The 70844-nt window shown below is 53.1% G+C and overlaps 1 long non-coding RNA gene and 2 pseudogenes across 1 annotated transcript; 2 read left to right on the forward strand and 1 right to left on the reverse strand.

Moving 5' to 3' along the window:
• Window positions 1-18431: 18431 nt before the first annotated feature.
• On the reverse strand, window positions 18432-20850 carry LOC146424137 (serine/threonine-protein kinase pim-1-like; annotated as a pseudogene).
• Window positions 20851-30539: 9689 nt separating this feature from the next.
• Window positions 30540-40476, forward strand: LOC146424138 (serine/threonine-protein kinase pim-1-like; annotated as a pseudogene).
• Window positions 40477-57611: 17135 nt separating this feature from the next.
• LOC146424139 (uncharacterized) lies at window positions 57612-58062 on the forward strand. Its single transcript, XR_014847142.1, has 2 exons — window positions 57612-57690; window positions 57803-58062. It is a non-coding gene; the product is annotated as an uncharacterized LOC146424139 (long non-coding RNA).
• Window positions 58063-70844: the final 12782 nt, after the last annotated feature.

Consider the following 70844-nt stretch of genomic DNA (forward strand, 5'->3'; position numbering starts at 1 on the left):
GGAGCAGAAAATTCAAATGTTAATGCTTGGGTTTGGCGATTGTGTTGTGTTTTGTTTGCAGCTCTTTCCCCCACTGGAAGACTTGTGGCATTTTCCATGTTGCACACCTGGGTTTGAGAAGTCCACTCTTGGTGCTGCCTAGATCAGTGCCAAAAATGTGCCTTTGCCTCTCTCTTTCCTCTGTTATGATGTGTCTTTGGAGGGATTGATGGGAAACACCCTTTCTGTTTTCTCACCTTGTGCTCAGCAGCTGGGAGAACCACAGATTCCTCCTGCCCTGCCCCAGCTTGAACCTGGCAGGGTTCTGCAATAGGGGAACAGGGCATGTTGCTGGTGGCTCAGCTGCCAGCACCAGTGCTAGCCTGTGTGGAAGGCTCATCTGTATGGCTTGAGTCAGCTCCCAGCTGCCAGCATCTGGGCTGTGTCCTGCCCCACATTCATGCTGCCGTCAAGTTGGAGGCCACAAACCTGACACTGACAAGTCCACCTTGCAACCATGTCCTCATGTGCCACATCCACACATTCTTTGAATGCCTCCAAGCATGGCAATTCCACCAAGTCCATGGGCAGCCAGTGCCAGTGCTTGACAACCCTTGCAGTGGAGAATATTTTCCCTAATATCCAGTCGAAACCAGTCCTGGCACAACTTGAGGCCATTTCCTCTTGTCCTGTCCCTTGTTCCCAGAGAGCAGAGCCTGAGCCCCACTTGGCTGCACCCTCCTTTCAGGGAGCTGTGCAGAGCCAGAAGGTCCTGCCTGAGCCTCCTCTTCTCCAGGCTGAGCTCTCCCAGCTCCCTCAGCAGCTCCTGGTGCTCCAGGCCCTTCTCCAGCTCCCTTCCCTTCTCTGCACCTGCTCCAGCCCCTCAGAGTCCTTCTTGTCAGGATGGGCTCAAAACAATCCTGGGTTTGCAGTGCCTTAAAGAGAGGGATAATGGCAGTGCCCAGTACAGAGGGATAATGGTTTCTAACAGCTTCCTCCTGGATGCCTGAGCAGTACTAGCATGGCTGCATGGACACAACTAGCTCTGAAGGCTTTTCTGCCACATGCACTCATGTCCCATTGCTTTGTGATGTGATGCTTTCTCTGATTCTCACACAGCCTGGTCACTCTTTGCAGCAGCATTGTGCCTGATCAGCCTATTCAAGCAGCAAAGAGAAATGGGGGGCCTAGTGCTCCTCCCCTTTTTTAATTGCATCCAGCAAATATTTTGTCAGTTGCCATGTGCTTTTGAATTCAATGAGAATCTGCTCATCACACTGTTTGAAAACACTTATGCATCCCAGCTTGGTACATTCATAGGAAACAATGAAAATGAAAGGTTGGTAAGGATGGTTGATTTGAATCCTTTAAGTGTTGGGCTGAATGTGACAAAAAGGTCATGGAGTCATGGAATGGTTTTTGTTGGAAGGATCCTTGAAGATGATCTAGTTCCAAAGTCCCTGCCATGGGTAGGGACACCTTCCACTAGATCAGGTTGCTTCAAGCCCTGTCCAACCTGGCCAAAAATCTCCACCCACCACCAGTTTTAGTCTCTTACACAGAAACTCTTCCATAAAGGGGTCAAAAGCTGGAGTTTGACATGAGTCCTAGCTGTGGGAAGCCTGGAGGAGAAGGTCAAAGCAAGCAGAGCACACAGTTGGCAAGTCTGGGCCTCACCTGTCCGGGAGGAATGTGACTCTGTAGCCTGGTGGCTCTGACAGCCCCAGGTACAGCCCTGAATGAGGCTGCTGGGAATAGCAAACAGGATGAGGACTGGAGCCTCCCACAGCTGCCAGAGAGGTTTGGATTCCTGTTTTGAGCTTGGCAGTTACAGAATCACAGAATCACGGGGTTGGAAGAGACCTTCAAGATCACCGAGTCCAATCCATGGCCTAACACCACCTCAACTAAACCATGAGTTCTGCCCTCAGGACTCCTGACTCCATTAAGGCCATGTCTGATGGGCTCCTGCTTAACTGAAGGCCACTGAACAAGCAGGGGAAAAGAGAAGTGATGCTCCAGAGGAGGAAGGCAATTTAAAGCTTCCTGTAAACCTCTCTTAAGTAAACAGGGCTTAGAAGAGACTCTGTCGCCTTCTGCAAGGCTGCTCAATTAGTCCTCTGCAAAACCAAGTTTGACATGAAACCAGTAAGATAAAATTTGGAGGGTTATTGAATGTTACGTGTAATAACCTGCCTGTCCCATCTGAGCACCTGGGAGCACAGAGAGGGTTTGAAGTCATGTTAAGCTGGTGCTGTCTGAAGCATTCACAGGAGTGGTGAATCTCCTGCCTGGCTGGCAGTTCAATCTGCTAGTGCAGGCAGAATGAAATTTGGTGGAATCTAATGAACAGATTGTAATGTGGAACTCCTGGAGGTGGGATTCCCCCAGGGAAACAGCACTGCTTGTTCTGTGTTCTCAGTTCCTTCCTGCCACCACAGGGACCTGTCAGACGTGACCATTGCAGCAATAACACTGCTTTTATGTGCTCACAAATTCCATTTCCATCCTTCCCTGACCTCTCAGCTCTCCCTTAACACAGGAGCTTGATCCCTTTCCAAACCTGGCACTCAAAGCACTGTGAGGAGGTGACCCACTCTTCACCTGGACAGCAGGCAGCCAACTTCCACCAACTTACAGGTGTTAGTTCCCCATCATTTAGTCAACACTGACTGTGATCAGCCAGGTTGAGTAAATTGCTTTAGGTTTACACCCTGTGCCATGATGCTGACAGCTACTGAAGGGGAAAAACTTGTGGCTGCCTAGTGTGTGTGGTCCTGACAACAGGAGTGTTTGCAGATCAAAGTGTAGAAAACTAACTTGCTCCTGTGGCTTTCTTGGGGCTAACCTGGAGCTGCACCAAAAGACTCTCCCCGTGGACCTGGGTGAACACATCTGAAGAGCTGAGCAAATTCCACAATCCACTTTTTGAGGACAACAGCTGTGTCTTCTGGCCCTCCATGTCCGAGGGGGAACTACAGGTCTGGGAGGATAAACTGTGTTTGCTTTTCCTGTTGCAGACAATATCTTTGTGACTATTTGTCAGACTTCATTACTGGCCATTCTGGAGAATCCATGTGCAGTGGGTTCCCTACTGCAGAAACTTTCTCCATCCCATGCGTACTGAAGCGTTAGTAACAGTGAAACAAGCAGGTTGTCATGTGTCCCGGGTTAATGATAAAACTCTCTCTCCTCCGAGAGCGAAGGGCCCCGACACCCCCTCCCCCACCCCCAACAGAACCTCTTAGATGGAAGTGAAGAAAAAACTATTTATTTTAACAAAACCACGCAAAGTGCCCTACAAGGCACAGGGGAAGGGGAAAAAACAAGGTGAAAGGCAGTTATTCAACCTGATTAAAAAGTCCTTTTCTCAGACGCAGTCCCTCTCCTCCTCGCCCCCCACCCGGGGCCGGGTGGAGCTCCCTGGAGAGCTCTGCTGTCCTCTGGCCCTCCTGGGTCTCCGGGTGGCAAAGCAGATCGAAGAGAAGGGGTCCAAACGAGGAAAAAGAAGAAGAATGGAAAAAACGGGAACAGAGCTCACTCCGACCCCCGTCCAGCACGCAGTCTCTGCCGGGCGACGAATCCTCCCCCGGAGCGAGGCTTGGAGAAAATGTTTTCAAAACAACCCGCGTTTCTCTCTGCGGCTGGGTGCAGTTAAAGAGACAGGACCACACATTTTTACACATTTTTTTCTTTCTTGGGCATATAAGCCAACGATAGGGGATAAAGGATTATCATATCATCAATCCAAGACATCATGGCAGGGTGGAGACTGAAAATGGGTTGGTCTGATAAGTATATGAGTGAAAAAAGGAATGAAACCCCCTCATTTTCCTTTTATTAACCTTGTTTAATAGAATGGTGAACTTGGAGAGGAGGGTCAGTATTTGCAACTGCTTTTTAGGGGAGAGGGAAAGGGAAGAAAGTGCCAACTGTGTGAACCTTACTTGAGAGCTGATGGAAGATGAATAACCTTCATGAATTCCAACTTGTATCAAGAAACCTTTGTGACTTGTGTCTCTCTGGGCTTCCAGATATCTTGTCACAGTGGAACAGGAACAAGATCCTTGATGAAGCCAAAGAAAGTGAGTTTGACATCCAAATATCACAGAAGGAAATTGAGGAGATCAGTACAAAGGTGGCAGAGATGAAGAAACCATGAGCTGGCAGAGCTTTGCCTCAGGCCTTCCCTTCCCTGACCTTGCCTTCCCTTTATATGATAGAGTAAACATGGGAAAGTGCCTGTGTTGCTGAGCCCTTGGGTACAGCTGACCCTCAGCCCTCCCACTGCTGAAGCCTTCCCTCCATGCACCTCCATGCACCTCCATGCACCTCCATGCACCTCTGTGCTTTTTTGGGAGGGATCTGTGTTTTGTTTACAGAAGATACACACAGTTGGGCACAATGTCCCTTCTTGGCAGCTTTTCTGTCTCAGAATTGTATACAGTGTCAGCAGAAGCTGGAACTCTTCCATCCAACTGTGTGGATGATCAGGATGGGCCAAGAGACAGGAATTCTTCAGCTTTTGTTGGACTTTTTCTGGTTTTGTTGAACTCTCTAAACAGTCACAGGAGTAAAATACAGAGTTCTATAGAGATAGGGAAAGGCGATAGTAGGTAAGGGAGCTTAGTTCTTCAGTCTCCTAGAAAAACTAGAAATGGTTAAAATCCAATTCCAGGTTCTGCCAATCTACACAGTACTCTCAGTAGGCTTCACATCCAACACTTAGGATTTTGTGTTCAGCATTGGCTTGGGAGCAGGAAATTAAATACCAAACCTGAGCAAGACATTTCAGAGCAATACAGAATTGAAGCAGGGATTTTGCTTCTAATGTTTAAGCCTTGACTATACATAAAACACTCTTAAAGGTTATGCAATTTCCTAACACAGTAATTACAGCTTGAGGTAAAGAACAGAGAAGCAGAGAGGGTTTTTTTGATCTTTTGGAATTTGGGAGAATCTGGGGGTTTTAGTGGTATTTGGTGCAGTTTTCTCCATTGCTTTGCACTCCAAAATATAAGAGGGATCGATCTGTCACCTCAAAACCACTCAATGCCCCTGAAAACCACTCCGTGCCAGCCCAAAATTACTGGATTCCTCAGCCCCTCAGGGTGGAATGGGGTTGGAAGGGGATTGGGTGAAGTGGGATGCAAATCAGGAGGGGTGAGTTTGGCATTGGGTGGGGCAGGATGGGTGGGATGGGGATTGGGAGGGGTGGAATAGGAAAAATAGGGCTTGAGAAGAGCGTATTGATTTCCAAGAGGGGTGGGATGTGTTTTTGTGGGGATTGGGAGAGTGGGGCAGGGTCTGGAATGAGACAGCTGAAGGAAGGTTGGGGGTGATGAAGGGAGGGAGAACCAGTTCTTCAGTGGATGTTTGAGTATTCCACCTTCCTGAAGGGCTTTTGGGGTATCCCACATTTTGGAGGTGGTTTTGTACTCCTGAATTCTTGGGGTGTTCCTGTGAGCAGCTCCATGGAGCCCCAGTGCCAGGGGTGCTTGCCATGGGCACGAGCTCAGAGCTGTAGCCAGAGTCCATTGCCTCGGTGCTGGAGAGCAGAGAAATGCTGGATGGCCCCAAACATCTGGAGTGTGTGTTTGGGGTTGCAGGGCAAGTTCTGCATAGGTGGGGCATTTGGTCACTGGCCCAGCCCAGCCACTGCAGCCTCTGGTCCAGCCCCAAAGTGGATGCCAAGCCCCTGGCACCCCAAAACCCCCACCTGTGAGAGGGAGCAGAGCAGGTAAAGGCTGTGACACAGGTGTGACACTGACACGTCCCACGGCCCCGGAGGTCACAGCAGCTGAGATGGAGCTGGATCCAAGGCCCTGACTGTGGATCTCAATCTCTCTCTCTCTCTATTTTCTCCTGACTTCTGCTTCTCAAAATCTGGATAACTTGAAGTTGGATGGGTTAGAGTTTGCAGTGACAGTGCTTTGTGAATTGCATTACTGTAATTCCATCTTAAATGGAAGCTATCAGCTAAGTGAAATACTCTTCCTCTGTTAAATTGTTACATCATTGGTTATAAGTTAGGTTAAATACAGTTAAGAGCTGTTCTTCTAATAAGTTATTCATTTTAAGATATAAGTTTAGTTTACAGTATAAGTGAAGTTCTGTTGAGTTTGAGGGTCTCAAGCTTTTAGGCCATACTTTGCAGCAGTGCAGAACCTGAAAGCAGCTCTCCCCTGCTGCAGGGGGTGGGCTGTCCCAGAACCGGAACACGCAGGATGGTCATTCCATGGCCACGAGCTGTGGGGCTGGTCAGACGCGGTCCTTGTAGAAGCGTCGCAGGTTTAGAAAGGCAGCTGTTTGGTTCCTGGTCTCCATGGTGTTTCTATTGTGGAAAACAGGGGAGGAGTGGGGAGACGGGAGGGGGAAGGGAAAAAAAGGGAGGGTACAGGTTCCATACGAGCCCAGAACCAATGAGGCCCGTTCCGGAGCTGGCTGGGGTTTTTATCTCTAGGGATGGGAGGCGGTCCTGACTCACATCCAGTCAGAAGGTGTCAGGGGGGCGGGGTCAGGGACAGGAAGAACACACGTTACAACAATACTCATCTCTTCCCTCACTGTCTTTTTTCAGAGGCACTCACACACACACACGCAGTGCCGGTTTTCAGCTCCTTTCTGGTTTGATTGCCTGAATTTCCTTGGTTTCATTGTTGCTTTTTTCCCTTGGTGTGCCTGAACTGTCCAGTCAGGAGCAGAGTGACTCTTGCCAAGGAACTTTCTCATGCTGTCACTTATTATTAAACCTGATTTTTACTGATCCCTCGCTGGGGATTTTTTAAGTGCTCTCAAGCCCTCATTCGTAAGAGGGTGAAGGAGCCCTGGGCCAGGCTCTCACCCTGGGGGACACGGGGACACTGCTGGGGGGTCCCTGTCCCCCTCACTCAGCCCCCAGGGCCCTGTCCCCCCTGTCCCTGTGTCAGGCTCTGGGGGTCTATCTCATGGAATGTCCTCTGGGGGAGGCTGTGGCACTGGGGGCAGGGGGGACCTGGGGGGACAGGGGACCCTGCTGTGCACGAGCAGCGTTGGACTTCTCTGGGGGAAACTGTGAGGGGGGGCTGGGGTGGAGTCACCTCCCCAGTGACCTCACACAACTACCCTGTGATGTCACACTGCTACCTGTGATGTCACAGTTCCCAATGTGATGTCAAACAATCTGCCCTCGGGTGTCACACCAGCATTCTGCGACATCACAACCTGCTCTGTGATGTCACAACCCAGCTGGGATGTCACCCAGCAACCCTGTGATGTCACAAGCCACTCTGGGATTTCACAGCCTTCTCTGTGACATCACACAGCCTGCTCCATGATGTTACAAAGCCACACTGGGATGTCACATCCTGCTCTCTGATGTCCAACAGAGCCATCCTCTATGATGGCAGAGTCTGCTCTGCAGCCGCACAGCCCTCTTTGTGATGTCACAACCTACTCTGTGTCACAGCCTGCTTTATGATGTCACATCACCACCATGTGACATTACATCCTGCCCAATGATGTCACACAACCAACCGGTGATTTCACAGCCCAGTCTATGATGTCACAGCCAGCTCTGTGATGTCTCAACCCACTCTGTGATGTCACAGCCCTCTGTCTGGCTTGATCAGAGAAGCTGTGCCTTGATGTCTGAGTGGGGATAACCCTGGTCTTCAAAGCCCAAACCAATCGTGTCTCTCCTCACTCACCTGGGACCTGCTTTGCTTGCACAACTGGCTGCACTCAAGCAAAGAGGGGTTTTTATACTTTATTTTTTGAAGCAATCTCAAACTCCTAAGTTTCCCCACTGAAAACAGACACCCTCCTCAAGTGTGTGCCAAGCCCAAGCTGCCACCAAGGAGGTTCCCCTTCCCCAAGGCAGAACCCTGCAAGGAATGTTTTAGACACACATGAAGTTCTGCAATAAACACAAATCCAGAGTTGGCTGAAGGCACAATTAGAGCGACTGCTAAAGGACAGACAAGCTTTGAACTCCTTGCAGATCAAAGCACCAAGGGGATTGTTGAGAAGTGTGTGAGTGAGCCAAGAGTGAGGGGAAGGGAAATGCAGAGAGCCCTGGAAGTGCTTGTGTGCAGCCAGGCTGCTGGGAAGGGCACTGCAGGCCTGCCCTAGGCCAGCTGTGAGGGTGGATTCTCATGGCAACCTGCACTGGGCCACTGAAAGGGGCTGTTGCCATGGCCACTTCAGTGACCCCACGGCAGCAGCCCATTGCTCAGGGCTGGTGTCATTGCCCAGAGGCACAGGGGATCCATGGCTGGGGTTTGTGCCATGGCCACCTGCCCTGTGCAGCGCTGGCTGGGCAGGCGCCGCGGAACCAGCAGCAAAGCCCAGTGCCAGGGCCAAAGGCCAGGTCAGCCAGACAGAAAGGGTCAGTGCTGGGGACTGTTTCCATGGCAACCACCATAGGGCATCATTGGTACAGAGGTTGCCATGGCAACCAGCACAAAGCCCCCTTCCCACTCTCCAATGCCAAGACAACCTGCAGGAGACACTTTGCTGAGGTTGGGTCCATGGCAAACAACCTTTGCCCTGCTGGGATGGGGATTGTCACGGTCAGAAAGCAGCCTGTGGAGCCGTGGTGATGCTGGATGGCCATGGGGTGCTGCTTTGGGTGGGGCAGAGGGAATTTCCTTCCCAGGGCTTTCCTGGGGCTGTGCTTTGGGGCTGTGCTGAGCACAGGGTTGATCACACACAGATGGTTTTGTTCTCGCTGAGCTTGCACAGAGCCAAGGCCTTTCCTGCCCCTCGTCCAGCCATGCTGGGGAGGGGCTGGGGGTGTGGGGGAGCTTGGGAGGGGACACAGGGGGACAGGTGACCCCAACTGACCCTGGGGATATCCCAGACCACAGGACATCAGGCTCAGTGTAAAATGTGGGGGGAGCAAGGAGGAAGGGGGGACATTTGGAGTGATAGTTCTTGTCTTCCCAGGGAACACTTGGGCAGGAGGGGATCCTGTTTTGCTGGTGGGCAGGGTGAGCACCAAAGACACAGACACCAACTGAAGGAACAGTGTAATTTATGGAATGCAAAAGTGCCAAGAATTACAAAAGGAGAAGCTCAGCAAAGCACATGATCATTAGCAAATTATCACAAATGTAGAAGCTCATCAACAATGCAACCAATCATCACCACAAAAGATTGCCTATAATGATTTAGAAAGATCCATCACCAGTTACCCTCAGACTTTACCATCACCCAGACCCACACATCAGCTGGGGAAGCTGTCACAGCCAAGGGCTGCAGAGCCACTCTGGACACTGGGAATTCCTGCAGGTGTGTCCAGCCACAGGTGAGGCTTCCAACCTCAGCTTGGATAGTGCTGAACAAACAAACTGACAGCACTTCCAGTGCAGGAACATCTGGTTTCATTCTCTCCTCTTGGATTCTCCCAAAGCCTGGCCAGGGCTCAAGGAGGAACCAAGGCAGTTGACTTTGATCCTACACCCCCAAACAAAGCCAGATGTGGCATTGTCTGGTTTCTAAATACAGAAAGGTAAATACAGGTTTCACCAGTGAACAGATACATAGATCATTTTGCTAATAATGCTTTGTTATTGAGCAGATACAAATAACATTTGATTGGAAGATTCATCTAGAGGTCAGCTTTGGCCCAGGGCCTGTTGTTCAGGCCTTGGTAGTTCAACTGGTCCTTTGAGCTACAGACAAACTACAACCTTCATAATAATTCTTTGGATAACAAAGTCTTAGCTTTAGGTATTAGGCGTAAAGGCATTGTCTCTTGTTCTTCAATGAAGTGCTGTTCAAGTTCATTACTCAGAGCTATAATTCACATTCCTTTGATAACTTGCCTAATTGGTTTCTATTCTCTGTTCTTTATCAAACCCTCATTTTTTCTTCAGGCTGTGTGTCGCTGTTGAGCCGCTAGCAGAGAAATAGAAACCCAGGTTCTCAGGCAAGAAAAAAGAGCTTTATTATTTTGATTTCCATATATATAGATTTTTCACAGGTCACCCAGATTGGTCAGTCAAAAACCTTCCCCTAGGCCTAATTGGCCAGGCCTGAACTGCCCAAATCTCAAGACCTTGTTTGCAAAAACATCCAAACTTTATCTTTGTTTATAAAACACAACAAAATGTTCTCACGAGAGAGACCTGTGCTAGCCACAGCTGTGTCTCTTTTCAGCCTAGTCTCAGTGCTCCATTTCTCAGCACAAAGTGTTACAACAACTCTAACATGGAATCATAACACACCAAGTGCACACACTGCAATGATTACAGTGACTGCCACAAATGCATTTCACAGCAGCCTCCAGTTTGGCAGCCATGAAGCCAAGCCCACCAAGAAGAATTTTCTTCTTTCTGCCATTCTTCTACTGCTCTTTCTATTGAGTTCATTCCTGACTGTTGGACTTCAAACCCATCACTGATACAAGTGCAACATTCCTGTCCTAGAATAGCACAGGCTCCTCCCTGGGCAGCAGACAGATAATCCAAGGCCATGTGGCTCTGCAGAGCTCCCATTTGTGTTTGTTGGAGCTCATAGGATGTGCTATTCAATATTTTAGCAGTATCATTTGCTACTTCTAATAATCAATTTAGCTCCTTAACGTAACTCCATAGGACAAGGCAATGCACATGGGGCACAGGGTGAACCAGAATCTTTGGCTTTCTGAAATCAAAGGCACTCTTTGGGTGGAAAATATTTTCATAGCCCCAACTCCTCCCTGTGATTGTTGCCAAAGTACCCAAAAGGGTGGCACTGCAGCTGAGAGTGGTGTAACAGTGACCCTGAGCAGCCCCAGCACCCCAAGCTCTATTGACATTGTGAGAGATGTTCCAGCACAGAAATCCTTTCACATTGTGGCCTCTAGCTATAACAGGGTAGGTTTCTCCTGAAGGCAAATCCTAGTGAATCCTGTAAAATCGATAAATGTATTCCTCTGGTCCACAGCACAGTTAAATTATCCCTTCACTGACTCCACTATGAGTCAGAGCCCATTGAGAGAGTTCTGGTCACCCTGTAGCGTGGACCCTCCAAGGGAATCCTGTTCCTCCCAACATTAATTGAGAACATACCCAGCAATTAGTTACACTGAGTATTTTAGTTACATTAATCTTTATATTTTCCATAAGAATTGTCATGACTAATCCCTTGGTGAAACTCCAGAGGTGTTTCTGGCAAACAAAGATTCTGGTTGACTACCAACATACAACTTACAGACATAAGCAGTACCTTAGTGAGAAGGTTAGTCATTCTTTTTCTTGAATCTCATTTGAGTTAGGAACAATAATTCCATTGTCCATGGAGCTGGCTCCTTTTTAATTCCAGAATAATGCCCCCAAGGTCCTTTGCTGTTCAGCTTCACTGTGGTGTCTGTGGGTAACAAGGCTTGGTGGGTCCTTTCCCCTTCGGCTGGAGAGCTGCCAGCTCCCAGTCCTTGAGGTGCTCCAGGCTCCTGGCTGGAATTCGTGTGGAAGACACTCAGGGTCACATCAGCCTTCACATGGAGCCCTGTGGATCAGAGCATTTTCCAAAGGGAACGTTGGGGCAAACAGGGAGATTTGGTCTGGCAGGATCTGTAAAACAACATCCTATAACATCTACTTGTTCTCCCATACAACACTTGGCTGCAGGGACATATTCCCATTGTTCCTGCCCAGGTTTCAGGATTCAAACAGTGTTTTAGTTTAATGTCTCCAGAGCTGTTACTTCACCTGGCTCAGGAGGGCCATTTGGCCTCTGGACCCACATCTTAGCTCCATTATTAGGACTGCTGGATTCAAACCCTTTATCTCCACAAGCAGTAGAGATTTGCAGTAGATCTCCTTTTTTCATAATTGTTTTTAAAACTACAATATCAATAATGTTCCTACCCTGTCATGGGGTTGAATAATCCAATCTTGTTCACTATTGTTTAACAGAATTACTTGAATTTCTCCTGGATAATCTGCATCAATTCCTCCTCCCATGACATGAACGCCTTTCAAGGCCAAGCTCCAGTGAGCAGTTACCAAACCAAAGTGTCCTGGAGGATCTGAATTCCTGTTTTGGTATCATTAACTGTCATTTGCTTCAGATTTATCCTAATTAATTCCAATGCATAAACATCCAACCCTGCAGCCTGGGGTGGCCCAGTAATTGGCCATCACATCCAGAACAATTTCCCAGGAAGTCCAATTCTCACTGTCCATGGCTGATTTGCAAACTGGGGGCAGCCATGCCCATCAAGGGTTTCCATGTCCCCAGTGGGCTCGTTGTTAAGGATGTGGAGCACATCCATCGGGACACATTCCCATCTCCTCATTTCTTCAACTGCTCTTTGAAAAACCCCTTCATCTGTTCAAACAGCCCTGCAGCTTGTGAACAGTCTGGTATGTGAAAAACTCAGCAGTGTAAATCACTTTCTTTTTCCCAGTAACAGACAAAGCATTCCACATCACAGTATCAGCAAAACCTATAAAAATTGCCAATTTCATCCCTTCCTCCTTTATTCATTATAATCAATTTTGCAGTTTCCCACTGACTTTTGGGTTCTGGTCAATCATATTCTGTAGGATATTTGGTGTGACATCCCTGAGCAGCCAAAGCTAACAAATTAGTACTGTTAGCATTATTTCACATTATTATTTTAAACTATATATAAATATAAATATTATTGTAGTATATATGTATAATTTTATTATTATTGTTGTTGGTTTTATTGGTGTTGCTATTATTATTATTATTATTATTATTTCACTTGAACAAACAAATCTGAGCTCAGGATGAAAACTTTCTTCTGTCACTCCATGTAGGAGCATTCCAACTACAGTTGTTCCTTCTGTTGCTGCTGTTTCCAGTATGCTGCTAACAGAATTCATCCTCATCTTCCGTAGCCCACAAGTTCTTTTCCTTTTTTGAACTGCAATTTTTGGATGCATTTTAATACATCCAGTGGTTCAGCTGCTTTTAACCAACTTCCCCATTGCTCACACAGTGCTCCAACCTCAGCCCACTCCAGAGCCTGCAAACCATAGGGAAGGTCTTCCCATCCAGGAACCTCGCACAGGACTGATTCCTTACATTTACATATAAAAAGTGACATTTGGTGGTGTTCCAGCCACACTAGGCCAATTTTGTTTTACCAGTGGGCAGGGCCAGCACCAAAGACACAGACACCAACTGAAGGAATCAGTGCAATTTCTTGTAGTTCAAAGTGGCAAAGAATCACAATGGGAGAAGCTCAGCAATGCATCCAATCATTCCTAACAAAGATTATGGAAGGGATTTAGAAAGATCCATCACCAGTTAGCCTCAGACTTTACCATCACCCAGACCCACACATCAGCTGGGGAAGCTGTCACAGCCAAGGACTACAGAGCCACTCTGGACACTGGGAATTCCTGCAGGTGTGTCCAGCCACAGGTGAGGCTTCCAACCTCAGCTTGGATAGTGCTGAACAAACAAACTGACAGCACTTCCAGTGCAGGAACATCTGGATTCATTCTCTCCTCTTGGATTCTCCCAAAGCCTGGCCAGGGCTCAAGGAGGAACCAAGGGAGTTGGCTTTGACCATACACCCCCAAACCAGGCCAGATTTCAGATTTTGTGACCTTGTTTAGCTTCTAAACACAGAAAAGTCAATACCTGATCCACTAATGAGTGGATACATCTATCACAGTGCTAATGGCCATGCATATTTTGTTGATGAGTGGATACAAAGATAACCTTTGGGTGGAAGGTTCATGGAGAGGTCACCTTTGGCTCAGGGCCTGTTGTTCAGGCCTCAGTCAGGCCTCTTGTTCAGGCCTTGGCACTTCAGGGATGTGGTTTAGTGCTGGGCTGAGAGTGCTGGGTGAATGGCTGGACTTGATGAGCTCAGAGGTCTTTTCCAACAGAAAGGATTTGATAATTCCAGAATTCTACCTACTGCATTCAGTTTGGTCCATGTTAGCAGCATTAATTTGCTCAGAAAGTTCCCTCTTGGTCAGCTCTTGAGGTCTAAGGCTTCAGGCCCTTTAGCTCCTGGTGTTAAGCTGCTCATGGTGGACGAGACGACTCAGAAAGAAAAACACAGTTCATCCAATTCCTTCTGGGACACTGAGAGGGGAGGGTGTGAAAACAGGAGCATTGCTTGGTGTCAACTCCTCTCTGCCCTTCAGGTCTTTCAGTGCTCCTAAACAGCCAAGAGCTTTCTTCAGGAGTGCAATGAAGCAGCTGTTCCTTCTGCCAGGTCTGGCTCTCTCCAGTCTCTTCACTTGACTGCTTTTGTCCCTCTTGCTGTGCCCTCTGTTCCCCCTCTGCTCGCTGGCTGCTGTCCAGGACTGTGGAACTGGCCCAGATCAAGTGCTCGAGATCCTCATTTCTCCGCCCTTGGAGCTGCCTGGGCACAGCAGCCTTTTCCATCTGCAAGCTCCATGTGGACAGGGAGTCCCCAGCTGCGTTCCTTGCACAACCTGCAGGAGCCCAGGGCCTGCCATCTCAAGTCCCTGCTGGCACTGAGGGCTCCCAGGTGCCTCAGGCTGCTGTGACACCACTGCAAACAGGAGGCAAGAGTGGCAGGGGCTGTGCTCAAAGTCAGCTCCATTTGCTGCTGCTGCTGCTGCTGCTGCTGTGGGGTCATTTGTCCAGCCCTGCCCCAGACTCAGGGATCAGCTCCAGGCACTGCTGCTGCTCCCTCGGGATCAGCCACAATTTGGTTGTTGCTCTCAATGCCAGCAGAAGCAGTGGCTGAAGCAGGAGGTGCTGACAGTGCCCCAAGCCCCGGGGCCAGAGGGAAGGGAGCTGCTTCACCTGAGAACCAGGAGCAAAGGACATTTCTTTCTTAGCACATGTTTTCTGTTTTAGAGAAAAAAAGGAGAAAAGAGAAAAAAACTAGATGAAATGTGAAAGATTAAAACAAACCTCAAGTGTGTAGTGTAAAATCTTCTGTAACTTTGGATTAAGAAGTAACTGATCTTTTGGAAAAGAGAACTCAGTTATTTACTTTGCCAATGTGCTGATAGCATGGATCTATCTTACTAGCTTCAGCAGCCTTTTTTAACAGATTTTGGGGTTTGTTTTCAATATTAAGTTATTTTAAATTCTGGTTGAAGCAATAAGAAATTGCTTTTTTCCCTGCCATTTCCAAGCAGGACTGGGAATCGAAATTCTGCTGATCCCCATCTCATTAAAAAGATGCCCTTCCTTCTCACCCTGTGAATGAGCTGTGCATTCCCTTTGAAATTGTCAGGGGTTTCTTAAAGATGCAAAGTCCCACTTACAGCTTTTTGCTCTGGTTTGGAAGTGGAGAAGGGCAATTCTTCATCCATCAACTCCACTGCACTGTCTTAGGAACAACAGCCCACTCGCCAGGTTTGGCTCACTCGTGGCACTTCTAGAGGAGGAAGAAAGTGCAATTGCACAATTCCAACCCAAAAGGAATGAAAAGTGGCACAGACAAAACATCCTGTGGAGATACAGGCATTCAGCTGGGACTGTGGAGGGTTTGGGTTCTTACCAATTGGATGTGTATCCCTCACTGCAATCTCTGGGCCTGCAGCAGAGTCTCACTCACCTGCACAAGCACAAAGCTCTGTTGGTGTGCTCAGAACAGGCTCGTCTGATGCAAAGCTGTCAGAGCAATGGGAGGGCAGAGCAGGCCCAGCCGTGCCCAGGGCTGAGCCCCAGCAGAGCCCTGGCAGAGCCCAGAGCAGCCTCAGCATCCGCAGAGCCCTGCTGGAAGCAGAGAAACCAGAAACTGCCCATCAGCTGAAGGCTCCTGTCCCCCTTGTCCCAACTGCCTGCAGTGCCCAGGCCATGCTGGCTGAGCTCAGAGCTGTGCCCAAACCTCCCCATCATTGCTGCCTGTGGGAGGAGAGCAGGAGGGCAGGACATGTGCCCAGCCTCCAGCCAGCCATGGCAGATCCACCTCCTCAGCAGCTGCCCAGAGCAGGATGCTCCTGTGCTCGCTGCCATCTCCCCAGAGCCCTCATCCCACCCCTGCCGAGAAGATGGGGATCCACCTTATGGCATCTGCTGCTGGAAGAAAAGCTTCTCCCAAAGGATGTCCTCACCCTTCTCCGAGGGAACATCTGAGCCATTCCACAGCTGGTCCCAGCACTGCCCCATCCAGACCAGACACCAGGGAGAACTCCTCCTTTAAAAACCAAACAGCAAACTAATGAAATTACAAACAAAAAGTGGAAACAAGAAAAAAGTTACATTATCACCATCAGGAGCTCAGGGAAGGACTGACCCCTCCATGCCAGGGAAAAACCCACTCATGGCTGAGGGAAACCAAGGCTTTCTCCCTTCCCCCTTCATTGCTTTCATAAATGTGGTGGTTTTGATTGGTCCAAAACATCAGTGAAGTGTTTTTAACATCTAGGAGAAATTTGGACCCCTCAGAAGCTGTTCTAGTAGGCCTAGGGAGGTGTCTGAGGGGTGGGGCGTGGCACAAAGATGGCTCCTGTGTGTCCTGAGTGCAAGTTCTGGAAGTTTTTACATCAAATCCAGCAGAGCCAATCTCTGATGGCTCTGAAGGTGATGGACATGCTGCTGGCCAAGTTTGGGCCAATTGGAGGTGCTGGTTATGCCTCTGTGAAAACATATTTAAGAAAAAGTCAAAACAAAGCAGGCGCGCACTTCTTTCACTTTGTAGTTGGAGGAGGAGGAGGTGCAGGTGAAAATATGTGAGGGAGAACAGCATGGAGATTGCCAAGGTCAGTGAAGAAGGGGGGAGAAAGAGGTGCTCCAGTGCTTCCAGCACCAGAGCTGAAACTTTCTGCTAGCCGTGGTGGAAGCTATGGGGGAGCCAGAAATTCCTCCTGCAGCCCATGGAGTCCATAAGGATGCAGAAATCCACCCACAGCTCTCTCCAGAGGAGGAGGTGGATGCCTGGAAAAGACTGTGAACCAGTGGGAGTCTCATCTAAGAGTTAAAACTGCAAAAGGCCTTGACTGAGAGAGATAGGCCTTGCTCCTGGCATGGAAGCAGCCAGGCCTCAGCTCGGGAGAGTCTGCACAGCACCTTATGGACAAAAGAACTCATGTTGCAGCAAAAATTCGGGCGGGATGTGTGGCTAGCACAGGTTTTCCCATGAGAAGTTTTCTTGTGTTTTGTAAATAAAGATAAAGTTTGGATGTTTTTGGAACAGTGTCCCAGAACTTGGGCAGTGCAGGCCTGGCCAATCAGGCCTGGGGGAAGGCTTCTGACTGACCAATCTGGGTGACTTTTGAGAACTCTATATATGTGATGAAATCAAAACAATAAAGGTCATTCCTTCTTGCCACTGAGAACCGATGCATTCATTACTCTGCTAGCTGCTCAACAGCGACAGGGATGTTGCTCATGAGATTGGACCCACGCCAAAGAAGTTCCTAGAGGACTGTCTCTCGTGGGAAGGACCCCTGGCTAAATAGAGGACCTCTTTTCCTGATTGGGCTGACCAGAGAACCCCTCAACCTGCCCCTGTCTGTGCTGCTGGTTTGGAGAGAGGGAAGGGAGGGTGAGTGCACAGACTGCTTCTTAAGAGGGTGGGGGTGAGAGCAGAAAACTGTCTGAAGAGAGAGAGAAACAAGTAGAGATAAAGAGTATTTGTAGTAGAAGAATTGTGGTGATGAGTAAATTTGAGAATCTGCTCTGTGGACTGAAAAGAGACCCCACACCCTGCCCCCCCCACCTGGCTTGTGGATTGTAGAGGAGGAAAGGGGGTGAATACTATAGGTTCATAAGAGGGAGGGTGGAGTGAACAAAATAATGTATGAAAAGTATATTTTTGCCTTGCATTTATCCTCCAATTCTGTTAGGTAATTAAACACTTTCTGCAACTTTAAGCTTGAAGCCTGTTTGCCCTTTTTCGTGCGTCCTCCTGGCAAGGTCCTGTCTCAAACCCATGACAATAAAATAATGGTAACCCAGGGCAAATGAGGGCAGTGGAGCAGCCCAGGCCCTTCCTCCCCTGCCAAACAAACCAGCCACTGCACAGCTTCTGCAGTTGAACCTCTGCTCCCACCATGGGGGTTTGTTTTGGTCTGGGTGGCTGCCCCCAGCTCCAGCCCCAGCACAGTGGGTGCTGGGGGCTGTTGGCAGGGCCAGGACCCAACTCCCATTTCATTACCACCCCAGACTATCCCCCAAAGCCCTACCAAAGAGAAGAAGGTGCCAGAATTTAAGTCGATCATCTTCAGCTTGCACATCGCCAGGTCAAGGAAGAGGTTGTCATCCTTGAGGTCCTCCTTGGTGTCTCCAGCAGTAGCTCCACCTGGTACAGCTTCTCCAGGGGCTCGTGCTCCTTCCCTGGGGGCCACACCAGGCTGTCAGTGTTCTGCCCAGGGCCCCAGACAACAATGAACCAGACAAGCGAAACCAGGGTGGATGGTGGCCACCAGTTCTTGCCAGAGCAGATCTCCAGCTCAGCTCCAGCACAAGAGCTGCAAGTTCCCTTCTGATAATCCCTGCTCAGAGCTACAAGCAGGTCAAAAAAAGTCTGGTTTGCTTTGCTTCTTATTGCCAAGAGATGTGTGGAACTCTTACCTGCCAGGCCCCTGGATCAAACCGTGCACGTGGATCTCTTCCTTCTTCTAGGGCACATGAACATCCTGCATCCAGGGATCATCGAAGAGGTCTTCCAGCGATGGCCTGTCCAAGGGTTGCATGGACAGACACCTCTTAATAACATCTTGGCACTCTGTGAAGAGAAACCAGAAAATGCCAGTCCGTTGGAGAAGGGTCCTGTCAGATATGCCCCCTCCCCATTCCCATGCCCAGGCCATGCTGGGTGTGCTCAGAGCTGTGCCTAAACTTCCCCATGGATTCTCTGTTTTGGAGGAGAGCAGGACATGTGCCACCTCCTCAGCAGCTGCCAGAGCGGGATGCTCATGAGCCTGCTGCTCTCTCCCAACACTGGTATTCCCCCTGTGCCACAGAGATGAGGATCCACCTTGAGAAAGCCGTTGTGGGAACAAGATCCGCCCCCAGATGATCTTCCGGCCCCTCCTGAATGGGTGCTTCCCAACGACCAGGTGGTACAGCAGGAGGCCCAGGGACCAGATCGTTGCTGCCTCGCCGTGGTAGCATCTGAGCTGGGTCCATTCTGGTGGGCTGTAGGACAGGGTTCCTGTGGAATACAGATGGAGTTCATCAGGGGATGCTGCTGCTCCCAGAGCCACGCCCCAGCATCCCTGGGCATGTGGGGGCTGCACCAGGGGAACACAGGGTGACCTGCTGCCCTCTCGCCAGAACCTGTTACTCATGGACAAACTTGGGGTTGGAAAAGAAGCCACTGGGGTTGGAATGAGGCAGCAGAAGCCCTGGGGAGGTCCAATCATGACATGCAAAATAAAACCATTTCCAGTGGTGGGATAAACCACTCTCATCCCTCCCTGCATTGCCCCCAAATAACAATTACAAGCCAAGGCAAACAAGGGGACTGGAGCAGTCCAAGTCCTTCCTCACCTGCACACCAAACTGGCTGGGGCATGGGGTCTGACCCCCTCACTGCTGCACTCATTGGGGTTTTTGTTGGACTGGCTGCCCCAGCCCCAGCCCAGGGCACAGTGGGAGTGAAGGTGCTCAACAGGGCTGCAAGCTGCCCCCCTTCTACCCCCACCCAAAAGTAACTTTGCTGAAGAGTTAATCCCATGCCTGGAAGCTAGAGAGGAGGCCCTGGTGCTACACCCAGGCTGGGCCATGAGATGCCCAGGAGCATCCCCTGGGAGGGCTCACCTGCAAATTGGGTGTAGGCTGTGTCTTGGAGGAAGGTGCCACAGCCAAAGTCAATCAACTTGGCCTGTCCGGTGCACAGGTCGATGAGGATGTTCTGTGGTTTAATGTCCCTGTGCAGCACCCCGCAGCTGGTGCAGTGCCGCACGGCCTCCAGCACCTGGCGGAACATCCCCCGTGCCTCCTCCTCCGGCAGGAACCTCCGCTCTGCCAGGAAATCCCAGAGGTCCTGACACCGCTCCGGGCGCTCCAGCACCAACAGGTAGTCGTTGGGGAGCTCAACCCACTCCAGGAGCTGGACGATGCCATGGAACCCAGTGGACACTTTGTCCAGCAGCACGATCTCCAGGGGTGCTCTGGTGCCATCGGGCTGCAGGAGGACCACGATGGCATCAGTGGGGCTGAAGCTGTGTCGGGGCTCTGGAACCCCTCACCCTGCCCGAGATGCTCTGCATCCCGCGCTCACCCCTCGCCTGCTCTCCCTCCAGGACTCCTGGCGGTTTCCACCCTGCCGGGCCCAGGCTTATCCCCACCCGGCACGGCCCGGGTTCTGCCGCTGGCCCCGCGCACTCACCAGCTCGCCCCAATGACGGATGCGGTTCCGTGAGACACTTTTGATGGCCACCTGCAAGCCAAGGGGAGCAGCAGGCTCAGCTCGCTGCCCGCTCTTCTCCTCCTCCTCCGCCCGCCCTGCCGAGCCCCACCCTCCTCCTCCTCCTCCTCCTCCTCCTCCGCTAGCCACTCACCGGGGCTCCGTCCGCTAGCCGCGTCCCCGCGTAGACGCTGCCGAACCCGCCTGTCCCCAGCAGCTCACCCAGCCGGTATCGCTCCTGCAGGGCCTCCTGCGCCTTCCCTGCGGGCGACACGCGGCCGTCAGCGCTCGGCCCGGGGCCACACACGGCCCCCGACTGCCTCTCAGCCGCCCCGGGCCGGGCATCCCCGTCTGAACGGGGCACGGGCGGCTCGGGGCCGGCGGCCGGACTGCCGAGCGGCGGAGCTCGGGCTGGGGAAGGCGCAGCGGAGGCGGCGGGAGCGGCCGAGCCGCGTGTGTCCTCCGCGGGCCCCGGGAGGGGGCGGAGCCGGGATCGGGTTCGGGGCTGGGGCTGGGGCTGGGGTCGGCACCGGACCCTGCGTCGGGACAGCCGGTGCCAGGCTCGGGACAGGCGGAGCCAAAGGGTGACGATGCCGCCCCAGCCCCAGCCACTGATGCCCGCCCAGCAGCGCCATAGCCAGGCTCGCCAGAGCCGGGCGGAGGCGAGAGCGCGGCGGGACGCCCAGGGGCGGGGAGGTGGCAGCCCCGGCCGGGGCTGGGGGCGAGCCTGGGGCATGGCCCGGGCTGGCAGGAGGAGAGGGACACCGGGAAAGGAGGGGACACAGGGAAAGGGACAGCGGGAGAGGAGGCGGGGAGTGGGATAGAGACACCGGGAGAGGCTGCGGGACACTGACGGAGGGTGAGGGACAGCGGGAGAGGGAAAGGAGGAGCGGGAGAAAGGGACGGAGAGGGTCGTAGATTGCTGCTGCTGCTATCGCTGCCGCCGCTGCTTTCGCTGCCGCCGCTGCTGCCACTGCCGTCGCTGCCGCCGTTGCAACTGAAGCTCCGGGGCCGTTAGTCCCAGTGGCCATATGTCCGAGTGGCCGTTTGTCCGTTCCCCGCTCGCCCCCGCGCGCCCCACGGCCGAGCCCCGCGCGCCCCCGGGGGCAGCCCCTGAGTCTGTCCAAACACGGGAACTTTGCCGTGTTCAGCCCAGGTCCGGAGGCTTGACTGCTGCACAGTGGCACAGCAATCCCCTTGGCTGCTCTGTGCATTGTCCCTGCTGAGGGTCAAACACTAGTGGAGCACATTGCCTGACTCTAGAATTCGTGCCTCACCCAAGCACTGCAATTATGTCTCCAGCATTGCTTTCCAAGCAAAACAGGGGAAGACAACATGTGTGTAACTCATGGTTTTTCAGAGAGTCTAAAACTTGCTAAGTCATAGATCTTAGAGGTGAGGTCCATTTGCAATTAATGGCATGGAGAAGTGTTGCAACATGGAAAAGAGAAGCATAAAAGTTTTCAGGAAAGTCAGACGTCTTCCTTGTCCTAGTTTTGTTATGGGCAGCCCTGGCTCCCTCTTTTCTGGGGAAGCTCTTCCAGATCAGCCACTCTAAGGCAGCCCTGGCCAGGGCACAGGGAACCTGGCCCTTGGCTTGCTTTTCTCTTTGCTTTTCTCCCTGGTGGGAGGGGATGGAAAGGGGGCTTAGGCAGGATGCTCCCCCTCACCTGCGCGGTGACAACTCCCCTGGCCCATCCCAAAGTACTGAGGGTTGGCTTGATACTCCTTCCTTGGACTGGAGAAGAAAAAGAGGTTTTGATGTCTAAGAGCAGGTTTTGCAGAATGCCCAATGGCAGCTGGAGGTTGTTCCTCAGCTGGAGAAGCATGTCAGCAGCTGGAGAGCAGCTCCAGATCAGCAAAGGCCAGAGCAGCGAGAGCGGTGTCTGGTGCTGTGAGCATGTGGCAGGGCTGGGCAAGGGCTGTGGGGCCAGGTGTCCTCTCCATGCCCCCCCAGCTGATGGTTGATGCTCCTCTGGCAGGGGAAGGAGTTCTTAGTGCATCAGGGGAGCATGATGTGGCCAAGTGGACTGCAAGATGCCTGTGGTCCTCCCCAGCCTGGAAGCATGTTTCAGGCAGCTCAGGCAGTTTTTGCTGGGGGAGAAAAGGTGGCCAGGTGCATCTCTGCTGGGAGCTGCTGCTGCTGCTTTGTGCTGCTTGTAGCACAGAGCTGCTCCTTTATGTACTTGGGGGTATCAGGGAGGGAAGTGTGGTGCAAAGAGCAGGGACAGCCTGGTGAGGGTGACAGGCACTGTGTGGGAGCCAAAGGCTGGCTGCTGTGGAAGGCTTCATGAGCTACAGTGCTGAGCTGATAGAAAAATATGTTTCTCTGCTGTAAAGTGCCAGAGTTGCTTCCATGGAGGCTCTTTAATTTCCTCCTCACTCATCCTAGTGGTGAAGTCCCCATTGGCTGATCAGTGGAGGGTGCCCATGCTGGGCTCCCAGGGAGAGGCAGATTCTGTGTGCAACAGCTCTGTAGGACAAGGCTGGAGCTGCTCGGCAATGTGGAGAACCTTTTCCAGCCTGCCTGTTCATGGCAAACCAGAGTCCTCTAAAGCCTGGCTCGTTTCTAAAGGTGGTGGTTGTTCACTGTTATATTTATTGATGAGCCTCTAGCATAGCTATTTTTTCCTCTACTATGACCAGTGTTGCAGACAGTCCCGCTAGCTGCACTTTGGTAGCTGAAACTGCCCACCCACTTGTAACCGTCGATGGAAGATGTTGGGGTTTTGAGTGTTCTGGACTAAAAGCAATAATAACTAGTGCCTTAATGCAGGCTGCCTCTCGTCTGCTCTAGCCCTGTGAATAGAAGTGGGAGCCAGGCTTCAAGTCCTTTCCAAATGTGATTGGACTTATTCTGCTGAAGGAACAAAAATCAACTACATCATGTATTGACAAGGTAAATACTGGTTCTTTCTGCTTCTCTCATCGTTTCTAAAGACATTCACACCCTTTTCTGCTCCCAGCCGGGAGACTGAGCAGCTCCTGGGAAGAGCAGGGCACATCAGGCACGGCTCTCCTCCACCACCCTTGCATGGCACTGGCCTTGGCGAATGCCAAAGCCTGGCAGCTCTGCAGTTGCTGGCAGCTGGAGCAGCTCGGCTCCCGGAGCCTCCAGCGCCGGCCGAGCCCCCTTTGCCCCAAGGTGCTGCCGGCCCTGCTGCGGCTGCTGTGGGCAGCGGCTGTCCGGGCAGCTCCGTGCCTGCCCCGGCCGTGCTCGGGGAGCGCCGGGCTTGGAGGGGACGCTGCCCGGGCAGGAGCTGAGCTCGGGCACCTGTTGGCCCTCGGGCTCCTGTGGGAGCGCCAGCCCCGCAGCCCCAGCCCCGCAGCCCCAGCCCCGCAGCCGCTGCCAGCATCGCACCCCGCCGGGACTCTGTGCCAGCAGCCAGCGCCGACCGTACAGCCACCTCCGGGCACCCACGGCCCCTGCCCAGCACGGCCTGCACTGCCCCGTCCAGGGCTCACCCGAGTCGGGCACAGGCTCCAGTGGCTGCTGCCAGCAGCAGGAAATCGGGCAGCGCCACGATCATCTCGCCTGGCTTTCGTCTCTTGAACAATGGCACAGAAATGTAATGCTTGGGAGGAGCAAAGCCCAGAGCCCTTGGAGGCTCCAAGCCTTAACCATCAGCCCCTGCAGCTCCAAAAGCTGCTCCCCGCAGCCTGGCTCCAGCAATTGCCAAGGCTGTCGTGGCCTTCAGAGCATGACAGGGATTTGTCATCCCTGCAGCCTGATGCCAGCTCTCAGCCCAGGATTCCCAAAGGCTCAAGGAGGAAGGCTGGCAGAAGGTTTTTTACCTGTTTGGTGGCATGGCTGCAGAGGCTGCTCCTGTCAGAGTCGCCTCCCTGATGGTGACAGATATGCTCTTGGGGACACTGCTCTGCCTCAGCCCAGGAACACGAGCAGTGCCCAGTGCTGGGAGCAGCGTGAGTGGAACCTCCCCATGCGCAGAGACCCCCAGCCCTGGGGTGGCCGTGCCAGCAACCCCAGAGACCTCCAGCCCCAGGAACATGGAGCAACCCCAAACCACACCCCTGCAAACACTACCTGTGCCCAAAGGAATTGCAAAGAAATCTGAGGTGTTTCCGGAAAACAAATGACAATTTATTTACAGAAGAGCAGCAACAACAACATGCTGCAGAACGTATTTACAATAGAAGAGTCTTTATAACAACAAAAATCTACAGAACGTATTTACAGTGGAACATTCTAAGCAAAAACTAAAATCTAACAAACATATTTACACAAGTGAACAACAAGAATGAACAGAACATATATGCAGGAAGTTGTGTCCATCATCTCCATCAGTCCTGGAAGAAAAGGAAGCAGCAGGGTCACTCCAGCCCGGCCCTGAGGGCTATTCCCTGTGCCCCCAGGCTGGCACACGCTGGCCCAGGGGCACTGTGCTGCCAGCACTGAGCCTGGCTGGGGCTGGGAGCCATGCCTCAGGCACTGGCACGGGGCTGGTGTGGCCCAAAGCAAGCGCAGGGCAGGCCGGGGGTGGCGCTTGTGCCACCGGAATCCGGGGATCCCCCCGGGGCGCTGTGTCCCTGAGCAGGGCCACCCAGCCCAGCCCCAGCCTGGCGGCAGGGGAGCCGCTGTGCCTGTGGGCATGTCATGGGGAGCACCTGCCTGTCCTGCTGCTGGGGCTCCATCCTCATCCCAGGACCATGGGCTCCTCCTCATCCTTCTCATCCACCTCCATTGGTTCTTCTTCATCAGTCACATCCACTTCCATATCCTCTTCTTCCTCCGTGACATCAACGTCCATCTCCTCCACTTCTTCTTTGATGTCCACCTCCATTTCCTCCTCCAAATCATCCACATCAACATCCATCTTCTCCTCCACATCAATCACGCTGTCTACCTCCATGGCCTCCTCAGTGTCTCTGGCAGGCTGCATCAGGTAGCACAAGCTCACGGTGGGGTCCCTGTCCCACTGCATCCCCACAGGGCCCCAGCCTGCCCAGGCAGTTGGGGGTGCCCAGCTCCATGGAATGGCACTGTACCTCCACTGGGACAGGAGAGCACACCTTGCTGGGATCGGTGGTGAGGCTCAGGCAGCAGGACGAGCTCAGGACTGATGGATAAATTGGGAGTAGCGAAATAGTGTGCAGGGCGCACGGCGCAATGTGGTCTCCTGGCTGGCTCCAGGGTCAATGGTTGTGTTGTGCTCAACAGCAGGAGCTGGAGGCTCCACCTGCAACATGGGCTGTGACATCACAATTCTGGGAGCTGGGATGTCACAGGAGCTCCAGGGCCACCCTGCACTGTGGGCTCAGGATCGTAGAATGTTCAAATCCTTAAAAGGTTTGGCTTTGACAGAGCTCTTCACATGATCTCTCTCCAACCTGAGCAACCTCCCACCACACCAGGATGCTCTGGAGCACATCTAAGCTGGCCTTGGATGTTTCCAGGGCTGGGACATCCAAAGCCTCTCTGCACAGCCTGTGCCATTGCCCACTACACTCACAATAAATAATATTTTCGCTACATCCAATCCATTCCTACTCTCAGTTTGAAGCCATGCCCTTGTCGTGTCACTACAGCTCTCAACAAAGAGTTGCTCTCCCACTTCCCTGTAGTCCCTTCACACCCTCCAAAGGTGCTGGGAGGTCTCCACACAACCTTCTCTTGTTCAGGCTCAACAGCTCCAACTTTCTCAGCCTGTCTTCACACGGCAGGTGCTCCAGTGCCCTCAGCAATGTCATGGGCTATTCTGCACTTGCTCCATCAGTTGCCTGTCCTCCTGCTGTTGGGGAGCCCAGAGCTGGAGGCAGCCCTGCAGCTGGGCTGTCCTGAGAGGAGAGGAAAGAGGCAGGATGTCCTCGCCGCCCTGCTGCCCACGCTGTGGGATGACCCTGGCACACAGGGGGTTCTGGGCTGCCACTGCCCAGGGCTGGCTCCTGCAGGGATGCACATGTGAGGCTGGTGTCCAGCTCTTGTTCTCTTGGCTGCACGCAAACATCACAGCCCTGTCTCCTCGCCAGCCATCCGAGGCTTCAAAAGTTCCTAACGCAGGTCACACACCAGCTCCAGCCCCACTGCTTTTGCCGCAGCCTCCCAGTTCAATCTTCAATGTGCTGGGAAACTGCTCAGTGTCATTCTGTTACTCCAATGGATACACAAATGTTTCCTTGCGCTGACTGCAAATCTTTTTTGTAGTTACACTGTTGCATTGGTGGTACTGACACAGAGTTCTTTCGATTCCTTCCACTTGTTGAGAGGGCAGAGTGAGCTAGGACTTGCTTTGTATGCAGAAACAAAAAAGTAGCAATGATCTGGTGAGGTATGGATTTACTTCCATCCAAATTTGCCTCTTCCTAACACAGAAATCAGCCTCTCAATTACCCACACTGCCATTTCAAGTCCTTTTGCTGGGAAAAGTACTGCCTGCAAATACACGGAAGTGTTCTGAAATCTATTCCCCGGGTGTCCCCAGGTGAGGAGGCCCAGCAGAGCCACAGCCTTGGCTCTATGTGACACGAGGGCAGAGGGCAGCCGTGTCCCCTGATCAACCGCGGCAGGGGGAGCGCAAATGCACGGCGACAGGCAGAGGAAAAATATGTGTTAGCACTGTAGCCCAGAGCAGCCCAGACCCTGCTGAGCACCTAGGAGCATCTCCCTGCCCTGGCACTGACCAGCGACCTCCCCTGGGGACACCCGTGTGTGGAAAATCACACTGCCAAAGGCAAGTGTCCACAAGAGAGCCAAAAAAGTCCCGCAAAAATCCCCTTGATTAGAATAAAGGGAAAGAGTTCGCTCAGCCATTCCCCTGCGATATCTCTCTCAAGTGTCTGGAGGGTGCAGCCTCTTTTTAATCTGAAAGTGCTGATCAGATATTGCCCTCTGCCTTTCCCCATTGGCTGAGGTACTAGGAAGGGACAGGCTTCCCAAACCACCTACTACATATTCCCCCTTTGATGTGTGTCCCCCACCCCGCATCATGCGCTGTCTGATCACTGAAATTAGCTCTGAGCCCACCCTGGGCCCAGAAATTAATCCCCATCAATCTCTCAAGCCTGCACCTTTTTCCCTAGAGTTCACAAGTGCAGGCCGAGCTTGGTTCGGTAACAAACCTGCACGGTTTGTGTTCCTACAGACCCCTCTCGTTTCTCTCCAGAACCTGACTGCTTCTTTGCGCTTTTCTCATCCTTTCTAAAGACATTCACACCCTTTTCTCCTCCCAGCCGGGAGACTCAGCAGCTCCTGGGAAGAGCAGGGCACATCAGGCATGGCTCTGCTCCACCAGCCAGGCAAGGCACTGGCCTTGGGGATTGCCAAATCCTGGCAGCTCTGCAGTTGCTGGCAGCTGGAGCAGCTCGGCTCCCGGAGCCTCCAGCGCCGGCCGAGCCCCCTTTGCCCCAAGGTGCTGCCGGCCCTGCTGCGGCTGCCGTGGGCAGCGGGTGTCCGGGCAGCTCCTTGCCTGCCCCGGCCGTGCTCGGGGAGCGCCGGGCTTGGAGGGGACGCTGCCCGGGCAGGGACTGAGCTCAGGCACCTGTTGGCCCTCGGGCTCCTGCCGGAGCCCCAGCCCCGCAGCCCCAGCCCCGCAGCCCCAGCCCCGCAGCCCTGCCGCTGCCAGCATCGCACCCCGCCGGGACTCTGTGCCAGCAGCCAGCGCCGACCGTACAGCCACCTCCGGGCACCCACGGCCCCTGCCCAGCACGGCCTGCACTGCCCCATCCAGGGCTCACCCGAGTCGGGCACAGGCTCCAGTGGCTGCTGCCAGCAGCAGGAAATCGGGCAGCGCCACGATCATCTCGCCTGGCTTTCGTCTCTTGAACAATGGCACAGAAATGTAATGCATGGGAGGAGCAAAGCCCAGAGCCCTTGGAGGCTCCAAGCCTTAACCATCAGGCCCTGCAGCTCCAAAAGCTGCTCCCCGCAGCCTGGCTCCAGCAATTCCCAAGGCTGTCGTGGCCTTCAGAGCATGACAGGGATTTTGCATCCCTGCAGCCTGATGCCAGCTCTCAGCCCAGGACTCCCAAAGGCTCAAGGAGGAAGGCTGGCAGAAGGTTTTTTACCTGTTTGGTGGCATTGCTGCAGAGGCTGCTCCTGCCAGAGCCCAATCTCTGCTGGTGACAGCTTTGTTCTTGGGGAAACTGCTCTGCACCAGCCCAGGAACACGAGCAGTGCCCAGTGCCAGCAGTGGCATCAGTGGAAGCTCCCCATGCACAGAGAGCCCCAGCCCTGGGGTGGCCGTGCCAGCAACCCCAGAGACCTCCAGCCCCAGGAACCTGGAGCAACCCCAAATCACAATTCTGTATATGTGGCTTGTGCCCAGAGGAATTGTAAAGAACGTTGTGGAGTGGAAAACAAATGACAATTTATTTACAGAAGAGCAGCAACAACAGCAAGCTGCCAAAGGTATTTACAACAGAAGAATCTTTATAAAAACAACGATCTACAGAACGTATTTACAGTGGAAGGTTCTATCTAAAAACTAAAATTTAAAAAACATATTTACAAAAGGCCATAACAGCAACTAATAGAACATATATATAGGATGTCCATCATCTCCATCAGTCCTGGAAGAAAAGCAAGCAGCAGGGTCACAAGAGGATCCACACTGGGGAGAGGCCCTAGAAGTGTTCCGAGTGTGGGAAGAGGTTTCACACCAGCTCCAACCTCCTCAAGCACCAGGTGATTCACACAGAGGAGAGACCCTTCCGCTGCCCTGACTGCAGGATGGGCTTCAAGCTCAACTCCCACCTTGTCAGCCACCAGCACATCCACACTGGGGAGAGACCCTCTGAGTGTGGGGAATGTGGAAAGAGCTTCAGCAAGAGCTACAGCCTGATTCGCCACCATAGGATCCACACTGGAGAGAGGCCTTTTGAGTGTGGGCAATGTAGGAAGAGCTTCGGCAGGAGGTCTGAGCTGATCGTCCATGAGAGAATCCACACTGGGGAACGGCCTTATGAGTGTGGGGAATGTGGGAAGAGCTTCAACTGGAGCACTCACATGATCAAGCACCAGATGGTCCACAGTGGGGAGAGACCCTAGGAGTGTTCCAAATGTGGGAAGAGGTTTCTGGCCAGCTCCAACCTCCTTCTGCACCGGCAGATCCACACAGGGGAGAGACCCTTCCACTGCCCTGAGTGCAGGAAGGGCTTCAAGAACAACTCCACCCTCATCACCCACTGGTGCATCCACACTGGGGAGAGACCCTATAAGTGTGGAGAATGTGGGAAGAGCTTCTCCAGCAGTTCTCACTTGACCAAACACCAACGGAGCCACCAGTAAGGGAAGTCCTGCAAGTGCCCTGACTGCAGGAAGAGCTTCATGTGCTGCTCCAACTTCATCCCCCATTGGAGCACCTACGTTGGGAAGAGCCCTGGTGACCCACACTCGCAGGGACCCACACTGGGAAGACAGCTGGCTGGTGGCTTCCACATCCTCCTGATTCCCTGTAGCCACCTGGACAAACGCAGGGGCAGGAACATCCATCGGGACTCACACTGATATCGGAAATTCTTTGGGAAGGGCTGATTTATTAACTTTATATCCCCTAAAAAATGTCACCTGCTGTGTCCAGTTGTTTCTTCTGGTGGCATCAAGCAACACTGGATGATCTTAGAGATCTTTTCCAACCTGAATAATTTCCTTCTTCATCCTGTAAAACAGCCAAAATTGGGGTAAAATTAAATAAATGAAACAAAGTGATCTAAAGCTGCACCATTTTACTGGGATTTGTGGGTGACTTTGAGATTCAGGGGAAAATTAATGAGGATTTGGGTGTTCTGGGGCTGCCCAGGCTGGGGTACAGGGCCACGATCTCATAGCTGTGCCAGCAAAACATGTCCACCTGAGCCCATCTGTTCTTCATTAATTCTGGTTTTTTGTCCCAATGCCTGGCCTGGGTCTCCCCATTTGGGCTGTGCCCCCCCAAGGTGCTCAAATTGCTGCTGAAGTGGCCAAGCTGCTCCCAGCTGTGGATGTTCCTGTCCACCAACCTCTTGTGGTCAGTGTGATGGGGGCTGGGAGGGGGTTTAGGGGCTCCTGAGGGGATTGGGAGGGGCTTTTGTGGCTCTTGGGGGCATTTGTGGTGCTTGGAAGGGTCTTGGTGGGGTCTGTGAGGGAGTTTTGGGGTCCTGGCCTGGCTCTGTGTCTTGGAGAGAATTTGGGTGGGTCTTGGGGAAGATAGGAATGGGGTTATGGTGTCTCTTGGGAGCATTTATATTGCAGGGAGTGGTTTGGGAGGATCCTAGAAGGAGCTGTGGGGTGGTTTAAGAGGCCTGTGAGTGACTATGGAGCTGGGAGTGGCTTTGAGGCAATTGTGATCCCCCAGACCCCCAAAGCAGCCCCCAGACGCTGCCCCCCAAGATGCTGCCAGGGTTCAGGGGCTCCATGCTGGGGTTCATCCTCCTGGTGCTGTGGGAGAAGGTGAGGGGTGTCCCCAGGGATCATGTGTGTCCCCCAGAGCGTGGGTGACCCCTCCCCATCCCAGTGTCACCCCCTTTTCCCTCCCCACAGGGCTCCTGACCCAGCTCCTGCTCCCCCAGGAGGGAATTTGGGGAGGGGGCAGAGGGGGTGCACAGCCCCTGCTGGGGGATGACCCTGAGCCAGTGCCCTTTGTTTAGCACCAACCTGGGCTTGGGGCTGCAGGAGAAAGAGGCTGATGGGAAGCAGATCCTGCAGGTGGGACAGTGCTTGGGGTCAGATGAGCAGTGTTGGACTTCTCTGGGGGAACTGTGAAGGTGGGTGGGGCGGAGTGACCTCACAGTGACCTCACCCAGCCCTCTGTGACATCACACAGCCACCCTGTGATGTCACAGACAACTCTATGATGTCATACCTCCCTGTAATTTCATACACCTGCGCTGTGATGTCACAGCTCACTCTGTGATGTCACTGCCTCCTCTATGATGTCACACAGTAAGTCTGTGATTTAACAGCTGCCCTGTGATGTCACACAGTCCCCCCTTTGATGTCACAACCCACTCTGCATGTCACTACCCATTCTGTGATGTCCCACAGCCATTCTGTGATGTCACAGAACTGCCCTGCGATGTCACAGCCCTATCTGCGATGTCACAACCCTGCTCTGTGATGTCACACCACCACCCCGTAGTGTCACAGCCCACTCTGTGGTGTCCCACAGGCAGCTCTGTGATATCACAGCCCACTCTACCATGTCCCATCACCATCCTGTGATGTCACAGCCCTCTCTGTGATGTCACACAGCCTCCTCTGTGTCACAGCCTGCTCTGTGATGTCACTCATTCCCTCTATGATGTCGTAGCTGCTTGATGACCTCACACAACCCGTTCTGTGATGTCACACAGCTCCTTTCTGACATCACAGCTGCTCTGTGGTTCTATGACAGCCACAGAGGTGTTCCCAAAAATTCAGTAAAATAAAAACCTTCTTAACACCAGTGCAGCATTAAGCAGCAGCATTCTTTATTTGGCCAGATGCACAGGGAAGAGCTCCTCCCAAAGCTGTGCATGCTGAGCACAGGAAAGTTCCTGTTTCTATCCTGTGTTTTACAGACCTATTCAGTGATTGTCCCAGAATAAACTTACATATGATCATCTTTTCCCAAAATCATTACCATATTTCCCCCCACCCTTTGCACATCTGTTCTTCTCTCCTGGGGCTCTCTTTGGTGGTCCCTGGTGGTTGGTGACCCCAAAGTCCTACCTGACTGCCTGGTGAGCTGGTAGAAGTTGGCACACCTGGGCTGATTGCTTCCTACAGAATAAGCATTGTGTGGTTCCAGGGGCCGTGGGGTTTTGGAGAATAAGCATTGTATGAACCCACCACGTGCAAATGATCCTTCATCTGGCAACATTCCCCTCCTTTGAGGCTTGGGAAGCTTCTCTTCCCTTCAAGCCTTCATAAGCCTCACTCTACTCTTTTACTCACATCCCACGAGTTCCTCACCTGCATTCCCAACCATGTTCTTCACACAGCTTAAAGCAAGTATCATAATCACAATTATTACTGTGATCCCAATTATACTTTACAAAAGTAAGGCCGACCAATCAGTCAGAGAAAATCCAAGTCCTTTAAATATTTTATTTAACCAGTTACTTTCTAATCCTCCCCTTAATTCCCTGCTGAATGCAGCAAAAAAATTAGCCTCTCTGCCTGATCATCCAATTCAGCATCACATTTGGAATGTGCACACAACAAGTGTTGTTGTTTCAATTCAAGGATCCACATACTCCAGTTAACAGCAAAAGATCTAATGCCAGTTTGTTCTGTAAAGTCATTTTAGTTGTGGCTTGCAATTGTTCATTTATTTCAGTAAACCATTTATTTCAGTAAACCCCAACTGAGTTGCATTTACTAAAGTTCCCATTTGCAGTCCAATGGTGTGTGTTTGGTCTGTTCCTAAAGGCAGATCTTTGAGATCTTTGAGGAGTAAAGATGGATTCTAAAATCCATCCCACTGCAGTTCCCATGCTGGGATGTTTCCAAGGTTCATCCCCTTTAACCTTTGCCCACAGTTGGGTTCCCAGGGGTGACTCCTTCCACAAGGGATGTAACCTTAATACCCCGAGTGTCCATTGTGCTCTTGATTCCCCCAAGGGCAAATGTGTGCTCCAAATTCCATCACTTCCCACCCATCCTGTGGGAACTAATGATTTTACCATGTCCTGCTGACAGTCTGTGTCTCTCCAAGCTGAGCTGTTTGTTAGGTGAGACCTAACAAGTGTCATTAAGAAAGGCAGAATAATTTCTACAAACACATCTCAGCCTTAGAGCCTGGGCCACAGCCATGAGCCACTGTACCTCAGGATTCCAAACAGTTCAAGTGTCTATCCAAATGCAATTCCACTTTTCCTTTGTCCTGGGATCCTTTGGCCTTGATCTTATTAAATCAGGATATTTTATACCCACCTGGAAGGGGTCCTCTGGGAGGCCTGGGCTCCCTTCCCAGTCCAGACACCACTGAACTGGCTGGATATATTCCCATTGTCCTGTCTGAGGGCTGTTCCATACTTCTGGGATTTGACATCCCCAAGGGGTATCAGTGCAATCTGTCAGCCAATAGCTATTACCTGAGGTGATTTCCAGATCCAGTTTTGAGATATTCCAATTCTCAACAATATTGTTCTGATGTCTAAGAATTCCTTTGGAAGGAATATCCTCCTTCCATCCCTTTCCATTTGCCCTGGGTGCTACTTCCTTCCCACATGTGTTCCCAGATTTTTGTCAAAGTGCTGACTAAAGCTCCCCATGGAATTGGATTTTCTGCAGAGAATATGTGTTGGCAAACAAGCTGTCATAGGGGTTACATTCTGTAATCTGCCAAAATCTTGCACTAACTTTAACACCACATTCCCCTCCCCAGAGGTTAATAATATGGTTTCTATACCTGTTTCTAAAACAGTAAGATATATATATATGTATTTTATATATATGTATACAAACCCCCCAGGGTCCAGGGTATCAGTCAGTTTTCTCTCTGCTGTATTTAATGTGTGGTTGCTGGTTTTACCTGCGTGTGATGAACCCAGGGTTTGACTCCTTCCACCCTGAGGGCAGTGTAGGTTACCAGGAGGACTTGGAAAGCTCCTTTGCACTTTTCCTTTAAGGGTTCAGAGCTCCAACTCTTTACATACACAAAATCCCCAGGCTGGAATGGATCAACAGGGGCATCCACAGCAACTGGTCCCAGCAGGGTTATAAACTCCTTTCCTAAAGAAATCAGGTATAGATTTACATCTGTTTCTCCCTTTGAATGGATTTCTCCAGGAACTGATGGTCTTTGGTACAGCCAACCCTACAGCAATTCACTGTTTGTGTCCCTGGCTGAATTCTGACTCACAGAAGAGCCAGAGGAAGGGTCTGGGGCCATTTTAAAGAGGTTTCTTGGCACATTTTACTAATTTGTTGTTTCAAATTCTGATTCATCCTTTCCACTTTCCCACTCACCTGTGGTCACCAAGGGCTGTGTCAGTCCCTTTTGATACCCAGGCTTTTGCTCAGCTGTTGCACCACATCTGCTATAAAATGGAAACTTCTCTCTGAAGACAACCCAAGTGGCCCTCAAATCTTGGCATGATTGATTAAGCTCAATTTTTACCACTTCCCTGGATTTATTGGTGCAACAGGGAAAGATCTCTGGCCATTCGGAAAATTTGTCCATCATTACCAAAACATACTGATTCCAAATTTGTCTGGGTAATTCAGAGAAATCCATTTCCAATAACTTCTAGATTAATTTTCCTGTTTAACTGTTCCAGGAAGTGGCCTTTTCCTATTTCTGGGATTGTTTTTAAATAAATTCAACAATTCACTGTTATCGATTTTGCAATTTCACTCTATCCCACAGCAAGCTCAGAATTTCAGAGATTAGATATCATGGACTCAGTTCCCCAGTGGGTTTTGTTGTGGGCTTTTTCCTTTATTTCCCTCATTACAAAAGGTAAACCCCTCCATCCCTCTTCATTCTAAGTGCCTTTTAACATATTTGCTAAACATTGATTTGTACAGGGTTCCACTCCCCTCCCACTCGGTTTGGGGGGTCTCATCCCATCTTTTAGCCCCCCTTCTCCCCTTTCCCATCTACCAGCCCCCGCCCCCCTTCTCACCGCGACCCCGCTCACCCCGCGGCCGGGGGGACTCCCAGCGCCACCAGTGCCACCAGTAGGGCCCCAGCTGTCCCCACACGCTTTTCCCGTGCCCAGCGTCGGTTTTGCAGGTGCCCAGAGCCCCAAAGCAGCCCAAAGCGCTCTGCCCTGGGGGGTCCCCAAAGCGGCCCCGCCCCGCGCGGCACTGGCAGCACCAGTCCGGAGCAGTGCGCAGCGCGGGCGGGCGGCATCAGCCGTGCCGGGCAGGGCCGGGCAATGCCCGCGGGGCTCCCCCCGCACTCGGCCCCCGCTTGCCGGGACAGCAAGGGGGGCCCGGCGTGGGCGCCTCCCACCTCCCCTCTCCCCAAATTCCGCTCCCGGGGGCGCTGGGGGCGAGGGGGGCGCAGGTGGGGTCCAGAGGTGCTGGAGCCACGTGTCCCCCCGCTGCCAGCGCCACCCCCGAAGGATCAGGGGTACCCCAAAACTCCCTCAAAGCTGCCGGATGTCCTGCAAGCCCCTAAGGAGTGGGGTCCCCCGGCTTTATCACCCCCAACCTTTGGCTGCCTCATCCCGACCCCATCCCATCCCATCCCCCTCCCCCAGACTTCATCCCTCACCCCAATCCACATCCCATCTCATCCCATCCCATCCCATCCCATCCCATCCCATCCCATCCCATCCCATCCCATCTCTCCCTGCAGCCACCACCAGGACCCCCGAAAAACTCACGTCTGTGTTACTCCCCAATATCTTCCCAAGGAGCATTTGCGACTCACATTTGGAGTCCTGCGAGATCCAAACATCCCCCCCCTCCTCCCGCCCCCCACAAAGTACACAAAAAAAACCAACCCTCCCAGGATCAACCAAAGTTATTTGGGTCTCGGATCTGGTGTCCTACAAGGTCCAAAATCCCCCTCTCCCAAAAAGAACCCCAGGCACCGCCCAAGATATTTGGGCCGAGCTCCCCCTGCCCGCTCACCTGCGGGATGCCCCGAGAAGGGCGATGCTCTCGGGCCGAGGGTTGCGGACAGAAAGAGCGATGGACACACGTGGTGATTGCTTCTTCTGCTTCTCTTTCTGCTCCTCTGTCCCTCCTCTTCCTCCCGCTCCCCCTCCTCCATCCCTCCTCCCCACCTGCTCTTCCTCCTCCTCTGTCTCTCCTCCTCCTCTCCTGCCTGCTCGTCCTCTTCTTTTTATTTCTGACTCCCATCCCGGCTTTGTCTCACATCACCCTTGGTCCATCCCGTGCTCAGCAGAGCATCCTGTGCTCTGTCAGCACTCTCTGCTCCTTCGGGAAGGATTTGGGATTTATGCCAGGCACAGACACTGAACCTCACCCCAAACTGCCCTGGTGCCATTGCTGTCCCCTCGGCGCTGGGCAGCTGCTGTCCCAGGGCAAGCAGGGACACAAACGAAGCCAAGTGCAGCCCAGCTGCCCCCGCTGATCCAGACGAGCCCCAGGGACAAGGTCCTGCAGAGCCACACGGAGCCCTCGGCTCCTGGCTGGCAACGGCTTGTGTTGTGGCTGCCCCAGCGGCCAGAGCGAGTCCTGGAGCTACCCCAGCTCCTGCAGCAGGACCCAGGTTCCACCTGCTCTGCCAGGCCCTGGCCACTGGCTCCATGCAAAGGGGGAAGACAAGAAGGATGCATTGGATGCAGCCCCCAAGGACCTCGAGCAAATTGTTCAGGAACATCCAGACCTTGAGCTGATGTTTGCAAAGCTGCAGCTGGCAGAGTTCTGTGATGCAGGAGACCCAGCACAGGCAGAGGAGACCTACAAGGAGCTGCAGGAGAAACACCCTGAGCCTCAAATGCTGCTGAGCTCTAAATTTCTGCTGGAGAAAATTCTTCCTCTCCAGGAAGAGATCCTGGGATGAGGCAAAACCAAAGTTTGTGGCTGGTGACATATTTCCCATGCAGAGAGAGCAGAGGAGCTGCAGGTGGAGGCTGGGAGCCTGGGAGGAGGGAGGGGTGAGCAAGGTGGTTTTTTAGGGTTTGTTTTAGTTCTCCTTCTCATACTGTGATTTGCTTGGAATTCAATTCCCTTAATTTCCCTCACTTGTGTCTGTTGTGCCTGTGACAGTGACCAGTGAGTGACTTCTCCCTGCCCTTATCCCAGCCCACGAGCCTTTCCTCCTGAGTTCTGTGTCCTGCTCCTGTGAGGACAGTGACAGTGCAGCTTTGGTGGCACCTGGCACCCGGCCAGGGCCAGCGCTGCCCAATAATCCCTGCAATTCCTTCCCTCCAGGAAAGGTTCGTGAAAAGAGCAAACAGGACTGTGGAGAAGATTCCTGGAAAACTGAAACAGCTTTCAAGAAGTGAAATGAAAATGTAAGGATACAATCCACAGTGTTTTCCTCTATTTATTTCTATACTCCCCTTTTCCATGTTGCACTACTTCTCCATGCCATTAATTGCAATCAGATCTCACCTCTAAGATCTATGGCTTAGCAAGTTTTAAACTCCCTGAAATACCATGAGTTACACACAGTTTGTCTTCCCCCGTTCTGTTTGGAAAGCAATGCAGGAGACATAAGTGCAGTGCTTGTGTTGGGAATGAATTCTAGAGTCAGGGAATGTGCTCCACTAGTGTTTGACCCTCAGCAGGGACAATGCACAACAGCAGCCAAGGGGATTGCTGTGCCACTGTGCAGCAGTTAAGCCTCTGGACCTGGGCTGAACACGGCAAAGTTCCCGTGTTTGGACAGACTCAGGGGCTGCCCCCGGGGGCGCGCGGGGCTCGGCCGTGGGGCGCGCGGGGGCGAGCGGGGAACGGACAAACGGCCACTCGGACATATGGTCACTGGGACTAACGGCCCCGGAGCTTCAGTTGCAGCGGCGGCAGCGGCAGCGGCGGCAGCAGCGAAAGCAGCGGCGGCAGCGATAGCAGCACCAGCAATCTACGACCCTCTCCGTCCCTTTCTCCTGCTCCTCCTTTCCCTCTCCCGCTGTCCCTCACCCTCCGTCAGTGTCCCGCAGCCTCTCCCGGTGTCTATATCCCACTCCCCGCCTCCTCTCCCGCTGTCCCTTTCCCTGTGTCCCCTCCTTTCCCGGTGTCCCTCTCCCCCTGCCAGCCCGGGCCATGCCCTAGGCTCGCCCCCAGCCCCGGCCGGGGCTGCCCCCTCCCCGCCCCTGGGCCTCCTGCCGCGCTCTCGCCTCCGCACGGCTCTGGCGAGCCTGGCTATGGCGCTGCTGGGCGGGCATCAGTGGCTGGGGCTGGGGCGGCATCGCCACCCTTTGGCTCCGCCTGTCCCGAGCCTGGCCCCGGCCCCGACGCAGGGTCCAGTCCCGGCCCCAGCCCCAACCCCAGCCCCGACCCCGACCCCGGCCCCAATCCCGAACCCGGCCCCAACCCCGACGGCGTCCCCAAGCCCAACCCCGGCCCCAATCCCGACCCCGACCCCGATCCCGCACCCGAACTCGGCCCCAAGCCCAGCCCCAGCCCCGACCCCAGCTCCGGCCCCGTTACCGGCTCCTCCCGGGGCCCGCGGAGGACACACGCGGCTCGGCCGCTCCCGCCGCCTCCGCTGCGCCTTCCCCAGCCCGAGCTCCGCCGCTCGGCAGTCCGGCCGCCGGCCCCGAGCCGCCCGTGCCCCGTTCAGAGGGGGATGCCCGGCCCGGGGCGGCTGAGAGGCGGTCGGGGGCCGTGTGTGGCCCCGGGCCGAGCGCTGACGGCCGCGTGTCGCCCGCAGGGAAGGCGCAGGAGGCCCTGCAGGAGCGATACCGGCTTGGTGAGGTGCTGGGGACAGGCGGGTTCGGCAGCGTCTACGCGGGGACGCGGCTAGCGGACGGAGCCCCGGTGAGTGGCTAGCGGAGGAGGAGGAGGAGGAGGAGGAGGGTGGGGCTCGGCAGGGCGGGCGGAGGACGAGGAGGAGAGCGGGCAGCGAGCTGAGCCTGCTGCTCCCCTTGGCTTGCAGGTGGCCATCAAAAGGGTCTCACGGAACCGCATCCGTCATTGGGGCGAGCTGGTGAGTGCGCGGGGCCAGCGGCAGAACCCGGGGCATGCCGGGTGAGGATAAGCCTGGGCCCGGCAGGGTGGAAACCGCCAGGAGTCCTGGAGGGAGAGCGGGCGAGGGGTGAGCGGGGGAGGCAGATCATCCCGGGCTGGGTGAGGGGTTCCAGAGCCCCGACACAGCTTCAGCCCCACTGATGGCATCGTGGTCCTCCTGCAGCCCGATGGCACCAGAGCACCCCTGGAGATCGTGCTGCTGGACAAAGTGTCCACTGGGTTCCATGGCATCGTCCAGCTCCTGGAGTGGGTTGAGCGCCCCAACGACTACCTGTTGGTGCTGGAGCGCCCGGAGCGGTGTCAGGACCTCTGGGATTTCCTGGCAGAGCGGAGGTTCCTGCCGGAGGAGGAGGCGCGGGGGATGTTCCGCCAGGTGCTGGAGGCCGTGCGGCACTGCACCAGCTGCGGGGTGCTGCACAGGGACATTAAACCAGAGAACATCCTCATCGACCTGTGCACCGGACAGGCCAAGCTGATTGACTTTGGCTGTGGCACCTTCCTCCAAGACACAGCCTACACCCAATTTGCAGGTGAGCCCTCCCAGGGGATGCTCCTAGGCATCTCATGGCCCAGCTTGGGTGTAGCACCAGGGCCTCCTCTCTTGCTGCCAGGCATGGGATTAACTCTTCAGCAAAGTTACTTTTGGGTGGGGGTAGAAGGGGGGCAGCTTGCAGCCCTGTTGAACACCTTCACTCCCACTGTGCCCTGGGCTGGGGCTGGGGCAGCCAGTCCAACAAAAACCCCAATGAGTGTAGCAGTGAGGGGGGTCAGACCCCATGCCCCAGCCAGTTTGGTGTGCAGGTGAGGAAGGACTTGGACTGCTCCAGTCTCCTTGTTTGCCTTGGCTTGTAATTGTTATTTGGGGGCAATGCAGGGAGGGATGAGAGTGGTTTTTCCCACCACTGAGAATGGTTTTATTTTGCATGTCATGATTGGACCGCCCCAGGGCTTCTGCTGCCTCCTTCCAACCCCAGGGGCTTCTTTTCCAACCCCAAGTTTGTCCATGAGTAACAGGTTCTGGCGAGAGGGCAGCAGGTCACCCTGTGTTCCCCTGGTGCAGCCCCCACATGCCCAGGGATGCTGGGGCGAGGCTCTGGGAGCAGCAGCATCCCCTGATGAACTCCATCTGTATTCCACAGGAACCCCGTCCTACAGCCCACCAGAATGGACCCAGCTCAGATGCTACTATGGCGAGGCAGCAACGATCTGGTCCCTGGGCCTCCTGCTGTACCACCTGGTCGTTGGGAAGCACCCATTCAGGAGGGGCCGGAAGATCATCTGGGGGCGGATCTTGTTCCCACGACGGCTTTCTCAAGGTGGATCCTCATCTCTGTGGCACAGGGGGAATAGCAGTGTTGGGAGAGAGCAGCAGGCTCATGAGCATCCTGCTCTGGCAGCTGCTGAGGAGGTGGCACATGTCCTGCTCTCCTCCAAAACAGAGAATCCATGGGGAAGTTTAGGCACAGCTCTGAGCACACCCAGCATGGCCTGGGCATGGGAATGGGGAGGGGGCACATCGGACAGGACCCTTCTCCAACGGACTGGCATTTTCTGGTTTCTCTTCACAGAGTGCCAAGATGTTATTAAGAGGTGTCTGTCCATGCAACCCTTGGACAGGCCATCGTTGGAAGACCTCTTTGATGATCCCTGGATGCAGGATGTTCATGTGCCCTAGAAGAAGGGAGAGATCCACGTGCACAGTTTGATCCAGGGGCCTGGCAGGTAACAGTTCCACACATCTCTTGGCAATAAGAAGCAAAGCAAACCAGACGTTTTTTGACCTGCTTGTAGCTCTGAGCAGGGATTATCAGAAGGGAACTCGCAGCTCTTGTGCTGGAGCTGAGCTGGAGATCTGCTCTGGCAAGCACTGGTGGCCACCATCCACCCTGGTTTTGCTCGTCTGGTTCATTGTTGTCTGGGGCCCTGGGCAGAACACTGACAGCCTGGTGTGGCCCCCAGGGAAGGAGCAGGAGCCCCTGGAGAAGCTGTACCAGGTGGAGCTACTGGTGGAGACACCAAGGAGGACCTCAAGGATGACAACCTCTTCCTTGACCTGGCGATGTGCAAGCTGAAGATGATCGACTTAAATTCTGGCACCTTCTTCTCTTTGGTAGGGCTTTGGGGGATAGTCTGGGGTGGTAATGAAATGGGAGTTGGGTCCTGGCCCTGCCAACAGCCCCCAGCACCCACTGTGCTGGGGCTGGAGCTGGGGGCAGCCACCCAGACCAAAACAAACCCCCATGGGGGGAGCAGAGGTTCAACTGCAGAAGCTGTGCAGTGGCTGGTTTGTTTGGCAGGGGAGGAAGGGCTTGGGCTGCTCCACTGCCCTCATGTCTTGGATTGATGATATGATAATCCTTTATCCCCTATCGTTGGCTTATATGCCCAAGAAAGAAAAAAATGTGTAAAAATGTGTGGTCCTGTCTCTTTAACTGCACCCAGCCGCAGAGAGACACGCGGGTTGTTTTGAAAACATTTTCTCCAAGCCTTGCTCCGGGGGAGGATTCGTCGCCCGGCAGAGACTGCGTGCTGGACGGGGGTCGGAGTGAGCTCTGTTCCCGTTTTTTCATTCTTCTTCTTTTTTCCTCGTTCGGACCCCTTCTCTTCGATCTGCTTTGCCACCCGGAGACCCAGGAGGGCCAGAGGACAGCAGAGCTCTCCAGGGAGCTCCACCCGGCCCCGGGTGGGGGGCGAGGAGGAGAGGGACTGCGTCTGAGAAAAGGACTTTTTAATCAGGTTGAATAACTGCCTTTCACCTTGTTTTTTTTCCCTTCCCCTGTGCCTTGCAGGGCACTCTGCGTGGTTTTGTTAAATAAATAGTTTTTTCTTCACTTCCATCTAAGAGGTTCTGTTGTGGGTGGGGGAGGGGGTGTCGGGGCCCCTCGCTCTCGGAGGAGAGAGAGTCTTATCATTAACCCAGGACATATTTGGCGCCCAACTTACGGGGCCTTGATTACTTGTTCTACACCTTTTGTGGGGTTAGAGAAAGTGAAGAAAAAACCCTAATAATTGCATTCTGGTTTTAAACGCTTGGTATTGAATTACAGCCATCAGTAGTCACTATGCTGTTTGATGGGAGGTTGTTTGATGTAATACTGTCTGTTTGGCACATAGGTTTGTTTCCCTACCAACAGGTAGGGGCAATCCTGTCCCTAATGTATAATTTCCACCAATCAGGGACACGACTCCGGCTTGTTATAGTAATGTGTGTGATACTGACGATCTGTAAGAAGGTATGGGAAACAGTTAAAGATGTACATGCTCTGTTAGTTTCCTCCTCTAGTTTTAGTAACCTGTTTTGGAGTTTTGTTAGTAATATTACCCAACCTGTTAGAGAAGTAGAGGGTGAAGCTTCCTGGCTCCTCACCCATCTCTTTCCCTTTAAATCTGGTATATCAGCTTTTGAGAATATTCAGTTTCCCCTGGATGTTAAAGAGACCATTTTCCTGGTAGTACTGGTGCTTTACCTAGGAGTTTCCGTGTATATGATGTTCAGTGTTACCAGAATGAGGGCTGAGAAGTCCAGAGGGGCTGAGCAGGAGCAGGCACCTAATCCAGATGTGAGGAAATTTGAATGGTGTGGAGTATGGGAGGACATAGGTAAAACTTTAAAGAAATTCTCTGATCAAATAGACTGGGAATTTCCCCCTGGACAAATCCCGAGACCAGCTGAGGTGGGGAAGTATCTGAAAGAGAAGTGCAGAGACAACTGCAGTGCAATATGTTGGGCCCTGGCATATGCTTATCGTACACTGTCGGATATTATAGAACAGGAAGTAAGGGAGCCTAAGCCAATGGCAGTTGCTCCTATTACAAGGAGCAGGAAAGCCCAATTTAAGACTGATCGCCCAGATGACAGTGGGGAGGGACCCTCAAGGCCAGCAACTGAGTCAGAGGTCATTGTTGAATCCATGAATGTGAGAGACCTTCACAGCCTAAGAAAAGATTATGTCCAACGAGATGATGAATCTGTGATTAGTTGGTTAGTCCGTCTTTGGGATGCTGCAGGCGATGTTACACTTCTAGATGCTACTGAGGCAAGGCATTTAGGGACTGTGTCACGTGACCCAGATATCAACCAAACTATACGAGATGGGCCTGACTGCAGCAGCCTCTGGAGACGAGCTATCAGAGCTGCGAGAGACAGATACCTACATCCCGACGATCTCTATTCGCAACAAACCCAGTGGAGAACCATAGAACAAGGGATTCAACGCTTGAGAGAAATGGCAGTGGTAGAAATTGTCTTCCCAGAGGACATAGCAAACCCAGATCCGATTATAGACCCAGATAGGATAGAATGTACACCTGTGATGTGGCGGAAACTCCTAAAGCTTGGGCCATCAGGGTATGCTTCTGCTTTAGCCATTATGAAGCAAGATGACGGGCATGAGACTGTGCGTGATATGACAAGGAAATTCCGAGCGTATGCAGATGTCGTGCATAGCCCAATGAATGCAAGAATCTCAGCTGTGGAAACAAATCTGCAGAAACTAGAAAATAAGATAGAGAAGAATCATGAGAAACTCAGTAAAGAGATTAAAGACAGCCTTCTCCAAATCTCAGCAGTACAGACCAGAGGTTCGGCTACCCCACGCAGACGCTCCTCAGCTATGAGAACTGGATATATCCCTCGACATGAGTTGTGGTATTTCCTGTGTGACAGTGGAGAAAACATGAACAGGTGGGATGGACAACCCACTGCTGTCCTGGCACGACGAGTGCGTGAATTGAAGGAGGGCAAGACTCAGAGAAGGAACTCCACCAGAAGGGAAGTAGCTCTACTCAATATGTCTGATTCCGTTGAAGGAACCTCTAACACAAATACCCACCATGGTTAGAGGGGCCCTGCCTCTAGCCAGGTAGAGGCCAGGGAAAACCGAATTTTTTTGGACAGTGTGGATTCGGTGGCCTGGCACATCAGAGCCACAAGAATACGAGGCTTTAGTTGACACTGGTGCACAATGCACGATAATCCCATCGCGACATGTGGGGACAGAACCTATTTCTATTTCCGGCGTTACAGGAGGATCACAAGACTTGACCCTCGTGAAAGCTGAGGTGAGCCTGACTGGAAGAGAGTGGAAAGAACATTCCATTGTGACTGGCCCAGAGGCTCCATGTATTTTGGGTATAGACTTCCTCCGAAATGGATATTTCAAAGACCCAAAGGGACTCAAGTGGGCATTTGGGATAGCTGCTGTGGAGACAGAGGGCATAAAACAATTGAACACCTTGCCTGGACTGTCAGAGAACCCATCTGCAGTAGGACTCCTGAAAGGAGAAGAGCAACAAGTACCAATTGCAACCTCGATTGTGCACCGCCGACAGTACCGGACAACTCGTGATGCCGTGATTCCCATCCACAAGATGATCCGTGAGCTGGAGAGCCAAGGGGTGGTCAGCAAGGCCCACTCATCCTTTAACAGCCCCATCTGGCCTGTGCGAAAATCTGAAGGAGAATGGAGATTGACTGTGGACTATCGTGCCTTGAATGAGGTGACTCCACCTCTGAGTGCTGCTGTGCCAGACATGCTGGAGCTCCAGTATGAGCTAGAGTCCAAGGCAGCAAAGTGGTATGCCACTATTGACATTGCAAATGCATTTTTCTCCATTCCTCTGGCAGCAGAGTGCAGACCTGAGTTTGCTTTCACCTGGAGGGGCGTGCAGTACACCTGGAACCGATTGCCCCAGGGGTGGAAACACAGTCCCACCATTTGTCATGGACTGATCCAGGCTGCACTGGAAAAGGGTGGGGCTCCAGAACATTTGCAATACATTGATGACATCATTGTGTGGGGAGACACAGCAGAAGAAGTATTTGAGAAAGGAAAGGAAGTAATCCAGATTCTCCTGGAAGCCGGTTTCGCTATAAAAAAGAGCAAAGTCAAGGGGCCTGCCAAAGAGATCCAGTTCCTAGGAGTGAAGTGGCAAGATGGACGGCGTCAGATTCCTACTGAGGTTATCAATAAAATCATCACAATGTCCCCCCAACCAACAAGAAGGAGACGCAAGCTTTCCTAGGTGCCATAGGCTTTTGGAGAATGCACATCCCTGAGTACAGCCAGATCGTGAGTCCTCTCTACCTCATAACCCGCAAGAAGAACGATTTCCATTGGGGCCCTGAACCGCAGCAAGCCTTCACCCAGATCAAGCAGGAGATTGCTCATGCAGTAGCCCTTGGCCCAGTCAGGACAGGGCCAGAAGTAAAGAATGTGCTTTACTCTGCAGCTGGGAGCCATGGCCTGTCCTGGAGCCTTTGGCAGAAGGTGCCTGGTGAGACCCGAGGTCGACCACTGGGATTTTGGGGCCGAAGTTACAGAGGGTCTGAAGCCAACTACACCCCAACAGAGAAAGAAATCCTAGCAGCATATGAAGGAGTCCAAGCTGCCTCAGAGGTAATTGGCACAGAAGTACAACTCCTCCTGGCACCTCGACTACCGGTGCTGGGGTGGATGTTTAAAGCAGAGGTTCCCTCTACTCATCATGCCACCAATGGCACATGGAGCAAATGGATTGCCCTTATCACACAGCGCGCCCGTATGGGAAATCTGAATCGCCCTGGGATTTTGGAAATAAGTACAAATTGGCCTGAAGGTGAAAATTTTAGTCTGACTGAGGAAGAGGAGCTGGAACAGGTGACCCGTGCAGAGGAAGCCCCACCATACAACCAACTGCCAGCAGATGAAACACGCTACGCTCTTTTCACTGATGGTTCCTGTCGTCTTGTAGGGACAAAACGAAAATGGAAAGCAGCTGTGTGGAGCCCCACACGACGGGTTGCAGAAGCTAGGGAAGAAGAGGGGGGATCGAGCCAATTCGCTGAGCTCAAAGCCGTTCAGTTAGCCCTGGACATTGCTGAAAGAGAGAAATGGCCAAAGCTCTACCTTTATACTGATTCATGGATGGTAGCCAATGCTCTGTGGGGTTGGCTGGAAAAGTGGAAGAAGGCTGGTTGGCAGCGTAGGGGAAAACCAATTTGGGCAGCTGAAGAGTGGAAAGACATCGCTAGTCGGGCAGAGAGACTACCTGTGAAGGTCCGCCATGTAGACGCCCATGTCCCCAAGAGTCGAGCTAATGAGGAACACAGAAACAACGAACAGGTAGATCAGGCTGCAAAGATAAAGGTGTCCCAGGTAGACTTGGATTGGCAGCATAAAGGAGATTTATTCCTAGCTCGATGGGCCCATGATGCCTCAGGCCATCAGGGCAGAGATGCCACCTATAAGTGGGCACGAGTCCGAGGGGTGGATCTAACCATGGACTGCATCTCTCAAGTTATCCATGACTGTGAAACATGTGCTGCCATCAAGCAAGCCAAGCGGGTGAAACCCCTGTGGTATGGTGGAAGGTGGTCAAAATATAAGTATGGAGAGGCCTGGCAGATTGATTACATCACACTGCCTCAAACCCGCCATGGCAAGCGCTATGTGCTCACAATGGTAGAAGCCACCACTGGGTGGCTGGAAACCTACCCTGTGCCTCATGCCGCTGCTCGTAACACCATCCTGGGCCTTGAGAACCAAGTCCTGTGGAGGCATGGTACCCCTGAGAGAATTGAGTCAGATAACGGAACTCATTTTAAAAATAGCCTCATAAACAACTGGGCTAGAGACCATGGCATTGAGTGGGTGTACCACATTCCCTATCATGCACCAGCCGCTGGCAAAGTGGAACGGTATAATGGATTGTTAAAAACCACCCTAAAGGCATTGGGTGGGGGAACTTACAAGAATTGGGAGCGACATTTAGCAGAGGCCACCTGGTTAGTCAATACCCGAGGCTCCATCAACCGAGCAGGTCCTGCCCAATCTGAGCTTCTACATACAGTGGATGGAGATAAGGTCCCAGCAGTACATGCCAGAGGCTTGTTAGGGAAAACTGTCTGGATTGATTCTGCCTCACATAAAGACAAACCCATCAGTGGGGTTGTCTTTGCTCAGGGACCAGGGTGTACTTGGTGGATAATGCAGGAAGATGGAAAAACACAATGTGTCCCTCAGGGAAATTTAATTTTGGGTGAAGGCCACATGTAAGGTTGGGATGGCAACATACCACCGTTCACCGTTCGTTATTTGTACATTATTTGTACATTATTTGTACATTATTTGTACATAGTTATGTGTATATATGTATATATGTATATATGTATATATGTATATATGTATATATGTATATATGTATATATGTATATATGTATGTGTGTATGTATGTATATAGGTGTATATATATATGTGTGTGTTTGAAGTTGGAAGATGTTAAGGTGGGCCTTAAGCCAATGCTATGGAATAAGGGGTGGAATGTCTTGGATTGATGATATGATAATCCTTTATCCCCTATCGTTGGCTTATATGCCCAAGAAAGAAAAAAATGTGTGGTCCTGTCTCTTTAACTGCACCCAGCCGCAGAGAGAAACGCGGGTTGTTTTGAAAACATTTTCTCCAAGCCTTGCTCCGGGGGAGGATTCGTCGCCCGGCAGAGACTGTGTGCTGGACGGCGGTCGGAGTGAGCTCTGTTCCCGTTTTTTTTCCCATTTTTTCTTTTTCCTCGTTTGGACCCCTTCTCTTCGATCTGCTTTGCCACCCGGAGACCCAGGAGGGCCAGAGGACAGCAGAGCTCTCCAGGGGGCTCCACCCGGCCCCGGGTGGGGGGCGAGGAGGAGAGGGACTGCGTCTGAGAAAAGGACTTTTTAATCAGGTTGAATAACTGCCTTTCACCTTGTTTTTCCCCTTCCCCTGTGCCTTGCAGGGCACTCTGCGTGGTTTTGTTAAATAAATAGTTTTTTCTTCACTTCCATCTAAGAGGTTCTGTTGTGGGTGGGGGAGGGGGTGTCGGGGCCCTTCGCTCTCGGAGGAGAGAGTCTTATCATTAACCCGGGACATCACCGTTGAGGGAACCTTGCTGAGCACCACGAGGCCTCTGAGCGCCAGGCAATACCTCTCCCTGCACTGGCTCTGCAGGTGCTTTGACATGATCTGCAGCATCCTGCGACCACATTCCTCCAGGTCCAGACACTCCAGGACCTGAAAGGCACAGGGCAGTGACAGGAGACCTGGCTGGCAGGAACCTGGAACCACACAGGGCTGGGCCCAGGCAGCAGCAGCACAGGGCGCGGGCACCATCCCAAGAAGCTGTGGCTATGAGAGGGCAGAGAGCTGGGAGGCAGCTGAGCGAGGCAGCGATGGCCATCAGGCTCACCTCCACAAGGAATGCCAGGGCAGGCAGATCCCAGCGTGGCTCCTCCCTGACGAGCACCTTGAGCAGGCAGATGGTGATCGGGGTACACAAGCTACGGTGCAATTCCCTGGCAGGGGGAAAAAGACACCAAGACCCTGAGCCAATCATGTGGGCAAACCTCTCCCAGGACTGACTCACAGAGGTCTGATCTTTCCCCAGCACCCTGCGAGGGGATATGGACCCTTTGGGAGGTGGCTGCTCCTGGGCCCCAAACCTCCTCTGCCAGCCTTTTCCAGTCTGCTCGTCCATCCCTCGGTGACAAGGCTCTGTCACCCACAACCACGGGGATGGTGTGGGGCACTCTGGGCACAGGGCACCAGTGCCGGGGACAGCAGGGAGAAGGGGGTCTCACCTGGCCAGCAGACCCACTGCACAGTGATGGGTGTCGGCACAGAGCAGCATGTCCCAGATGTGCTCACGCTCCAAAGCCACCACGTAATCGTCACAGTACAGCTGGCAGAGCAGAGCCTTGATGGACTGCACTGCAAACCTGTGTGCAGAGCAAAGCCCAGGTCACGCTGGGAGTACTGGCCCTGGCCACAAGGGCATGGGAAGGACAGGACAAGTGAGACCTGTTGGGCTTGGTGGGAAGGTGGTGTTCCTCCCAGCATGCTCTCCAGAAGTTGTCAACCTTCTCTGGCATCTGCCCTGTGGTGATGAAAACTTGGAAGAGCAGAGCCACAAACAGCCGGGCGGAATGAAGGACTACTGTGTTATGGCACTGGGGCACCTGGGCAATCACCCACAGCGCCACAGTTGCCTGCAAAAGTGGGCTCAGTGAGACAGTGCTCAGTGCCAAGGTGTCCACGTGGCAGGGCCCGAGGGGAGACGCAGGGGGAGCAGCCGGCCTGCTGCTGCCCCTGAGCCTGGCCCTAGCCCAGGTTTCAGCCCAGCGCCCGAGGCAGGGAGATGCAGGGCGGGGAGAGGATGGAGAGCTGCTGGAGAGGTGACCTGCAGGGAGAGCAAAGGCCAGTTCCAGAAACTCACAGCCAGGGCAAAGATGTCCTTGCTGTCCCCATCGGAGGTTGCCATGCTGTGCCGTGGCCAGTCCTCCATCACACAGAGCAGTGCTGGAAGCACCTTCTCCACTGCTCGTCCCGATGATGCTATGATTTTCCACATCATGGTGGCAGCTCTGTGGGACCAGAGCTCTGTGTCAAGAGCATTTCAGCCACAGTACCATGCCCTGTGCAGCTGCCTTGGGGCCGTGTGACAGAGCCCTGGTGCCCTGAGGGACAGGGAGGGAGCGTGGCAGCAGGCTCAGGAAACAGAGGGGCCTGAGTGTCCTGGAGCTCTCCACCTGTCTGGCAGACCCCACTGCACAGGCGCTGCAGGGTCATGGGCCCCCAAAGGCTGCTGAGTCCTGAGTTCTCAAGGCAGTTGTATCCCGCACCTGTCACAGCTTGGGGCACAGTGTAGGAGGCTCAGAACCACATCAGCAGGGTGTTCTTCAGCCATCCTCAGAATGGCACTTTGCAGGCTGGCATCCACGGTGACACAAGAGATGAGTTTCTTGTGAATGTTCCTCACCATGGCTTGCACCTGGAGGAAGCATAGGGACTTGGAGTGCTTTCCCCAGCTTCCCCCAGAAAGTGCTTCCCTTCCCACCGCACTGCGCTGCCCTCAAAGGCTAAGAGGGCCCAGTGGATGTGGCTTAAGGGGCCACAGGATCCTGGGAGGCCTCCAGCTGCTCACCTGCTGCTGAGAAGAAACAGTATTCTCCTTGGAAAGATCCAGAATGGGAGCATGAACGACAGTCGGAGGGGGCATGGTGTCAGTATCTGCCACGCCCCGAGTTGTTCTGGTGTCACTGTTCCTCATCACCATGCCCTCATTCAGTGCCATGTCAGCCTTCCCTGTGTCAAAGCTGCCAGTGCATTCAGTGGATCCTGTGCCGAAATCAGGCTTTGCCTGCAGCTCGGTCGGCCTGGAGTCAGGCTCAGCTGTGCCCTCAACTGCTGCGGCAGTTTTCTTTGTCTGCAGGAACCTCTGCAGGACCTGCAGGAGAACGCAGGGCGGGAAGAGAGGGATGTTCCATGGAGTGCTCCAAGTGCAGTGCTTGGCTGAGAGGGGACAGCAGGCCCAGCCCAGGTGGGGATGGCTGCAGCTACCTGCACTGCTCTGCAGAAGTGGCCACGGGCAGGCTCCTGCTCTTGTGTCCAGTCCCTGCCTGCACCTGGCAAAGAGCGAGTGCAGCCAGAGCTGAGGAACTGTGGGAGAGGCAGGAGAACACAGGCCAGCCCTGCACTGCCCAGGCAGGGACAGCCCTGGGATGGCCAGGGGATGGAGCACGGCTGCCGGTGGGAGCAGCCCCAGCCCCTGTTCCATCCTGTCCGTGGGCATGTCCACAGGGGCTGGGATGGGATGGGGCCAAGCTGGCTGCAGGGACCAGTCCTGAGGCCCAGCTGTGCCACTCACCGGCCAGCAGCGGCTGGAACTGCTCCAGCTCTTCAAGCTGCTGCACTGGGGCAGTTGCAGGGCCTTTGTTCTTCTTCCCCATGAACAGGCTGAGCAATCTGCCCGCCATGTCACTGTTTGACGACAAGAGCAACTGCAAGAGGGATGCACTTGGGCAAGGTTGGAGTCAACAGGTCCCGCAGTAGTGCCTTGAGGGGACCTGCGACAGAGAAGCCTCAGGAAAACAACAGGACAGCAAGTCCTGTGCTCTGGTCTCGAGGGCTCCTGCCCCAATGACAGGAGTCTCCTCGACAGAGATTGAGGTCCCTGAATCCCACAGTCTGGCCTCGGTGGCAGTGGCCACAGGGATGGGAGATACCTTGGAAAGCTCCAAGTCAGCAAGTGCTGCAGTCTGGCCGCAAGGTGAGCTGCAGCAGTAGCACTTTGGAAGAGCTCTGGGGCAGCAACGAACAAGCCGTCCTGTCCCGTCGCGAGCACCGAGCACTCTGGCGTGGCCGCGTTGCTGCCAGCACCTATGTCATGACGTGTCACAAAGGGCCCTTGGACGCCCCATCGCACTCCATGGTTACCATGCTGCACCGTGTCACAAAGGGGCCCTTGGACACGCTGCCACCTGCCCTGGGGCTGCCCGCACCCCACCCAAAGTGCTCTGGGTTGAAAGGGATCCCTTGTCCCCAGTGCCTAAGACAGCCCGACAGGAACTTCAGGAAAGGCTCAAACAAGAAGCAAAAGCTCCCCTGCTCTGCGGGCTCAGGGCAGCAGCAGGAGCCCCCACAGCAGGAAGGGCACGGGGTCTTGCACAGAAGCTGGCACAGCCTCCTTGGGACAAGTCCCAGCTGCTGGCCATCCCAAACACAGGGGTGTGACACACACAGGGAACATGTGGGCCAAGGCACGAATGCTGCTCTGACCCTTGGGGCTCGGGGAGCACTGCAGTCAGCAGGTGTGACAGAGTCCCTGCCAAAGCAGACCTGCCATCCCCCCGAGCCCTGGCAGCGCCGGTGCCCATCTGCTGCCCCAGAGACCTGTGCTCCCGGGGGCTTCTCTGCCAGAGGGCAGCCAAAGCCAGCGGGCATTGGTGTCTGTAATCCTTCCTGCAGGTGGCTGTTGGCAGGAGCACTTGGAGCCACTGGTGGCAGCACTTGGTATCTGTCAGAAGATCTCAGTCCATCCTGGAATTGTTTTCTCATTGAAGTGATCTCGTGCAGCACAGAGACACCTCTGCCGCGGAGGCACAGAACAATCTGGCATTTAGGCATCCTACATTCAGGAAAGCATTACTTCTCATTGCTCAACTCAAGGAGCTCAAAAAAGCTGCAAACTTCCCAAATCAATTGGCATGGCCGGAGAATGCAAAAGACTTGCTGGTTTGCTTCCTGTCTCAAACCAGCAACTCATTTACCTTAACATCATCCATTGAGAGTCACTTATAAAAAACAAACACTAATCATAGGCAAGAAAAGGGGCCATTCTTTGGTTTGCAAAGGGTTTTCTATGAAGGGATAATAATATAAAAATTCTGTTCAGGAATAAATGCACTCAAGGAATGAAGGTCCCCTCAGTGTTACAAAAGTACCCCAACCAAATGAGTATACTGCAAAAAGACAAATCCTGTCTCTGACAGAGATATCTAAGTGGGCAATAAAGTGCAGCTCTCCCCTCGTCTTCCCTGCATGAGAATCAGGACCACTAACAAAAGAAGTCCAAGATACTCTTCTTGCCCTCTGTAACCAAAACTGTGCAAAACCACAGAGGCTGCCTTGGAGCTGAACCAAATTCCAGCCTAGACCTCTCAGCTTCCAGACAATTCCTTCTCCAACAGCCCCACATCACCAACCTCCCCCAAACACCCCCACAGGACCCTCAACACCCTGCCAACACCCCCACCTGGCCTGATCCCCTTGCAAAGCCTTCCCACCCTCCTGCAGACCCTCTGGTTCCCTTCACATGCCATGGGATGGCACTCAGGAGGATTTGCTCCAAGGCCATCCCCGGTACCAAGCTCAGGCTGCCAGGCCTGCAGTTCCCGCATCATCCTTCCCACCCTTCCTGTGCACTGGTGTTATGTTGGCTCATTTCTGAGCAACTGGGATTTCTCCAGTTAACCAGAACTGATGGTAAAGGGTTGAGAGCAGCTTGGCAAGCTCTTTCTCCAGCTCCCTCTTTGCTCTCAGGTGAGGTAGAACATCCCACAGGAAAGCAACTGGTGCCACAAGGTGTGGGAGGCATGGCTCAGGTTCGGGGAGAGCCCTGAGCACTGGTGTGTCCTGAGGGAACGCCCTTGCTCCCTGCAGCACAGCGGGTGGAGGCTGGGAAGGGATGAGGTGCTGCGCAGGCCCTGAACGGGACGAGGCAGTGGGAAGACACAAAGGGAGATATGTGACAGGGTGGGTGGCAGGAGGCTACAAGGGGACAGGAGGCCCATGCAGGGATGGGGTGCTGGGAAGCCCTGAGGAATTGGGTGTCAAGAAGCCCTAAGCAGCCCTCAGGCAGCTGCCTTGTTCCTGACAGCCCAGCCAGCTGCTCTGGCGTTTCCCTGAGGCACCTGCCATGCCTGTGGCACAAGGCCTGGAGGCTGAGCCTCAGCAGGAGGGAGGGAGGGAGGCTGGGGACACTGCTGAGGTGCCCAGGCTGGGCTGGCTGGTGACAAGGAGGGCAAGGAGGCCCTGCCGGGGCACGGCCACTGCGTGCTGCCAACAAGGGGCAGTGGGCAGAAGCAGGGCTGGCAGCCAGCCTGGACCTCCATGGCTGCCCATATCGCTTTGTTGAGATGGATGTAATGACACACACAGACACACTTGTAATCCAAGCCAGAAGAAGTAAAAGTTTATTATACCTCTTCACAATTACTGTGGCTCATTAAGATTGGCTGCTAGCAAACAATGACAAGGCTGTCTAAGAAACAATGCCAATTCAAGCAGTAATACAAGTAGCTATACAAGCAAAAGTAGAGTTGGTTACATATTATATGCAAGTTTCTTTATTGTACACACTTAATGTTCCATAACAAGAACATCTCCTTGTGTCCAGAACATCTCCTTTCATTGACTGATTATCTTTTTGGCCTTCACTGTGGGTTTCACTGTGGCTGCAAAATCTCGCGAGTAAATTCTGACTGTCTTTTGGTCAAACTCTATGAGGCTTTCAGAGAAGCTGTCAGGTCACCCTTCTTGTTTTTGTATTAAAAAGGCAGCATTTATTGACTTTTACAGGGCCCTTTGCAAAAAAAGACAATAAACACAGAATGAGCAAGATGCAAAAAATAATCAACATGATCAGGTATCCAATTTTAAGTAGATTTTTAATCCATCCCACAATTTGCCCATTGTCAGACAAACTAGTAAGCCAATTGGATTTTGTTTCTTCACGCAATTTTGACACACCTGTTTGTAATTCTTTAATGTGGGCATGAATTGATTTTGAATGATCAGACAAATTTGTACAACACATTCCATCAAACTCCTCACATTCATGTCCATGTGCTAGTAGCAAAACATCAATAGCAGCTCTATTTTGCAATGTAGCATGCCTTACTGAATCAACATCTGTTAATAATCTGGCTAGAGCAAGTGAAGTGGTGTTAGTCTGACGAGCTAACCGACATCCTAGCTTGTTGAACAGTCCCAAGGCTTTAGCAGCTACTACTTGTGGAGTAAAGAAGGAAACAGCCCATCGAGTACCTAATGGCCAAAAATTGATGCTGTCATCACAATCAGGGGCAAATACATGGGTATTGTATTTTCCTCTCCATGGTGATTTATGCTGTAAAATCATAGATGTGTTAGGTGTTAACAGTAAGAGTTGTCCTAAGCTGCAAGGACCTCCCTTGATATGTGATGGAATCGCAGCCCATGCTTGGTCTCCGCAAATAAAAAACACTTCTGATAGCAATACTAGAGGAACACCAGTAGAGCATGAGATATGTGGTGAACTATAATTGCACCAGGCACTTTCACTTGAAAATATGGGTTGGTTAGGAGAAACCTTCCACACTTTGGACTGATTAGCTCCAGAGTAATTAAACTTAACATAAAAGTCCATTTTCACAGATCTTAAAAGCTCTATTTCTTTGCACAGGGAAGGTATGAAAATCATTGATCCCAAGCATCAGCGTAATTGCATGATTTTAAAATCATGCTAACTGTCCCAGGCTTCTAGGCTTCTAGCCAGTCATCTAGCAGCAAGCCAACAAGGCAGGTAGAAAAAGGGTTGTCAGGAGAAGCAGTAGCCAAGCACAGAGTATCTTGCCCTGTTGCATTGGCCAGGATAACCCATACATTGGTTCTCGGCTGATTAACAGGCCAAGCAAAGATAGCAGGCAGTAAGCTAAGCAAAATTGACAAGCCCCATATTGGTGCATGCATTTTTCTGTTATTCGTTTCCATTTGTACCTCCAGTACATCCCAATGCTGAGGCACAGAGTAACTCCTCCCACATTCAAAAGCACAAATCTCAATGTTTGGATCCTCAGTTGGATTCAGAGAGCTACGGCGATGAGGATCACACTTAGAGCATAAAGAACTTCTGCGATAAGATACACAAAACCACTTCTGCTCACAGGAAATACATCATCATAAAACCCATGCAGAGTGCTCCTTTGTGTGGCATATAAAGCAAGACATTACCTCATGTCTTGGTCTCTCTAAAAGGATAAACGCCCTGTTTGAAGGATCAGGATGCTGCCAATCTAAAGCAAATACCCCTTGATCATAAGGATGTACAGTGCAATACAGTCCTCCTTGGTCACCAGTGTTTGATGCTTTCCACACTTGGGTATTCAGAGGTAGCCCAAACCACTCTGCCAAGGTCATCAGCCTGTGTTGCTGTTATCTGCAGGATCTGGCTGAACAGGCAGTGGGATGTTCTGCTGCAAGTCAGGATGCACACACCTTGCTGGCACCCACTGCAGTCCAGTATCTGTGGAAACACAAGCATATCCACACCCCCAAGTGACAAGGTCCCAGGGGCTTTCCCATTGGCTGGTGAGAAAATTTCTTACCCTTTAGCTCAAGGCAAATGAGTTTCACTGGTGGACTGCAAAGAATAAAAATGATTTAAAATTGAGGGATTGTTTGAATGAGCTGGTATGGTCAAGTGATTTATTGTATATACAGCTTTCAAAAGTCTGAACTGTGGAGCTTCCCCTTGCATTCTCCCTTTTTTGTTTTTCTATAACAGTTTTAAGTGTGTGATGAGCTGTTGAACAACAGCTAGACCAGTAGGAGAATCAGGAATACCAAATTTGTGAGAGATACCCCACAGACGTAAAAAATCCTTAACTTTTTGAGAGGCATAGGCTGGGCCATTGACAGTTTTCACACAGGCAGGTATGCCCAGAGTTACAGATATGGGTTGCAAAGTTAATGTGTTTTTATAAGGCAGGCTATCATTTTGACTCACCGCTGTGGATCATTTCACGCCTTGCACAAAAGGATTAGTGGTAGTAGACAGCGGGGGTGCAGCAGCAGGCAGTGGGGGTGCTGAAGGTGCAATTTCATTCCCACCCTCTCCATCACTGTCACTGCACCCATCTGGTGGTAAAGGTGGATCAAAGGAGTTCGTAGGGACAGGAATACGGGAAGCAGAGTGAGAAGCAGGATTAGAAGGGGGCAGAAGTGAAGCCCTCTGTGGCTTAGGTATTGGAAACAACACATGTTCTGCTGCACCAGCCTGTTCCCCACCTGTCCCTCCTGCCGCAGTGTCCCCGGTCCCTCCAGCATTGTCTGTCTCTGTTCTCTCTGCTGTGCCAGCTGCTATAGCACCTTGTTCTTTTTTCAGTTCTTTCAAAGTCTCTAAAACTAACTGTGGCTCTGCTGGGCCTCCTCACCTGGGGACACCCGGGGAATAGATTTCAGAACACTTCCGTGTATTTGCAGGTAGTACTTTTCCCAGCAAAAGGATTTGAAATGGCAGTGTGGGTAATTGAGAGGCTGATTTCTGTATTAGGAAGAGGCAAATTTGGATGGAAGTAAATGCATACCTCACCAGATCATTGCTACTTTTTTGTGTCTACATACAAAACAAGTCCTAACTCACTCTGCCCTCTCAACAAGTGGAAGGAATCGAAAGAACTCTGTGTCAGTACCACCAATGAAACAGTGTAACTAGAAAAACGATTTGCAGTCAGCACAAGGAAACATTAGTGTATCCATTGGAGTAACAGAATGACACTGAGCAGTTTCCCAGCACATTGAAGATTGAACTGGGAGGCTGCGGCAAAAGCAGTGGGGCTGGAGCTGGTGTGCGACCTGTGTTAGGAACTTTTGAAGCCACGGATGGCTGGCGAGGAGACAGGGCCGTGATGTTTGTGTGCAGCCAAGAGAACAAGAGCTGGACACCAGCCGCACATGTGCATCCCAGCAGGAGCCAGCCCTGGGCAGTGGCAGCCCAGAACCCCCTGTGTGCCAGGGTCATCCCACAGCGTGGGCAGCAGGGCGGCGAGGACATCCTGCCTCTTTCCTCTCCTCTCAGGACAGCCCAGCTGCAGGGCTGCCTCCAGCTCTGGGCTCCCCAACAGCAGGAGGACAGGCAACTGATGGAGCAAGTGCAGAATAGCCCATGACATTGCTGAGGGCACTGGAGCACCTGCCGTGTGAAGACAGGCTGAGAAAGTTGGAGCTGTTGAGCCTGAACAAGAGAAGGTTATGTGGAGACCTCCCAGCACCTTTGCAGGGTGTGAAGGGACTACAGGGAAGCGGGAGAGCAACTCTTGGTTGGGAGCTGTAGTGACAGGACAAGGGCATGGCTTCAAACTGAGAGTAGGAATGGATTGGATGTTAGGAAAATGTTATTTCTTGTGAGTGTAGTGGGCAATGGCACAGGCTGTACAGGCAGAGAGGCTGCGGATGCCCCAGCCCTGGAAACATGCAAGGCCAGCTTAGACGTGGTCCTGAGCATCGCAGTCCGGTGGGAGGTTGCTCAGGCTGGAGAGAGATCATGTGAAGAGTTCTGTCAAAGCCAAATCATTTGAAGATTGGGGCATTCTACGATCCTGAGCCCCCAGTGCAGGGCGGCCCTGGAGCTCCTGTGACATCCCAGCTCCCAGAATTGTGATGTCACAGCCCATGTTGCAGGTGGAGCCTCCAGCTCCTGCTGTTGAGCACAACACAACCATTGACCCTGGAGCCAGCGAGGAGGCCAGCGTGCACCCTGCTCCCTGCTCCCTGTGCCCTACACCCTTCAAACTATTGAGCTGCTCCCAATGGATCCATCAGTCCTGAGTTCATCCTGCTGCCTGGGCCTCACCACCGATCCCAGCAAGATGTGCTCTCCCATCCCAGTGGAGGTACAGTGCCATTCCATGGAGCTGGGCACCCCCAGCTGCCCGGGCGGGCTGGGGCCCTGTGGGGATGCTGTGGGACAGGGATCCGACCGTGAGCTTGTGCTACCTGATGCAGCCTGCCAGAGACACTGAGGAGGATATGGAGGTGGACATCAGGATAGATATGGAGGAGATGATGGACATCGATGTGGTGGAGTTGGAAGAAGAGATGGAGGTAGACATCAAAGAAGAAGTGGAGCAGATGGAAGCTGATGGGACGGAGGAGGACGAGGATATGGAAGTCGATGAGGAGGATGAAGAGGAACGAATGGAGGTGGATGAGGAGGATGAGGAGGAGCCCATGATCCTGGGATGAGGATGGAGCCCCAGCAGCAGGACAGGCACGTGCTCCCCATGCCGTGCCCACAGGCACAGCAGGTCCCTTTCAGCCAGGCTGGGGCTGGGTTGGGTGGCCCTGCTAAGGGACACAGCGCCCCGGGGGGATCCCTGGATTCTGGTGGCACAAGCGCCACCCCCGGCCTACCCTGCGCTTGCTTTGGGCCACACCAGCCCCATGCTAGTGCCTGAGGCACAGCTCCCAGCCCCAGCCAGGCTCAGTGCTGGCAGCAGAGTGCCCATGTGCCAGCGTGTGCCAGCCTGGGGGCACGGGGAACGGCTCTCAGGGCCGGGCTGGAGTGACCCTGCTGCTTCCTTTTCTTCCAGGACTGATGGAGATGATGGACACATTTTCCTGTACATATGTTCTGTTCGTTCTTGTTATGACCTTTTGTAAATATGTTCACTAGATTCCAGTTTTTAGTTAGAACTTTCCACTGTAAATACGTTCTATAGATTGTTGTTGTTATAAAGATCCTTCTATTGTAAATACGTTCTGCAGCATGTTGTTGTTGCTGCTCTTCTGTAAATAAATTGTCATTTGTTTTCCACACCCCAGCTTTCTTTGCAATTCCTTTGGGCACAGGTAGTGTTTGCAGGGTTGTGGTTTGGGGTTGCTCCATGTTCCAGGGGCTGGAGGTCTCTGGGGCTGCTGGCACGGCCACCCCAGGGCTGGGGGTCTCTGCGCATGGGGAGGTTCCACTCACGCTGCTCCCAGCACTGGGTGCTGCTCGTGTTCCTGGGCTGAGGCAAAGCAGTGTCCCCAAGAGCATATCTGTCACCATCAGGGAGGCGGCTCTGACAGGAGCAGCCTCTGCAGCGATGCCACCAAACAGGTAAAAAACCTTCTGCCAGCCTTCCTCCTTGAGCCTTTGGGAATCCTGGGCCGAGAGCTGGCATCAGGCTGCAGGGATGCAAAATCCCTGTCATGCTCTGAAGGCCACAACAGCCTTGGGAATTGCTGGAGCCAGGCTGCGGGGAGCAGCTTTTGGAGCTGCAGGGGCTGATGGTTAAGGCTTGGAGCCTCCAAGGGCTCTGGGCTTTGCTCCTCCCGTGCATTACATTTCTGTGCCATTGTTCAAGAGACGAAAGCCACGCCAGGTGATCGTGGCGCTGCCCGATTTCCTGCTGCTGGCAGCAGCCACTGGAGCCTGTGCCCGACTCGGGTGAGCCCTGGACGGGGCAGTGCAGGCCGTGCTGGGCAGGGGCCGTGGGTGCCCGGAGGTGGCTGTACGTTCGGCGCTGGCTGCTGGCACAGAGTCCCGGCGGGGTGCGATGCTAGCAGCGGCAGCGGCTGCGGGGCTGGGGCTGCGGGGCTGGGGCTCCTACAGGAGCCCGAGGGCCAACAGGTGCCCGAGCTCAGCTCCTGCCCAGGCAGCGTCTCCTCCAAGCCCGGCGCTCCCCGAGCACGGCCGGGGCAGGCACGGAGCTGCCCGGACACCCGCTGCCCACGGCAGCCGCAGCAGGGCCGGCAGCACCTCGGGGCAAAGGGGGCTCGGCCGGCGCTGGAGGCTCCGGGAGCCGAGCTGCTCCAGCTACCAGCAACTGCAGAGTTGCCAGGCTTTGGCAATCCCCAAGGCCAGTGCCTTGCCTGGCTGGTGGAGCAGAGCTGTGCCTGATGTGCCCTGCTCTTCCCGGGAGCTGCTGAGTCTCCCAGCTGGGAGGAGAAAAGGGTGTGAATGCCTTTAGAAAAGATGAGAGAAGAGCAAAGAAGCAGTCAGGTTCTGGAGAGAAATGAGAGGGGTCTGTAGGAACATCAAACCGTGCAGGTTTGTTACAGATCCAAGCTCAGCCTGATCTTGTGAACTCTAGGGAAAAAGGCGCAGGCTTGAGAGATTGATGGGGATTAATTTCTGGGCCCAGGGTGGGCTCATAGCTAATTTTAGTGATCAGACAGCGCATGATGCGGGGTGGGGGACACACCTCAAAGGGGGGAATATGTAGTAGGTGGTTTGGGAAGTCTGTCCCTTCCTAGTACCTCAGCCAATGGGGACAGGCAGAGGGCAACATATGATCAGCAGTTTCAGATTAAAAAGAGGCTGCACCCTCCAGACACTTGAGAGAGACCCCGCAGGGGAATGGCCGAGCGAACTCTTTCCCTTGATTCAAATCAAGGGGATTTTTGCAGGACTCTTTTGGCTCTCTCATGGACACTGGCCTTTGGCAGTGTGATTTTCCACACACAGGTGTCCCCAGGGGAGGTCGCTGGTCAGTGTCAGGGCAGGGAGATGCTCCCAGGTGCTCAGCAGGGTCTGGGCTGCTCTGGGCTACAGTGAAAACAGAGATTTTTTTCCTCCCCCTGTCGCCGAGGATTTGCGCTCCCCCTGCTGTGGTTGATCAGGGGACATGGCTGCTCTCTGCCCTCGTGTCACATAGAGCCAAGGCTGTGGCTCTGCTGGGCCTCCTCGCATGGGGTCACCCGGGGAATAGATTTCAGAACACTTCCGTGCAGTTGTCGGTAGTACTTTTCCCAGCAAAAGGACTTGAAATGGCAGTGTGGGAAATTGAGAGGCTGATTTCTGTATTAGGAAGAGGCAAATTTGGATGGAAGTAAATCCATACCTCACCAGATCATTGCTACTTTTTCGTGCCTTCATACAAAGCGAGTCCTAGCTCACTCTGCCCTCTCAACAAGTGGAAGGAATCGAAAGAACTCTGTGTCAGTACCACCAATGACACAGTGTAACTAGAAAAACGATTTGCAGTCAGCACAAGGAAGTATTTGTGTATCCATTGGAGTAACAGAATGACACTGAGCAGTTTCCCAGCACATTGAAGATTGAACTGTGAGGCTGCGGCAAAAGCCGGGGGGCTGGAGCTGGTGTGTGACCTGTGTTATGAACTTTTGAAGCCACGGGTGACTGGTGAGGAGACAGGTCTGTGATGTTTGTTTGTGTGCAGCCAAGAGAACAAGAGCTGGACACCAGCCTCACATCTGCATGCAAGCAGGAGCCAGCCCTGGGCAGTGGCAGCCCAGAACCCCCTGTGTGCCAGGGTCATCCCACAGCGTGGGCAGCAGGGCGGCGAGGACATCCTGCCTGTCTCCTCCCCTCTCAGGACAGCCCAGCTGCAGGGCTGCCTCCAGCTCTGGGCTCCCCAACAGCAGGAGGACAGGCAACGGATGGAGCAAGTGCAGAATAGCCCACGACATTGCTGAGGGCACTGGAGCACCTGCCGTGTGAAGACAGGCTGAGAAAGTTGGAGCTGTTGAGCCTGGACAAGAGAAGGTTGATTGGAGACCTCCCAGCACCTTTGGAGGTTGTGAAGGGACTACAGGGAAGTGGGAGAGCAACTCTTTGTTGGGAGCTGTAGTGACACGACAAGGGCGTGGCTTCAAACTGTGAGTAGGAATGGATTGGATGTTGCGAAAATATTATTTATTGTGAGCGTAGTGGGCAATGGCACAGGCTGTGCAGAGTGGCTGCGGATGCCCCAGGCCTGGAAACATCCAAGGCCAGCTTAGACGTGGTCCTGAGCATCCTGGTCCGGTGGGAGGTTGCTCAGGTTGGAGAGAGAGATCATCTGTAGAGTTCTGTCAAAGCCAAACCTTTTAAGGATTTGAACATTCTACAATCCTGAGCCCCCAGTGCAGGGTGGCCCTGGAACTCCTGTGACATCCCAGCTCCCAGAATTGTGATGTCACAGCCCATGTTGCAGGTGGAGCCTCCAGCTCCTGCTGTTGAGCACAACACAACCATTGACCCTGGAGCCAGCCAGGAGACCACATTGCGCCGTGCGCCCTGCACACTATTCCGCTACTCCCAATTTATCCATCAGTCCTGAGCTCATCCTGCTGCCTGGGCCTCACCACCGATCCCAGCAAGATGTGCTCTCCTGTCCCAGTGGAGGTACAGTGCCATTCCGTGGAGCTGGGCACCCCCAGCTGCCCGGGCAGTCTGGGGCCCTGTGGGGATGCTGTAGGACAGGGACCCCACCGTGAGCTTGTGCTACCTGATGCAGCCTGCCAGAGACACCGAGGAAGCCATGGAGGTAGACATCGTGATTGATGTGGAGGAGAAGATGGATGTTGATGTGGATGATTTGGAGGAGGAAATGGAGGTGGACATCAAAGAAGAAGTGGAGGAGATGGACATTGATGTCACGGAGGAAGAAGAGGATATGGAAGTGGATGTGACTGATGAAGAAGAACCAATGGAGGTGGATGAGAAGGATGAGGAGGAGCCCATGGTCCTGGGATGAGGATGGAGCCCCAGCAGCAGGACAGGCATGTGCTCCCCATGCCCTGCCCACAGGCACAGCGGGTCCCTTGCCGCCAGGCTGGGGCTGGGCTGGGTGGCCCTGCTAAGGGACACGGGGCCCCGGGGGGATCCCTGGATTCTGGCGGCACAAGCGCCACCCCCGGCCTACCCTGTGCTTGCTTTGGGCCACACCAGCCCCGTGCCAGTGCCTGAGGCATGGCTCCCAGCCCCAGCCGGGCTCAGCGCTGGCAGCAGAGTGCCCCTGTGCCAGCGTGTGCCAGCCTGGGGGCACGGGGAACAGCCCTCAGGGCCGGGCTGGAGTTACCCTGCTGCTTCCTTTTCTTCCAGGACTGATGGAGATGATGGACACAACTTCCTGCATATATGTTCTGTTCATTCTTGTTGTTCACTTTTGTAAATATGTTTGTTAGATTTTAGTTTTTACTTAGAACGTTCCACTGTAAATACGTTCTATAGAATGTTGTTGTTATAAAGATCCTTCTATTGTAAATACGTTCTGCAGCATGTTGTTGTTGCTGCTCTTCTGTAAATAAATTGTCATTTGTTTTCCGGAAACACCTCAGATTTCTTTGCAATTCTTTTCGGCACAGGTAGTGTTTGCAGGGTTGTGGTTTGGGGTTGCTCCATGTTCCAGGGGCTGGAGGTCTCTGGGGCTGCTGGCACGGCCACCCCAGGGCTGGGGGTCTGTGTGCACGGGGAGGTTCCACTCACGCTGCTCCTGGCACTGGGCACTGCTCGTGTTCCTGGGCTGAGGCAGAGCAGTGTCCCCAAGAGCATATCTGTCACCATCAGGGAGGCGACTCTGACAGGAGCAGCCTCTGCAGCGATGCCACCAAACAGGTAAAAAACCTTCTGCCAGCCTTCCTCCTTGAGCCTTTGGGAGTCCTGGGCCAAGAGCTGGCATCAGGCTGCAGGGTTGCAAAATCCCTGTCATGCTCTGAAGGCCACGACAGCCTTGGGAATTGCTGGAGCCAGGCTGCGGGGAGCAGCTTTTGGAGCTGCAGGGGCTGATGGTTAAGGCTTGGAGCCTCCAAGGGCTCTGGACTTCGCTCCTCCCATGCATTACATTTCTGTGCCATTGTTCAAGAGACGAAAGCCACGCCAGGTCATCCTGGCGCTGCCCGATTTCCTGCTGCTGGCAGCAGCCACTGGAGCCTGTGCCCGACTCGGGTGAGCCCTGGATGGGGCAGTGCAGGCCGTGCTGGGCAGGGGCCGTGGGTGCCCGGAGGTGGCTGTACGGTCGGCGCTGGCTGCTGGCACAGAGTCCCGGCGGGGTGCGATGCTGGCAGCGGCTGCGGGGCTGGGGCTGCGGGGCTGGGGCTGCGCGGCTGGGGCTGCGGGGCTGGGGCTCCCACAGGAGCCCGAGGGCCAACAGGTGCCCGAGCTCAGTCCCTGCCCGGGCAGCGTCCCCTCCAAGCCCGGCGCTCCCCGAGCACGGCCGGGGCAGGCACGGAGCTGCCCGGACACCCGCTGCCCACGGCAGCCGCAGCAGGGCCGGCAGCACCTTGGGGCAAAGGGGGCTCGGCCGGCGCTGGAGGCTCCGGGAGCTGAGCTGCTCCAACTGCCGGCAACTGCAGAGCTGCCAGGCTTTGGCAATCCCCAAGGCCAGTGCCTTGCCTGGCTGGTGGAGCAGAGCCATGCCTGATGTGCCCTGCTCTTCCCAGGAGCTGCTGAGTCTCCCGGCTGGGAGGTGAAAAGGGTGTGAATGTCTTTAGAAACGATGAGAGAAGCAGAAAGAACCAGTATTTACCTTGTAAATTCATGATGTGGCCCATTTTTGCTGCTTCAGCAGAATAAGTCCAATCACATTTGAAAAGGACTTGGAGCCTGGCTCCCACTTCTATCCACAGGGCTAGAGCAGACGAGAGGCAGCCTGCATTAAGGCACTAGTTATTATTGCTTTTAATCCAGAACACTCAAAACCCCAACATCTTCCATCGACGGTTACAAGTGGGTGGGCAGTTTCAGCTACCAAAGTGCAGCTAGCGGGACTGTCTGCAACACTGGTCACAGCAGAGGTAAATATAGCTATGCTAGAGGCTCATCAATAGACATAACAGCGAACAGCCACCACCTTTAGAAACGAGCCAGGCTTTAGAGCACTCTGGTTTCCCATGAACAGGCAGGCTGGAAAAACTTCTCCACATTGCTGAGCAGCTCCAGCCTTGTCCCACAGAGCTGTTGCACACAGAATCTGCCTCTCCCTGGGAGCCCAGCATGGGCACCCTCCACTCATCAGCCAAAGGGGACTTCACCACTAGGATGAGGAGGAAATTCAAGAGCCTCCATGGAAGCAACTCTGGCACTTTACAGCAGAGGAACATATTTTTCTATCAGCTCAGCGTTGTAGCTCATGAACCCATCCCCACCAGCCAGCCTTTGGCTCCCACACAGCGCCTGTCACCCTCACCAGGCTGTCCCTGCTCTTTGCACCACACTTCCCTCCCTGATCCCCCCAAGTGCATAAAGGAGCAGCTCTGTGCTCCAAGCAGCACAAAGCGGCAGCAGCAGCTCCCAGCAGAGATGCACGTGGCCACCTTTTCTCCCCCAGCAAAAACTGCCTGAGCTGCCTGAAACATGCTTCCAGGCTGGGGAGGACCACAGGCATCTCGCAGTCCACTTGGCCACATCATGCTCCCCTGATGCACGAAGAACTCCTTCCCCTGCCAGAGGAGCATGAACCATAAGCTGGGGGGGGCGTGGAGAGGACACCTGGCCCCACAGCCCTTGCCCAGCCCTGCCACATGCTCACAGCACCAGACTCCGCTCTCGCTGCTCTGGGCTTTGCTGATCTGGAGCTCCTGTCCAGCTGCTGCCATGCTTCTCCAGCTGAGGAACGAGCTCCAGCTGCCATTGGGCATTCTGCAAAACCTGCTCTTAGACATGTTCCCACCTGGATATAAGCTGGCCTTGGAACTGCCTGAGCCAGCCCTGTCTACTGGGTTCCCAGAGGACCAGAGCTACTACTGGATCTTCAGCTGGAGACTAGACCTTCACAGGATCACCGCTTCAACTGGACTACTTCAGTTAGACTGCTACTACCACCCTAACAGGGTGTTAGGTTGTATCTGACTTTGTCAGTGCTTTTCCTTGTATTATTTCACTTATTTTTAATTTCAGTCTTGACTTGTGATCTCCCATTGGTTTGTTTTCAAACAAGACATATTTTGGCGCCCAACGTGGGGCACGACCTGGGGAAACGCAGAAATCCTATCACCATGATGCTCAGCTTATCTATATGGGTGCTTTATCTCGCTCTCTATATCTTTCCTCAAATGGGAAGCTATCTGCCCGTCGTATTGCTCTTGTTACGATCAGGGCACAGCATGAAAATTGCTCTATTGGTTTATTATGCCTATTGCATAGTAACCTGTGAGGCGATGAACACCATTCGTTATATATACTCGACTTTGTCTGCCTGGCCTAACCTGAGCTGCTTCATCTGGGATCTCATCAGCAATCGCACCCACCCTCTGGGGCTAGGAGGAGAGAGCGGTTTCTTCCAGCCTTTCAGGTCAGGCACAGCCATTTTTGACAATATTGAGTTCTCTCTGGATGCTAGGGATGGCATAATCTTTTTGTTAGTTCTGTTTTCTTTGACCAGCACTGTTTACCTCATGCTGAAGAACAGAACAATACTTTGTCTTCTTGAGGAGGAGAAACGAAGCAAGTCAGCAGGCAAGAGGAAAAGAACCAAAGGAGCAGTCAATGTCTCACCACAGACCATTGCCGAATCAGAACAGCCAAAGCCAGTAGCGGTTGCCCCCGTCCAGAAAAAGAAATCCAAGAGCAAGTCAGTCCGCACAGCGACTGATGAGGATGCGGCAGGACCATCTCACCAAGCAGAAGAGACAGAGCCAGAGATCATCACTCGCTCTCTATCCCGGGGGGAGCTGCGTGACCTACGGAGGGAATTCACCCGGCAGGCGAATGAGTCCATCTTGACCTGGCTGCTCCGTATCTGGGACGCTGCAGCTAATGACACTATTCTGGATGGAAGTGAGGCCAGACAACTGGGATCCCTGTCTCAGGATGTGGTCATTGACCAGGGGATTGGGAAAACCCAGGAAACTCTCAGCCTCTGGTGGCGATTGCTGCTGAGTGTACGGGACAGATACCTGTGCAAAGAAGACCTCCAGATGCACCAAAGGAAATGGAACACAATAGAACAAGGTATCCGATGCCTGAGGGAATTGGCTGTGCTAGAGATCATTTTCTCAGACAACGAGAGATTCCCCAAGAGCCCAGATAATGTCCGGTGCACTTCACAAATGTGGCTAAGATTCGCGCGGCTCGGACCAGAGATATACTCTCGTTACCTGGCAACATTGCAGTGGAGGGAAGGCGAAGACCAGGTGGGCGTGTTAGCAAACAAACTGAGAATTTATGAGGACACTGTCACCGCCCCACTACGCACCCAGGTCTCATCGGGAGAAACAAACCTGGCCGAGCAAGTCCGGAGATTGATTGAAGAGAGCCATCAGAAACTAAGGAAAGAGCTCACAGAAAGATTTTTCCATGCCACACCAAAACCAACCCGAGTCTCTGCCATCAGGAGCAGACGTACTCCAGTCAGGGAAAGAAAACAAACTCCACGACGTGACCTCTGGTTTTTCCTTCAAGAGCATGGGGAAGACATGAGGAAGTGGGATAGGAAACCCACCTCCACCTTAGCAGCCCGGGGACGTGAATTGAAAAAGGAAACATCCATTTCAGGAGGCTCATCTAGGTACAACACTGCCCCAGTCTCTTGTGGACAGAACTCCAGACAGAATGGAAGTGATAATATGACTGATCCTCTTGAAGGGACCTCAGGAACACATTTACAGGAGAAGAACATCGTGCACCAAAAACAGGATTAGAGGAGCCCTGCCTCTAGCCAGGTAGAGGAAAGGGATAATCGGATCTATTGGACTGTGTGGATCCGATGGCCTGGCACGTCTGACCCACAAAGATACACGGCTTTGGTTGACACCGGTGCTCAGTGCACCCTGATGCCATCCAGGTATGTGGGGACCGAATCCATTTCCATTTCTGGGGTGACAGGAGGATCCCAGCAGCTGACTGTACTGGAAGCTGAAGTGAGTTTAACTGGGAACGAGTGGCAGAAACACCCCATTTTGACTGGTCCAGACGCCCCATGCATCCTCGGCATAGATTATCTCAGGAGTGGATATTTCAAGGACCCGAAGGGACATCGCTGGGCTTTTGGGATAGCAGCCGTGGAGACGGAAGACATAAGACAACTGAATACCCTGCCCGGTCTCTCAGATAACCCGTCTGCTGTAGGACTACTGAGAATTGAAGAACAGCGGGTACCAATTGCTACAGCTACAGTGCACCGCCGGCAATACCGCACTGACAGAGACTCTGTGGCCCCCATCCATAAGATGATTCGGGATCTGGAGAGCCAAGGGGTGGTCAGCAAGGCTCACTCACCCTTTAACAGCCCTATATGGCCGGTGCGTAAGTCCAGTGAAGAATGGAGACTGACGGTGGATTACCGTGGCCTGAATGAAGTCACACCACCACTGAGTGCTGCTGTACCGGACATGTTGGAACTTCAGTATGAACTGGAATCCAAGGCAGCAAAGTGGTATGCGACCATTGATATTGCCAATGCCTTTTTCTCCATTCCTCTGGCAGCAGAGTGCAGGCCTCAGTTTGCTTTCACCTGGAGAGGTGTGCAGTACACGTGGAACCGACTGCCCCAGGGGTGGAAGCACAGTCCCACCATCTGCCAGGGACTGATCCAGGCTGCACTGGAAAAGGGTGAGGCTCCAGAACATCTGCAGTATATTGATGACATCATTGTGTGGGGGGACACAGCAACGGAAGTATTTGGGAAAGGAGAGAAAATCATCAGAATTCTCCTGGAAGCCGGTTTTGCCATCAAGAAGAGTAAAGTCAAGTGACCTGCCCGAGAGATCCAGTTCCTGGGAGTAAAGTGGCAAGACGGACGGCGTCAGATTCCTTCTGAGGTCATCAATAAGATCATCGCGATGTCTCCACCAACCAACAAGAAGGAGACGCAAGCTTTCCTAGGCGCCATAGGCTTTTGGAGAATGCACATCCCTGAGTACAGCCAGATTGTGAGTCCTCTCTACCTCATAACCCGCAAGAAGAACGATTTCCACTGGGGCCCTGAACAGCAGCAAGCCTTCACCCAGATCAAACAGGAGATCGCTCATGCGGTAGCCCTGGGACCAGTCAGGACAGGACCAGAGGTAAAGAATGTGCTTTACTCTGCAGCCTGGAGCCATGGTCTGTCCTGGAGCCTTTGGCAGAAGGTGCCTGGTGAGACCCGAGGTCGACCACTGGGATTCTGGAGCCGAAGTTACAGAGGGTCTGAAGTCAACTACACTCCCACCGAGAAAGAAATCTTGGCAGCTTACGAAGGAGTCCAAGCCGCCTCAGAGGTGATCGGCACAGAAACACAACTTCTCCTTGCACCCCGACTGCCAGTGCTGGGGTGGATGTTCAAGGGAAGGGTTGCCTCTACCCACCATGCCACTGATGCCACGTGGAGCAAATGGATTGCCCTCATCACACAGCGCGCCCGTATTGGAAACCCAAATCGCCCTGGGATTCTGGAAATTATAACAAACTGGCCTGAAGGTGAGACTTTTAAATTATCTTCAGAAGAAGCAGAGGAGCAAGTAGCACGTGCTGAGGAAGCACCCCCGTATAACGAGCTGCCGGAGAGTGAAAGACGCTATGCCCTCTTCACCGATGGTTCCTGCCGAATTGTAGGCGCAGATCGGAAATGGAAAGCTGCAGTATGGAGCCCCACACGACAAGCTGTACAGGCTACTGAGGGACAAGGTGGATCAAGTCAGGTCGCAGAGCTTAAAGCCATCCAACTGGCTTTGGATATTGCCGAACGAGAGAAATGGCCAAGACTCTATCTCTACACTGACTCCTGGATGGTAGCCAATGCACTGTGGGGATGGTTAGATCGCTGGAGAAAGGCCAACTGGCAGCGCAGAGGAAAACCCATCTGGGCTGCTGAGATTTGGCAGGACATTGCCGCCCGGGCAGAAAAGCTGACCGTGAAAGTTCGACACGTGGATGCACATGTACCTAAGAGTCGGGCTAATGAAGAGCATCGTAACAACGAGCAGGTGGACCGAGCTGCCAAGGTGGAAGTGTCACAGGTGGATCTGGACTGGCAGCACAAAGGAGAATTATTTCTAGCTCGTTGGGCCCATGATGCCTCTGGTCATCAAGGGAGAGATGCAACATACAGGTGGGCTCGTGACCGAGGGGTGGACTTGACCATGGACAACATCTCACAGGTCATCCACAGCTGTGAGACTTGCGCTGCAATCAAACAGGCCAAGCGGGTGAAGCCTCTGTGGTATGGTGGACGATGGTCAAAGTACAGGTATGGGGAAGTATGGCAAGTTGACTACATCACACTTCCCCAAACCCGCCAAGGAAAGCGCTACGTGTTGACCATGGTGGAAGCAACCACAGGATGGTTAGAGACCTACCCTGTGCCTCATGCTACTGCCCGGAACACCATCTTGGGTCTGGAAAAGCAAGTCCTGTGGAGACATGGTACCCCAGAGAGAATCGAGTCTGACAATGGAACCCATTTCAAGAATGGCCTCATAAGCACCTGGGCTAGAGAACACGGAATTGAATGGATATACCACATCCCCTATCATGCACCAGCTGCCGGGAAAGTTGAACGGTGCAACGGACTACTTAAGACAACTTGGAAGGCACTTGGCGGGGGAACCTTCAAAAATTGGGAACTGAACTTAGCAAAGGCCACCTGGATGGTTAACACAAGGGGTTCTATCAATCGAGCCGGTCCTGCCGAGTCCGAACCTTTGCACACAGTGGATGGAGATAAAGTCCCTGTGGTACACATAAGAGGTTTTTTAGGAAAGACTGTTTGGATTACTCCCACCTCAGGGAAAGGCAAACCCATCCGTGGAGTGGTTTTTGCCCAAGGACCTGGTTATACTTGGTGGGTGATGCAGGCAGATGGAGAAACCTGTTGTGTCCCACAAGGAGACCTTATCTTAAGTGAGAACTGTGTAGATGGTAATAGAATAAGGGGTGGATAATGTCCTAGGTTGCAATATTGATGTAGTTAAGTATTCTATTACCACCAGCTGTGGGCCGTTAGCTGCTATCACCCACTCTGGATGACAGGCAATGAGCCATCCGTTAGCTATTATCACTTGCTAACGACCCACCCCGCATGACAGGCAATGGGCCATCAGGGACCCACCGTGTGACTCATGGACTTATCTCATCCCATTGTGAGATGCTCTGCGGAGGAGGGAGGAGCCAGGTGTTCCCACCTGGATATAAGCTGGCCTTGGAACTGCCTGAGCCAGCCCTGTCTACTGGGTTCCCAGAGGACCAGAGCTACTACTGGATCTTCAGCTGGAGACTAGACCTTCACAGGATCACCGCTTCAACTGGACTACTTCAGTTGGACTGCTACTACCACCCTAACAGGGTGTTAGGTTGTATCTGACTTTGTCAGTGCTTTTCCTTGTATTATTTCACTTATTTTTAATTTCAGTCTTGACTTGTGAT

Source organism: Lichenostomus cassidix, unplaced genomic scaffold (assembly GCF_008360975.1).
Source record: "Lichenostomus cassidix isolate B80296 unplaced genomic scaffold, HeHo_3.0 HiC_scaffold_42, whole genome shotgun sequence".
In the NCBI taxonomy this organism is placed as follows: Eukaryota; Metazoa; Chordata; class Aves; order Passeriformes; family Meliphagidae; genus Lichenostomus; species Lichenostomus cassidix.